General features: G+C 37.3%; 2 long non-coding RNA genes across 3 annotated transcripts; both read left to right on the plus strand.

The window, feature by feature from the left end:
- The first annotated feature begins 10,183 nt into the window (after positions 1–10,183).
- LOC108301855 lies at positions 10,184–16,718 on the plus strand. Its single transcript, XR_005199617.1, has 3 exons — positions 10,184–10,396; positions 11,453–11,506; positions 16,394–16,718. It is a non-coding gene; the product is annotated as an uncharacterized LOC108301855 (long non-coding RNA).
- A 6,489-nt stretch (positions 16,719–23,207) lies between these two features.
- LOC108301817 lies at positions 23,208–41,845 on the plus strand. 2 transcript variants are annotated; one of them, XR_001824078.2, is made up of 4 exons: positions 23,208–23,295; positions 24,453–24,618; positions 25,980–26,095; positions 41,766–41,845. It is a non-coding gene; the product is annotated as an uncharacterized LOC108301817 (long non-coding RNA). The 2 variants fall into 2 exon arrangements; XR_001824079.2 differs by having other exon boundaries at positions 23,257–23,295; positions 24,525–24,618.
- Positions 41,846–72,089: the final 30,244 nt, after the last annotated feature.

Genomic DNA, 72,089 nt, shown 5'->3' on the forward strand with positions numbered 1-72,089 from the left:
ACCAAGGGATACAAACCTTCATAAAAATAGAAGATGTTCTTATAAATATTCAAGTAATTATGGTTACCTGAGATCATGCTTACCATGGTACAAAATAAACTATTTAGTGAATGCATTAAAACCTGTGTAGTCCATGCGCACTGGCTCACACCTGTAATCTCAGCACCTTAAGGGCCTGAAGTGGGAGAATAGCTTGAGTCCAGGAGTTCAAGACCAGCCTGGACAACATAGTGAGACCTCATCTCTACAAAAAATAAAAAACCAGACCGGGCACAGTGGCTCACACCTGTAATCCCAGCACTTTGGGAGGCCGAGGTGGGTGGATCATCCGAGGTCAGGAGTTCAAGACCAGCCTGGCCAACATGGTGAAACCCCATCTCTACTACAAATACAAAAATTAGCAAAGTGTGGTTGTGGATGCCTGTAATCCTAGCCAGGAGGCAGAGGTTGCAGTGAGCCAAGATCACACCATTGTACTCCAGCTTGGGTGACAAAAGCAAAACTCAGTTTCAAAAATTAAAAAATAAAAATAATAAAATAATAAAAAATCTAGCCATGTGTGATGGTATGCAGCTGTGGTCCCAACTACTCAGAAGGCTGAGGTGAAAGGATTACTTGAGACCAGAAAGTAATTAGCTTATTGTAGACCAGGCTATAATAAGCTGTGATTTGCTACTGCACTCCAGCCTGGGCAACAGAATGAGACCCTATTTCAAAAAAAAAAAAAAAAAAAAAAAAAGCAATGAATAAACAAACAAACAAAAACTTGTTTAAACACCCAAAAGAGAAGTATCACTGAAGTAGCTAGTTAGGGCTAACTGAAAAGAAGGCATTTTGATAATAAAAAGTCTGTGATGATGGTGGTCTGCTGTCACTAGATGTCTGGTACAAATAGAAATTGAAGAAGACTGAATTCTCATTGTCCCATATATCTTTTCTTTGAAGCTCTTATCACAAGTCTGCATTTACATGTGTAAGTTGTATTTGATTAATATATGTGTTCCTGACTCTGTATATATGAAGATAAGGAATTATGTCTAGTTGTACTCATTCATCTTTAGTTTTTAATATGGTATCTTGTGTATTATAAACTCTCCAGAACTATTTGTTAAACGAATGTGTTGAGTAAATAGTTCAGTCCTTTAAACGCTGCCTCTGGAGAGATTATACAATGAAGGTGTCCCCTGATCTTACAGGATCTTATAGACCTACTCCTGATCCAGAAGCCCTTGGAATCTTTTCTCTATTCTCTGCCTCATCTGTGCCACTCACATTGTCCCAGTGAGTAGCCTGTGAAAGACACAAAATTATTGATTGCAGAAGCTTGAGAGGTACAGTATCTGAAAGTACAATTAGGTAAGGTTGAGGAGCAGCATATTCAACACCCACTAGATAGACTATTAAGCTATTTAGTGGACATAAGCATGGAATGGTTTATATCGGCTTCTAATATGATCTCAGTTGCCAAAAAGTATTTTTCCAGGTCATTTTTCTATTCTTCAAGAACGTATGATAAATAAAGAACTTATAAGATTGAAACTGGGTTCGATTCAGTGGTACGAGTGCCCATGTTACAATGTTAGAACCATCAACATTTACCAAGAATAAACATTGTAGATCCTGGTGGAGAGGCAATGAGCCAGAGGCAAACAGGTTATTTAAAGATCTTCAGATGTTATCAGCCTTGGACTACTGAAAAACATTGTAATTCTGATGCTGAGGAATGCAATCATAATGGAGAAGTAGGACAAGAACTGTTTGAGTTAATCAGTGAGTCTAGAATGTACTGGACCACCTTGGGCTTTAAGTCATCGGAGGGTAGAAGTCTTGTGGGATCTAATTGGATGCCCAGCAGGCTGATGCTGTGTCTCAGAAACTGGACTTTTAACTGGTTGGGTAACTACTTCTCCAGCCTGTCTTGTACTGCTTGTAGTGCTGGGGGTTAACCAAAACCATGTAGACATGCACAATATATTGGGCCAGGTCCTGAAAGTAAATCAAGATAATATTGAAGGGATCCTTTATAAATTGATGGAGGGAGGTCAGTCTATTGCATCATTCCTAATGTCATTCTAACCACAATAACTGTACACTATGCAAAGGTGGCTTTGCTTTTTCACTCTCACACTGGATTCCAACTAGTTTGTGTGCCTCACGGAGGTTGTTTGGTGTAGATGCTTAATGTACATTATTCATCTTATAAACTGGGGAGCATTAATAGATGGTGATAGTGTTGAGAACTATTAGTCTTTTTGTACCTCATTTTCCCACTTTTATATTACATAAGAAGAATTAAAACCAAAGGAGGGGAGGGAGAAGGGCAAATGAGCCTTCATTGTAAGTCTGCCTCAATGAACTTCAAGATTTGTTTTGTATCTGGTATTTTTTTCCTCCCAGATAACTACCAGATATTTACCCTGGCTTACAGAATTATGCTAAGCTTTTTGTATATATTACCTCATTTAATCTTCACAACACAACTCTGAGAAGTATCAGTAGTGGCTCCTCTATATAGATGAGGAAACTTTGGAATTTGCTAATTGGCCTTCAAGTCAGTTTTATAAGGAGATATAAAAGATATGCTAGGATCCCTATCAATCTTGGTACTATGGTTGTGGTGGAAAACATGACCTAGAATTCAAAATGAATCCAGAATAAACCCCAGACCAGCTTGTGCCTGTATAGATGGGTCAGTAAGAGCTGGGGTAGGAGGGTAATCCTGGGTAATCATGGGTAAGACCCAGCAAGAGAGACACAGAAATCCAGAGATCTCCTAGCTCCAACCGAGATACCAGGGGCATTACAATGGGTCTGGTCCTACTGTGAGCAAAGCCCAGGCAAGGCAGAGCGAGGTGGGGATGGGTACTGCTTCACCCAGAAAGTGCACCTGACTGGTGAGTCAGAGGCTCCCCCTCTGGCACTTGACTCCAGATACAGCGCTTCCCCCAAAGCCTCAGCAATACATAGAACAGCGGATCTTTGCCAGTCAATGCTAGGAATTACCAGCGCAGAGTTGAATAATAATCCAGGATGGTGTCCCAGATTGGCACATAGACCTAGAAGACGAATAAGCACAAAAGGCGGCCAGGAGAGCCTGTGGACCGAGCTATCGCCCCTCACCCTGCCCGGAGAGAGAGGAAGCTGTAAGCAGGAGGACAGATGGAGCAGCTGGTGGGGGGGCCCTACCCCATGACCAGAGAGAAAGGAAGCTGAAAGGGGGAGATGGCTGGTTGCAGCTGGGCAGGTTCCTACCCTTCCCAACAAACTCCAGAGGGCTGAAGCTCTGACTCTAGCGGGTTACGCAACCAGTGCCACAGTCTGAACTGAACCCTGAATGATCCAGCCTAGTGGAGGAAGGGCACAACCCACCATTAGAGGGGTGGGACTGGGCTACATGTTTTAACAAAAAACACAGGAAGCCTGCATAGCAACAGGACAGCATTCTTGACCAAACAGCAGCGCCTACAGGTCAGTAGAAGAGGTGGGCCTAATCTCCCAGTATAAACAAAAAAGACACAGGACGCTTCCCTAGTAACTTGAAGGAGTCCCTAGAAACCCAGTAGCGCCTCGACAGGCAGACCAGTGACCTCATCAAGCAGCTCCCTGACATAACAGCCAGATAAATCCACAAAGATGGGGAAAAACTAGCGAAAAAATGAGGAAACCATCAAAGACCAGAACACCTCATCTCCTTCAAGGGATCACAACTCCTCAACAACATAGCAACACAATGTGACCGAGAATGAGTGTGATGAATTGATGACAGAAATAGGCTTCAGAAAGTGGATAATAACAAACTTTTCTGAGCTAAAGGAACACGTTCTAACTCAATGCAAAGAAACCAAAAAACTTGAAAAAAGGTTAGACAAAATGCTAACTAGAATAACCAACTTAGAGAAGAACGTAAATGACTTGATGGAGTTGAAAAGCACAGCACAAGAACTAGGTGAAGCAAACACAAGTTTTAATAGTCAAATCAACCAAGCAGAAGAAAGGATATCAGAGATTGAAGATCAGCTCAATGAAATAAAAAGACAACACAAGACAAGAGAAAAAAGAGGGAAAAGAAGTGAACAAAGCCTCCAAGAAATATGGGATTATGTGAAAAGACCTAATCTACGCTTGATCAGTGTACCTGAACATGATGGGGAGAATGAATCCAACCTGGAAAACATGCTCCAGGATATTATCCAGGAGAACTTCCCAAGCCTAGCAAGATAGTCCAACGTTCAAATTCAAGAAATACAGAGAACTCCACAAAGATATTCCTCAAGAACAGCAACCTTAAGGCACATAATCGTCAGATTCACCAGGGTTGAAATGAAGGAAAAAATGCTAAGGGCAGCCAGAGAGAAAGGTCGGGCTACCCTCAAAGGGAAGCCCATCAGACTCACAGCAGATCTCTCAGCAGAAACCCTCCAAGCCAGAAGAGAGTGGGGCCAATATTCAACATCCTTAAGGAAAAGAACTTTCAACCCAGAATTTCATATCCAGCCAAACTAAGCTTCATAAGTGAAGGAGAAATAAAACGCTTTACGGACAAGCAATTACTGAGAGATTTCGTCACCACCAGATCTGCCCTACAAGAGCTCCTGAAAGAAACACTAAGCATGGAAAGGAACAAGTACCAGCCACTGCAAAAGCAAACCAGTTGGCAAAGACCAAAAATGCAATGAAGAAAATGAGTCAACTAACAGGAAAGAAACCAGCCAGTAACAAAATGGCAGGATCAAATTCACACATAACAATATTAACATTGAATGTAAACAGCCTAAATGCCTCAATCAAAAGACACAGACTGGCAAATTGGATAAAAAGTCAAGACACATCATGTGCTATATTCAGGAAACCCATCTCACATACAAAGACACAAAAAGACTCAAAATAAAGGGATGGAAAAAGATTTACCAAGCAAATGGAGAACAAAAAAAAGCAGGAGTTGCAATCCTAATCTCTGATAAAATAGACTTCAAACCAACAAAGATCAAAAGAGACAAAGGGACACTACATAATGGTAAAAGGATCAATCCAACAAGAAGAGCTAACTGTCCTAAATATATATGCACCCAACACAGGAGCACCCAGATACATAAAGCAAGTTCTTAATGATCTAAAACGAGATTTAGACTCCCACACAATAATAGGGGGAGACTTCAACACTTCACTGTCAATATTAGACAGACCAATGAGACAGAAAATTAACAAGGACATCCAGGACTTGAATGCAGAGCTGGACCAAGCGGACCTAATAGACATATACAGAATGCTCCACCCCAAATCCATAGAATATACATTTTTCTCAGCACCACATTGCACTTACTCTAAAATTGACCACATCATTGGAAGCAAATCACTCCCTAGCAAATGCAAAAGAACAGAAATCATAACAAACAGTCTGTCAGACCACAGCACAATCACACTAGAACTCAGGATTAAGAAACACACTCAAACTCACACAAGTACTTGGAAGCTGAACAACTTGCTACTGAGTGTCGACTGGATAAACAATGAAATAAAGGTAGAAATAAAGATGTTCTTTGAAACCAATCAGAGTGAAGACACAACTTACTGGAATCTCTAGGACACCTTTAAAGCAGTGTCAAGAGGGAAATTTATAGCAATAAATGCCCACATGAGAAACAAGGAAAGATCTAAAATTGACACCCTATCATCAAAATTGAAAGAGCTAGAGGAGGAAGATCAAAAAAACTCAAAAGCTAGCAGAAGACAAGAAACAACTAAGATAGGAGCCAAAATGAAGGAGATAGAGACACAAAAAACCCTTCAAAAAATCAGTAAATCCAGGAGCTCGTTTTTTCAAAAGATCAACAAAATAGACCACTAGCCAGACTAATAAAAAAGGAGTGAAAAATCAAACAGATGAAAAAAAAAAAAGATAAAGGGGATATCACCATGGATCCCACAGAAATACAAACTACCATCAGAGATTACTAAAAATAGCTCTATGCACATAAACCAGTAAACCAGGAAGAAATGGATACATTCCTGGACACTTGTACTCTACCAAGACTAAACCAGGAGGAAGTTGAAACTCTGTATAGACCTATAACAAGGGCTGAAGCAGAGGCAGCAATCAGTAGCCTATCAAACAAAAAAACATCCAGGTCCAGACGGGTTCACAGGCAAATTCTACCAGACATAGAAAGAGGAGCTGGCACCATTCCTTCTAAAACTGTATCAAATGATACAAAAGGAGGGAATCCTCCCTAACTCATTTTATGAGACCAACATCATCCTGATTGATACCAAAACCAGGCAGAGACTCAACTAAAAAAGAAAACTTCAGGCCAATATCCATGATGAACATTGATGGAAAAATCTTCAATAAAATACTGGCAAACCAATTGCAACAGCGCATCAAAAAGCTTATCCATCACAATCAAGTAGGCTTCATCCCAGGGATGCAAGGCTGGTTCAACATACACAAATCCATAAATGTAATCCATCACATAAACGGAACCAAAGACAAAAACCACATGATTATCTCAATAGATGCAGAGAAGGCCTTTGACAAAATTCAACAGCACTTCATGGCAAAAATTCTCAATAAACTAGGTATAGACAAAACGTATCATAAAATGATAAAAGCCATTTATGGTAAACCTACAGCCAACATCATACTGAATGGGCAAAAGCTGGAAGAACTCCCTTTGAAATCAGGCACTAGACAAGGATGCCCTCTCTCATCACTCCTATTCAATATTGTATTGGAAATTCTAGCCACAGCAATCAGGCAAGAAAAAGAAATAAAGAGTATTCAAATAGGAAAGGAGGAAGTCTCTATTTGCAGATGACATGATAGTATATCTGGAAAACTCCATTGTCTCAGCCCAAAACCTTCTCAAACTGATAAGCAACTTCAGCAAAGTCTCAGGATATAAAATTAATGTACAGAAATCACAAGAATTCCTATATACGAGTAACAGACAAACAGAGAGCCAAATCAAGGGCAAACTCCCATTCACAATTGCTACAAAGAGAATAAAATACCTAAGAATACAACTAACAAATGATGTAAAGGACCTCTTCAAGGAGAACTACAAACCACTGCTCAAGGAAATAAGAACACAAACAGATGGAAAAACATTCCATGCTTATGGTTAGGAAGAATTAATATCATGAAAATGGCCATACTGCCCAAAGTAATCTATAGATTAAATGCTATCCCCATCAAGCTACCAATGACCTTCTTCACAGAACTGGAAAAAGCCACTTTAAACTTCATATGGAATCACAAGAGAGCCTGCATACCCAAGACAATCCTAAGCAAAAAGAACAAAGTCGGAGGCATCACACTGCTGGACTTCAAACTATATTACAAGGCTACAGTAATCAAAAGAACATGATACTGGTACCAAAACAGAGACATAGATCAATGGAACAGAACAGAGGCCCCAGAAGCAACACCATACATCTACAACCATCTGATCTTTGACAAACCTCACAAAAACAAGCAGTAGGGAAATGACTCCATGTTTAATAAATGGTGTTGGGAAAACTGGCTAGCAATGTGAAGAAAGAAACTGGACTCCTTCCTGACACCTTACCCTAAAATTAACTCCAGATGGATTAAAGATTTAAACATAAAACCTAACACCATAAAAACAGTAGAAGAAAATGTAGGCAAAACCATCCAGGGCATAGTCATAGGCAAGGACTTCATGACTAAAACACCAAAAGCAATGGCAACAAAAACTGAGATAGACATATGGGATCTAATTAAAATTCAGAGCTTCTGTACAGCAAAAGAAACCATCATTAGAGTGAACCAGCAACCAAGAGAATGGCAAAAAGTTTTTGCAATCTACCCATCTGACAAAGGGCTAATACCCAGGATCTACAAAGAACTAAAACAAATATACAAGAAAAAAAACAAACAACCCCATTCAAAAGTGGGCAAAGGATATGAACAGACACTTTTCAAAAGAAGACATATATGAGGCCAACAAACATATGAAAAAATGCTCATCATCACTAGTCATTAGAGAAATGCAAATTAAAACCACATTGTGATACCATCTCACGCCAGTTAGAATGGCGATCATTAAAAAATCTGGGTACAACAGATGCTGGAGAGGATGTGGAGAAATAGGAACACTCCTACACAGTTGGTGGGAGTGTAAATTAGTTCAACCATTGTGGAAGACAGTGTGGCAATTTCTTAAGGATCTAGAAATAGAAATTCCATTTGACCCAGCAATCCCATTATTAGGTATATACCCAAAGAACTATAAATCGTTCTGCTATAAAGGCACACGTATGTTCATTGCAGCCCTGTGTACCATAGCAAAGACCTGGAACCAACCCAAATGCCCATCAATGATAGACTGGGCAGAGAAAATGTGGTACATATACACCATGGAATACTATGCAGCCATAAAAAATGAGTTCGTGTCCTATGTAGAGACTTGAATGAATCTGGAAGCCAGCATTCTGTACAAACTGACACAAGAACAGAAAACCAAACACTGCATGTTCTCACTCATAGGTGGGTGTGGAACAATGAGAACCCGTGGACTCACGGAGAGGAACATCACACACTGGGGGCAGTTGAGGGGGGGTAGGGGAGGGTAAGCAGGGGGTGGGGAGGGTGGGGAGGGATAACATGGGGAGAAATGCTGGATATAGTATACACCTAATGTAAAATTAAAAATAAAAAAAAAAAGAGACAGGGTCTTACAACTTTGCTCAGGCTGGCCTTGAATTCCTGGGCTCAAGCAATCATTCCCCCTCAGCCTCACAAGTAGCTTGGACTACAAGCATGTACCATTGTGCCCAGAAATACATAATATTAATAACAGCATACAGATATGAAAGTCAGTTTTCAGGAATGCAATGCCATGCCATAGGGTTCAAATTATCAAGTGAGAGTGCAAATCCAAGGAAAACTGGGAAGAGAGGGATTTAGTGACACAGCTCTCTCTTGTTCATTCTTGGTGATCATCACTAGATTCTGGTATTACAAGACTGGCCAGATGAGGAATATGATTTCTATAAGAAATGAGAGATCTGAGAATGAAGGTACTCTCTAAGACAGTGACCCTTCATCAGAATTTCCCCACCTCAGATCTCCCAAGTCAGAATCTCTGAAAATATCATGTGGACATATGAATAGGGTAAAGGAAGACGGAAGTGTTCATACATATTAACATCCTTAAAAGCATCTAATAATCAACTGAATGCCCACTTAGAAAACATAAAGACCAAAGGCATATTTTTGTGGGTATTCTATAGTTATGGATATTGTAAATAAACATGCTTGTTGGGGGTACTCATCATTTGTCTCTTTTGTAAAGTCTATAGTTCTGAAGTGATTGGCTGCCATTGCATTTTCTCCTCTTTTACTTAAAGTATGACCAGAATAATTAATGAATGAGGCTAATCTAGGAAGCAAGTAAAAGGGGGCTGATAAAGGGGCACTAGATCAGTGGAATTGTTGAGTGCCTTAAATCTCAAAGCCTTCTGCACAATACAACTTACTTTAAATCTTCCCTTTCAGAAGACATCAAATTCACAGAGGATAAGATGTATGCATTTGATAGATGCAAGTGTTTACCTTAAGACTGAAGTTCTGTTTCCTTTATGCTCATGTTGTACCAGGAACAACCTTGGAATTTTTAAACACACTATAGTCTGCTTCCGCAGCTCTCTGTTTATTCAGTATTGCTTTAGAATTGTTTATATCCCTGTCTGGAAGAAGTCATTCTGCTTCTCAGACAATATTAAAAAAAAGTCAGAAATATCAGCTAAAGACGTGAGTTTTTTCAAACAGAAGAAAAATCTGATAGTGTATATTCAAATGAACTGATTTGGAAGCAGGAAGTAAATTTCAGAACTATATAAATAAGTTAGAAAAGCTTAAAAATATTATCAGCCTGGAATTCACCTAAAATTTGTTATAAAGTCCTTTTGGACATCATATCTTTTTGAAGGAATACTGGCTAAAAATTTAATATGGGTCTTTCAGTGGTGGTATTATATATAACAACTCATTTCTTATTTTTGCCATTGACTTAATCTAGAGCAGTGTTTCTCAAACAATTTTCCTTTGCAACATGCCAAACTTAGATTTTTCAACTTCTAAAATCCAGCAACAGATCTCTTTTCACTCTAAATAATAATAATAAAAAAACTCAAGTACTTTTTTATTTATTTACAGGTGTTATTTATCTGCTCATAAATGCTGATAGTCAAGAACAAAATGAACAAGTCACAAGATATTGAAAACAAACATCCTTAGGAGCAGCTGATCCTGGTGTGCCAGGCTGGCTTCTTTGAGATGTGAAATTGTGATTCTTCATTATATTGCTTAAGTCAGATGTCACGTGGTATGACAGGAGGCGTGTTCCTATGATAGAATTATCATCAACAGTAGGTAAGAATGTTCTTCAAGGATCATGAGCACCTATAGTAACACACTCATACCAAGAATTTGAGAGTTACTGATTTTGAGAACTCATTGCCCTTAATCACAAGGTCTCCCTTTGTCATTTTTGTTATGCATATGCCCTCTGACCCAGTTTTCTGACTTCTGTCTATTATATCCACTAGACAAAAATTTTTAAACACATGCACAAGATGTTTATTATAGCATTGTTTGTAATATTTGAAAATTGTGGCCAGTTACTGTGGCTCATATCTGCAATCCCAGCACTTTGGGAGGCCAAGGTGGGAGAATCACTTGAGCCCAGGAGTTCAAGACCATTCTGAGAAACATGGTGAGATCTTGGTCTCTACAAAAAATTTAAAAGTTAGCCACCCTTAGCTGCTTGGGAGGCTGAGGTGGGAGGACCACTTGAGCCCCAGAGGCCAAGGCTGCAGTGAGCTGTGTTCATGCCACTGAACTCAAGCCTGGGCAACAGAGCAAACCCTGTCTCAAAAAATAAACAAACAAACAAATGAGGAAAAATTGCATACAACTCAAACATATGAGAATATAAATCTTAGAATATTCACATAGTAGTTTTACAAAACAAAATAGCACTATTTATATTGATATGAATGATCATCGAGGCATAGATAAATAAATAAAAGTAAGCTGAAGAATAATCCATATATATGATCCCTGTATATGCTGTATTTGGTACACATGGGGCAAGTGGTAGGAAATGAAGGGGGTCTTAGAAAAAGTTCAGAGATGTCACACACCAGACTTTTAGTGAAAGGGTGAAGTTGCAAGGATGAAGGAGAACCTGAACTTTTTAATCTATATACTTCTGTGTTGTTTAAATGTATTCATAAATCATTTGTGTGCCTAAAAAATATTTTTTTAAAAGAGAAATCACGTGCTTATAAAAGCACGTGTGACAAAATTTCTTTTCTTTAGAATTTAGTGCTAGAAAAACTTGCATTCAAATAAGAATTTGTTTGTGTTTCTTCAATTCTAATGGAAATAATTCAAGAATGTTTCCCTTTTAATTCTGCCTTTCAGGAAGCCCAGAATCAAAATGGACACTCAGTTGGAGCAGCCGCACTAGCCTGCCAGGTTAGCAGATTTGCTACCACATCTTTCTACAGATCCCATTTGCAATTTTCTAGGTTTACACTATCAAACTGATTTTCTATATAATCTTCGTTATAAGCCTCTTCAGATGTTTTTAAAAAGAAACGAGGAATACATCAATGGATAAACAATCAAATGATTATTTTCATTGAGTTGGAAAGTCATTTCACATTTCAGAATGGCTGTTAGTGACAGTTGACTTCTACCTAAATGTAACTCAATATTAGACATTCTTATTCTATAACATGTAACTCATACCTTAACAAAAATAATCAGTGGGCTCCAGAACCCACAGAAAAATATATTCAGGATTTTGCTTTTCCCCCACTGTACTGTCTGAGGTGGTTGTTTAGGTCTAGTGAGCTACTAAAGTTAATTATACCCAAGGGAAATACACAGACCTCAGGGATTTGATGGCAATGTATCTATTTATTGAGGTCCTCTGTGTGTGAAGTAAAATAGTCCTTAAAGAAGATGAAATGGAAAGACCCCAGTACAGATTTATACAAGCAAGTAAAAAGATAGTCTGCTTCAAATAGCAAAGTTTAAAAACCATTCTATAGAATACTGACAATCACAGGCTCAGGCTCAACGCTTCCCCACGCATTTCCACCCCAACTCACATTTGGGTAAAGCATCCTGTTTTACAGGTTTCAAGCATGGCTCCATCCTTGCTTTAAAAAAACAGAAAACCAAACCACTTTTGGTACATTTTGGTGTGTTCTTTATTTTGAATGTCTTTTGAAACACATCCTTCTATGTTCCAGAAATAAACTGTCAGCTCCCTCTCTTGTCCTGGTGAAACTTCCCACCCGTCAGTTCCCCATGCAAACGAAGCCATGAGAGAAGTGTTTTAGACAAGCCTTTTCCCAACTAATGGCTTGAATGTGCTCTGGGAATGCTAACATGATTTTTTAATTAACATTAATTCTGCTTAGCTTCAACTATGAAAGAAATGGGGTTTCTTCAAACACCAATTAACAAAGCAAACCCCAATAAAGGGAAAATACTGGCTCCCCACCTCCAGCCCCCAACAGGAAATTCCCCCCTGTTGAGTTTTCCCCAAAGTCTCTATAAACTTTTTCTGATGAACTTGGTAAAGCCTTAATGAGAATGAATCAGCACAGATTTTCCATCATATAAACAAAAATATTTAATTTCATGCAAGGGGACAGCGTGCTGCATTCTGCCTAGCCCACCATATAATATCTTCAGTTTTTCCTCCTTCCTAGGAATTTATTTCTCATAGTATTTTCATTACAGTAATTCCTCAGAGTTTCGCAAACCTGAGGACTGTACCTCAACATCATAGATGAAACAAAAAGACCTAAGCCCTTAGCTCATTGCTGACTCTATTTTCTTACTTGAAGCAGAGGGAAAATATTTTCCCTCTTTGTGTTTGCACAGAATAAATTTCCCTGCATGGGCTACTCCTAGGACCCAGAGGGACAATCATACTTCCAGACATGCCCAGAGGGCAAAGCAACGCATCCAAAGATCCCACTAGGACAACCTTTCTCACATCATATTCAGAAAAACACAAGATGTTATTCTGTGTACTACTCAAAAAGGGTTTTGTGGTCAAATAAACTTGGGAAATGCTTCAAACCATATTTATTTGGAGATTCACAAAGCATGTCAACCTGTTAAAGGCTCTGAAAACCATGTAATTAGAAAATCTAAGTAACTTTGCTTAACCCTATTTATTTTTCTGACTAATTTAATCACAACACCTTTCTTCATGGAATATGACCATTCCACAAATCACTTTAAAAATGAGAAGGAAGTGAATACTTACTAAGCACCAGCCATGTGCATTGATTATTTCAGTTAATCATCCTGACAGCTCTATAAGTATTATTATTATTATTATCCCCATTTTACAGGTTAAAAAATGCTGAAGTTCAAAATGTTTTTTAAAACATGTCCAGCTTTACATACATAATAAATTAATGCGGCTAGCATTCAAATCCAACTCCAAGACAGTAACTCAGATGGGTGAGGAGGTTTAAAACTATATCACATGAGGAAAATCTTCTAACTTAATTTTAGCTTAGTCTGATCTGGAGTTTTTGGGGAGAAGAGGCGTGATATGATGATGTCTTTAAATATTTGAAAGTTGGGACTGTCAAGTGAAAACTGGATTATTCAAGCAGCAGGTGGTGTGACTCTACCTTCAAGCTTCCATTCAGGCCTGAAACTATAAGCTTTTGAGCTGTTAAAGATGCACAAAGGAATGGTTCACTGCCACTGGTGACCAATTATCTTCCCAGAGGCTCACCTCTAAATTAATATAGCCTGGAATTCCATGAAATGTCCTTACAACTTATAAATATAATAAATGCAACTGAAGAAAAATAGTTTTAAGGCTATCAACACAACGTTTTTCAGTCAAACAGAAAGAATCCCAATTATTTTATGATGAAAGAACCAAAGCCTTACTATACCATAATTTGTCATGAAGTAAAATGGCAACATTTTTATTAGAAGACATTGCGTTAAACTGCTTTCACACTGCTATAAAAATAGTCCCAAGACTGGGTAATTTATAAAGGAAATGGGTGTCATTGACACGTTCTGCATGGCTGCGGAGGCCTCAGGAAACTTACAGTCACGGTGGAAGGAGAAGCAGGCACATCTTACGTGGTGGCAGGAGAGAAAGGAGAAAGTGAAGGAGGAAGAGCCTCTTATAAAACCATCTGATCTTATGAGAACTCACTCTTTCTCAGGAGAACAGCATGGGAGAAAACGCCCCAGTGATTCAATCACCTCCCTTGTGATTCAATCACATGGAGATTACAGGTTGCTCCTTTGACACATGGGGATTATAATTTGAGATGAGATTTAGGTGGGGACACAGAGCCAAACAATATCACTCAGCCAATGGCGTTTATTTATACAAGTGCTAGAAAGAACCTTATAGTAGTTGTCTCTCAAGACATCATCGCACATGATTCTATTCCACAAAAAGTGGTGTTACAATGAGCATTTAAGGCATAAGGGGAGTAAAATTTCAGACTAGCAACATCTGGGAAGCCTTCTTGCATAGTTAATCAACTAGTTGCAATATTTATAGAGGGCCCTCGGGAAGTACACAGAAATATGCCAGATTTGGGCATGGAAGAGAGCTTACAAAGTCAAATATGTGGAGATACAGATAGAGACAGAGATATATTTTGACCAAGAAAAGAGTAGAAAAATGTGAAGGAATTATATTAAATTAAAAAATACTGCACTTTTATTTTGTGTGTGTATAACACCAGTAATATTTTAGCAAAGTATTTAGAGAAAATACCACAAATCATGAAGAGTAGTTCTGCATACTGTGCAAGTCTGATTATGATTTTTCTAAAGACCAATGTCGAAATGTATTGACCAATAATCAGCTCCATGAGTTAGGTTTCTGTACCGTCCTAAGTAAACTGCCCTCCACTGTGATGACAAAGCTAATAATGCCTAATTATTTACCAGGGTTTTCTGCCTTGCTCCTAGTCTAATTAATTAGGGCTGGGAGCAGCGTTTTACTACATCTGTTAGGGAAATCATTCATATACAAAACTATTTTGTCTGTTTTTTTTTTGTTGTTGTTGTTGTTGTTTTTGAGATGGAGTGTCTGTCACCCAGGCTGGAGTGTGATGGTGCGATCACGGCTCACTGCAGCCTCTGCTTGTTGGGTTCAAGCAATTCTTCTGCCTCAGCCTCCTGAGTAGCTGGGACTACAGGCATGTGCCACCATGCTCGGCTAATTTTTTGTATTTTTAGCAGAGACGGGTTATCACCATGCTGGCCAGGCTGGTCTCGTGATCTACCCTGACCTTGTGATCTACCTGTCTCGGCCTTCCAAAGTGCTGGGATTACAGGTGTGAGCCACCACGCCCGGCTGGGTTAACTTTTTTTAAGAAAGCCAAGTGGAACATGCTTTAGATCACTTGGAAGTCATTTATTCATCAAAATTGTGCTGAGAGCCAACTACATGCAGGGCACTGAGGGGATGCAGTGAAGACTAAAAAACAGGTTTGTCTGGAAGAACTTATGTTCCAGAGAAGTAGAAAAACATTCAGCAGTAACAAGAAAACAAAGTAGACTGTGACAATCACTGCAAGAGAAGGAGAGACTAAGTGCAATGGATTTCTGAGGATGGTATTTATTTGCCAATGTAATATGTGTGTCAGATCTAGACTCAGCAGGCTATCATGGGTTCCCCTTCCATGACATTCTACTCAGCAGACACAAAGGTCTACTTAAATATGCAGGACAGCAATAAAATCTGAAAAGATAAATAAATAATTTTTTTTACACATTGAAGATATCCTTGATAACATTAAGGATCTCTGTGTTTTCATTCTGTAGATGCAAAAACAAAACAACTTCATACGTAATCCATTCAAAATTCTATGGAATAAATTAGTGTCTTGGAATTCTGGATAATTTCTGTTGTTCAGAATGTGAATATTCCCTTAGTTTCTTTGCTAATTAATAGGAGTAATTTATAAAACTGATTATGAAAGAAATGCCTTAAAACCTTAATACTATATAATGGGAAGGCAGAAGTAAAAGAATAGACCCTATTTCCATTTCTACTGCTAAATTCCATTTGGCTTTCTAAATAATTTCCTATGAAGAAACTAGAGATAAATTACCTTAAAATGGATAGCGTGTATGCTGTTTAATTGCCAGGAACTAATAAGCATTTTGAATCAAGTAAGACTGAAGCTTCTTAAAACTCTGTAGGTGAAACTTGTTACATATTTTGAATTAAGAAACATGAAATTTTCTTCAAAAAATAATTTCATGCTCAGAATTACTAAAAACATGAAGCATAGAATAACTCTACCTTTTCCTATTGTCTTTTCATTATTTTTTCTTAAGACATAGGTGACATATCCAAGTGCTTGTCCTTCATCAGATGTTTCTATAAGCAGCAGAGCAGAAAGCTCTAATATCTATTCATTCGTAATGTGTCATTCTGAATGTATTAAGGATAACTGACTTCACATGTCATAGGTAATTATAAAAGTCACCTTCAGTTTCAGGTTTTTAAAGCACAATACCATATACTTTTAATAAGCATATGTATTGATGTCTTTTGAATGTCTGAATCTCTTTTCATTTCTCACTTTTATGGTGGATAAATTGTCTCCATGGTCATTTAATTTAAAAGATTAATTTTCTCTGTCAGGTGCAGTGGCTCACGCCTGTAATCTCAACACTCTGGTAGGCGAAGGTGGGTGGATTGCTTGAGTTCAGGAGTTCAAGAACAGCCTGGGCAATATGGCAACACCTTGTGTCTATTAAAAATACAAAAATTAGCTAGGTGTGATGGTGTGTGCCCATTGTCCCAGCTCCTCGGGAGGCTGAGATGAGGGAATCCCCTGAGGCCGAGAGGTTGAGGATTGCACCACTGCACTCCAGCCTGGGAGAGAGGAAGAAAATGACAAAATATATTTTTTCTAATTTTAACTCCTTAACTGGGATGTGCAATAAAATTTTACCATGCTTTTTTTTCTTGTAAGTGAGAGAGTTTATTTGTGTCCTGAGATTCAGTAACCCAGAATGTTCTGTCCCTAGTAGTAATTTTCAGAGTCTCATCTGAGAAAATGAGAGTTAATAAAGTATAGGTGAAAAATTGAAAGTTGATATATCACATTCAGACAGCAGGGAGTAGTAGGTAAGAACTTGCTACTCATGAATGTTGTGACTTCTGTGAAGGGTACCGTCCGTTCAGGTGTGAATGGCCAGCGTGGCTTTCTAAGAGTATTAATGGTGGTTCATAGGACCTGCCTGCAGATGAATTCTAGTGGGCTGAGCTGGAATCGCCCAGATGTCTAGGCCTGCAGAGATGTATGGATCAACACTTCAGACTGAACAGTGCTCTTACTGCATTCAAGGGCATGGGTGGGCAACTTCCAGACTGTTTACAGGTTTGGCACGTTCATTGGCAGAAGACAGACATTTAGTAGATCATTCACTTTTTAGATATTAAGGTGCCTTCATCACAAGAAATCTTTCTAATACTTCTGTCATGGAATCCTGACTCCAGAGGTTTCTTTGCACTGAACCAGTCATCAAGAACTTGTTAGCCTCTGCCTAGCCTCTCAACAGTATGATACATGACTGATCGTGGCTTGTTTCTTGAAATACTTTTTTCTTTGGCTTCCACAATGTTGCATATCCTATTGTCCCTCCTGCTTCTTTGGCCTCCCTTTTCAAATCCCTTTGCATGTGCATTTTTCTCTAAGCAGCCTTTAAAGACATCATGATATGTGGTCAAATACATATGATGGACTAAGAATAAATTAGACAATACAGCTGTATTAGGGTGGGCTAAACTGCTAAAACAAATAGTACATTCCAAAAATGTACGGTAACTCAAATATAACAGAGGTCTGTTTGTTCATCTAATAGTCCAGAGTAGGGGTTCACAGTTTGCAGACAGCTACCCGACATGGTGATTCGGGGATCCAGTCTCCTGCTACCTCAAAGCTCCACCATAGCCATAACTGGGTCCACTGAAGAAGAGGATAAAAGGCAAATAGGAGGCATAACAAAGGCATTTCTGCTGAAAACCCACTGTTCAGAACTTAGTTATATAATCACATGTAACTGCAAAAGAGATGGGACTGTGCTCTAGCCATGTGCCCAGGCAACAAAATGGAGAACAGATTTTAAGAGACTCTCCCACAACACTTCACAATGAATTAATGGCATTTGTATACAAAGAAACAACACAACAGAAAAATGAGTACAGGGCATACACATACATACACAAAAATATTACCAAGGCAGAAGTAAGTATCACCAATAAAGAGATATTCAACGTTAGTCTTAATCAGGGAAATGCTTAAAATAAGAAGAGTGTGTAATTGTTAAATATTTGGAAAAGTAATAATACCAAGTATTGGGAGTATTGAGGGAAACAGACATTCTCATATGTTGCTGATGGAAGTGCACATTATACAACATTTTGAAAACAATTTGCTAACCTATACTGCAATATAAACTCATACTTTCATCAGTAATCCAACTTTTGGGGAACTGTTTACTGTGGTCACTGTTATGTGCCTCTGGAATCCCACTCCAACACTAAAGCACAAGTTCGCTCAGCTGCCAGAAGCCTTGCCTGCTGATGCCCCATGGCTGTGTCTCTCGTTGGGGATTTTTCTCCACAGAAGGGAGCTGCTTTACCTTGAACCATGCCTGCTCCCTGGAAGAAGCCTACCTGTGGTGGTGGTCAGTGCAGAGGACACAAAGACTGCCTTCCTTACCCCACCTTGGAACATTTCTCAAGGACTGGATCACTGAATTAAAAGAATACATAGATCTAAAATCGACAAACTAACATAACAATTAAAAGAAATAGAGAAGCAAGAGCAAACAAATGCAGAAGCTAACAAGAAATAACTAAGATCAGAGCAGAACTGAAGTGGACAGAGACATGAAAAACCATTCAAAAAATTAATGAATCCAGGAGCTGGTTTTTTTGAAAAGATTAAAAAGGTAGATAGACCATTAGCCAAACTAATAAAGAAGAAAATAGAGAAGAATCAAATAGACACAATAAAAAATTATATAAGGGATATCACCACTGACCCCACAGAAATACAAACTACCACCAGAGAATACTATGAACACCTCTATGCAAATAAACTAGAAAATCTAGAAGAAATGGATAAATTCTGGGACACATATACCCTCCCAAGACTAAACCAGGAAGAAGTGGAATCCCTCAATTGACTAATAACAAGTTCTGAATTGAGGCAGTAATTATAGTCTACCAACCAAAAAAAGCCCAGGACCAGATGGATTCACAGTCAAATTCTACCAAAGACAAAAAAGAGGAGCTGGTACCATTCCTTCTGAAACTATTCCAAACAATAGAAAAAGAGGGATTCCTCCTTAACTCATTTTATGGAGCCAGCATTATTCTGATAACAAAACCTGGCGGAGGCATAACAAAAAAAGAAAATTCCAGGCCAATATCCCTGATGAACATTGATGTGAAAATCCTCAATAAAATACTGGCAAACCAAATCCAGCAATACAAAAAGCTTCTCCACCACGATCAAGTTGGCTTCATCCCTGGGATGCAAGGCTGGTTCAACATATGCAAATCATTAAGCATAATCCATCACATAAATAGAACCAATAACAAAAAACACATGATTATCTCAATAGATGCAGACAAGGCCTTTGACAAAATTCAACACCCCTTCATGCTAAAAACACTCAATAAACTAGGTATTGATGGAACGTATCTCAAATGATGCTATTTATGGCAAACCCACAGCCAGTATCATACTGAATGGGCAAAAGATGGAAGCATTCCCTTTCAAAACTAGCACAAGACAAGGATGCCCTTTCTCACCACTCCTACTCAATGTAGTATTGGAAGTTCTGGCCAGAGCAATCAGGCAAGAGAAAGAAATAAAGGGTATTCAAATAAGAAGAGAGGAAATGAAATTGTCTCTGTTTGCAGATGACATGATTGTATATTTAGAAGACCCCACTGTCTCAGCCCAAAAACGCCTATGCTGATAAGCAACTTCGGCAAAGTCTCAGGATACAAAATCAATGTGCAAAAATCACAGACATTCCTATACACCAATAATAGACAAACAGGGAGCCAAATCATGAGTGAACTCCCATTTACAACAGCTACAAAGAGAATAAAATACCTAGGAATACAACTTACAAGGGACGTGAACAAGCTCTTGAAGAACTACAAACCACTTTACAAGGAAATAAGAGAGGACACAAACAAATGGAAAAACATTCCATGCTCATGGATAGGAAGAATCAATATTGTGAAAATGGCCATACTGCCCAAAGTAATTTATAGATTCAATGCTATTCCCATCCAGCTACCACTGGCTTTCTTGACAGAACTAAAAAAAATCTATTTTAAATTTCATATGTAACCAAAAAGAAAAAAGCTGGAGGCATCATGCTACCTAACTTCAAACCATACTACAAGGCTCCACTAATAAAAGCAGCATGATACCAGTACCAAAACAGATACATAGGCCAATGGAACAGAATAGAGGCCTCAGAAATAATGCCACACATCTACAACCATCTAATCTTCAACAAACCTGACAAAAACAAGCAATGGGGAAGAATTCCCTATTTCATAATTTGTGCTGAGAACACTTACTAGCCATATACAGAAAAGTGAAACTAGACCCCTTCCTTATATAAAAATTAACTCAAGGTGAATTAAAGATTTAAATGTAAAACCTAAAATCATAAAAACCTAGGCAATACCATTAGGACATAGGCATAGGCAAAGACTTCATGACTAAGACACCAAAAGCAATGGCAACAAAAACCAAATTGGCAAATGGGATCTAATTAAACTAAAGAGCATCTGCACAGCAAAAGAAACCAGCATCAGAGTGAACAGGGAACCTACAGAATAGAAGGAAATTTGTGCAATCTATCCATCTGACAAAGGACTAACATCCAGAATCTCTAAGGAACTTAAACAAATTTACAAGAAAAAAAAACCCCATCAATAAGTGGGTGAAGGATGTGAACAGACACTTCTCAAAAGAAGACATTTATGCGGCCAACAAACATATGAAAAAAAGCTCATCATCACTGGTCATTAGAGAAATGCAAATCAAAACCACAATGAGATACTATCTCACACCAGTTAGAATGGTGATCATTAAAATGTCAGGAAACAACAGATGCTGGAGAGGATATGGAAAAATAGGAACACTTTTATACTGTTGGTGGGAGTATAAAATAGTTTAACCATTGTGGAAGACAGTGTGGTGATTCCTCAAGGATCTAGAAATAAAAATACCATTTGATCCAGTAATCCCATTACTGAGTATATACACAAAGAATTATAAATCATTCTATTATAAAGACACATGCACACGTATGTTTATTGCAGCACTATTTACAATAGCAAAAACATGGAACCAACCCAAATGGCCATCAATGATAGACTGGATTAAAAAAAATGTGGCACATGGAATACTATGCAGCCATAAAAAAGATTTGAGTTAATGTTTTTTGAAGGGATATGGATAAAGCTGAAAACCATAATTCTCAGCATACTAACACAGGAACAGAAAACCAAACACTGCATGTTCTCACTCATAAGTGGGAATTGAACAATGAGAACACATGGACACAGGGAGGGGAATATCATACACTGGGGCCTGTCGGGGGTGGCAGGAAAAGCATTAGGACAAATACCTGATGCATGCGGGGATTAAAACCTAGATGATGGGTTGATGGATGCAGCAAACCACCATGACACATATATACTTATGTAACAAACCTGCATGTTCTGCACATGTATCCCAGAACTTACAGTATAATAATAATGATGATGATGATAAAATACATAATTTCTACACTAGTACCTACAAGGCTCATCATATATCTAGATTGTAAAATCAGGAATAAAGTTGTTTTATTAGACAGTCAGTAACTCACAGAAAAAGTTTTTTGTTTTGTCTATTTTGTAGACTAGTGGTAGACAAGTAACACAGTTTGAAGAAATTTTTTGTAGGTTTATCTTAAGATATAAAGTTTGTTTCCCTATAACTACATTGCATGATTCAAGGTTTTAGCTCATTTTGGTGGAGCAAAATGCCAGTTTTGCTTTTCAACAATTTTTATGTATTATTAAGATATAACTGGGCACAGACTTGTTTGTAATTCACCCTAGATAGTTTTATATACTTGTACTTTACTTTTATGTTTCTTGTATAGTGCTCTACATTTGATTCTCATGACAATTTTGGGAAGCAGCCAAATGGCTTTGGTGTGCCCACTTTATAGATAAGCAAACAGTTTAAGAAAGATTTTTTTTTTTTGTAAATCCATTCACAGCCAGTGCATTGGTAGAACTGGAACTTAAACTGAAGTCTCTTATTACGTAGAATAGATGTGTCCTCTTCAAGCACTTTTTTTCATAACAATCCACACAGGAATCTTGAAGCTGCTTTCCTTATGTAATATTTCTTCCTTTTCCTCAAAACAGGTAATTATTCTAAGGAGAAACAGTCATATCATTTTAAGGACCATTGTATGCAGTTATCTCCATGGAGGAATAAAAAGAACAGGTACTTCTGGAACAGAGGCTACATCTTATTCCAAGTTTTTAATGGGTTCAGAATATTTTGGCCATGTCTACATGATAAAAATAAAATGTTTTCCCCACTCAAAGCAACTGCAGATTTGTGAATGTGGGGTTTGTGTGTGTGCATGTGTGTGTGTGTGACAGAGAGAGAGAGAGAGAAAGAAACACAAAAATGGCTAAGCTCCCCCTGACCTACCTTCTCATTTCTGAAACTGAAACTGAAAATTCCTTGCTTGGGACACTAGGGGTCTGTTCTGTCTGGGCATGCAGCCGTATTGGGGGCATGCCCAAGGGGACTGTGCCTCAGCTCCTAAAGTATGCTGCCCCAGGACACCAGTGCCCCCACCCCTTCTTGTCATCCAAGTTAACTACAATCTGAGAATGTCTCCTGAACATGCATCTGATGATAATCTCTCATTGTAATGATTGCTGAGAAAGTAACCAAGGTGTGGCTTTAGAACAATCCGTTCTTTCAAAATTATAAAACCACTCTAAGGAAACCTTAATTTTCGTGTCTAGAATTAAAACAAAACAAAAATAAAAACAAAAAAACGAAAACACTTGCAGTTTCAGAAAGGCCTTTGTTCCAAACACAGTCTCTAACTCTTCTCTCCTGTTCACTTGCCGCTGGCTGTGTCTTGACCAATGAGGTGCTCCTGCTCAAAAGGTAATACCTGGCTTTTCAGCTATGACTGTGGAATCTCACCCATGACCACCCAATGCTCTGTTTTATTTTGTTTACTATATGTATAGTGTATCTTAGCATAGATTTAACTTTTAACTATTAAATTCCTTGCCCACAAAGGCAAGTAAAACAGATAATCCCAAATATTTAGTTTCAAATTCCAGGCTGAAAATATATCTGCACTTACGTTAATGCCTCTAAATGCTTAGCGGTACATTAAGGTGCAGTCCTTTTCCAAAAAGAAAATCTTTCTACTACCAAATTCCAAATACACCAAAGGTTCAGTGGACAGTGTAAAACCTCCCATCTGTTTATGTTTTGTTTCATACCAAGTTGGCCTCAGGCAGGCTTCCAGGCACCCCGTGCCCCCTGGTCTCCTTCCCTCTTCTCTTTCCTATCCCTCTGCCCTGCACCATCACTGGGTTAGGCCCCTGTCTCTTCCTGCAAATGTCTCACATACTCAAGACCATGGAAAGCAGTGTTTCTGATTCCTTTTTGGAGGGAGATGATGTCGCCACATAGCGTTGTGGGCAGTGGTCCTGGAACCTTCAAATTACTGAGTGAAGGATTTATGAGGTGAAGTTTTCTTACTCACACTGATGGACTCTCATAGGACTCACAATGATGGGTTTTCCTGGATTAACATCATAAAACAAAATGACCCCATCTCACAGAGGTCAGGATGAGAATGAGTGAAAGGGCATCAGGGGAACATCCTGTCACATCCTTTTTTTTTTTTTTTTTTTTTTTTTATGATAAGCATTTTAACTTCCTGGCAACTCCTGGTCTAACCTTAAATTAAGTGTTCCACCTTCAAGAGGAGAGATGGATCAGGGAAGCTGGCTGACATCAGAATATAAACTGACAACAAAACCTGATGCCGGAGAGAGAGCAAATCAGGTAATCTGCATTTTGAAAAATCAGGAGTTGATTGAATTTTACATTTCATTCAGCAGTTTCCCAGCACTAAGTTTCTTGCTTTTCTAAAAGGCGATAGAGAGAGGAAAATAAAAGTGACCATCAAGCAGGTTGAAATTTTGCATAAATAGCAAGCAGATGAATGAAAGTAGGAGAATCCTCTGGGGTCCTGCTCCAAATGCTCTCCATACGAGGCCTCCTTCTCTTTCTTCCTGATGCAGCTGAGAGCTCTGCTGACCCTGTTTCTGTCCAGTCAAAACACACCTGTCTTCAAAGAGCCATATGTTTCACAGGAAGAGTTCATTCCCCTCCATACCCAGAAGAAGGCTGATACCATGTGTTTCTCTAAACTTGGACACAAGGAAGAAGAGTCCAAAATATCAACAGGTAAGGATCTACTTGATACCTGGAGCCTTTACAGTCCCATAAACAGTGTATAAGCATTCCCTTTCCAACATGTCCACACCAACATCTGTTGTTTTTTGGCTTTTTAATAATTCTGGCTGGGGCAAAGTGGTATCTCATTGTGGTTTTAATTTGCATTTCCTGAATGATTAGTAATACTGAGCATTTTTTTTTGTCATATGTTTGTTAGCCACTTTTATATCTTCTGAGAAATGTCTCTTCACGCCATTTGCCCACTTTTTAATGGGATTACACAATCCTCTTTTAAAATAATTTAAACATATTTAGATATATTTAAAATAATTTTAATATATTTAGATCACATGATTCTGAATAATATTTGACACAACGAGTAAGATTTGCTCTAGAGATTCTAGATATTTTAGATTTGATTTCGTCCTTTTGGAATCAGCATAAACATGTTGCTCATTAGAAGAGAATATGCCAAAACTGAAAAATATGCCTTTTTAGAAAATGATCTCATTTTTGGCAGAATATCCATGACTTCTGAATGAAGACATAACCATTCTCATTCTAAACAAAATGCCATAAGGCATTTTATTTAGAAAAAGAAACATTCTTTGCATTTCCCAGAGAATGCAAAAGAAGTAAAACACATTACAAATGTTGTGTGGTTGCTTTATGAATTAGTCCTTTTATGTTTCCAAAGCAAGTACAATAGATAAGCCTCATAACTGTGTATTTTTTCCTCTAAGGGACCATTGAAAATCTTTGTGGTTAGTGATATTTTTAATTCAGCTCTGGACTTTCTCCAGGAAATCACTAATAATTACTAATTGTATTTTTGTAAGTTAATGAAAGGATACGTTCTATTTTCAATGCCACCCCTCACTTGTGTAATTCACAATGTTTCTTTTTTACATGATTGAGTAAAGCTACAATACAGAGACATGAATGAACTAAGAAAGCTCCTTTGTGTAGTTTTATAGAAATTAAGTGTAAAGTCTAGTCATGCAATTGTCTTAAAAAGAAACTATTCCTTCATCATTTTTTTCTTCCATTTTTGCTGCTTAGATTTTTTTATGAACAGTAGCAGAAAAGAGAACCATTTAGTGAAACAGTTGTTCTGAATGTAGTTATCCATTGAGACTGTGGACAATCATATTTGTAAAAAATATATTATGGAATTTCCTTAGAGAACCTTTTCACAGTGTTGAATTTAACTGAATGTCAATAAGAATAAGACACCTGGAATAAATTTTCTGATGCTTCCAAGATTTCCAAACTGCAAATTCAGATAGCTCCTTAAATTTGTGAAATCAGGTTTATTCAATAAAATCTACAGTTCTTGTGATTAGATTGAATGGAAGTTTATGATTTAGGGAAGAATCTGCAAGGAATAACCGAGAAGAAAAACTAACATCTTGCATCACAGAGAGTTGGTTTCCCCTTCAAACTCTTCCACCAACTTGGAGGGCACCATCATGGAAAAATACAGGTAGTTTCATTTACAAATAGTTCTTGTTTCTGAGCATCTTACATTAAAGATTGTTATAGAAACTTAACCAAGCATTATGCTTTCCTCTGTCTTTGGCCTCCCTAGTATATTGCCCTGACATTGTTTTTTCTTTCTCTTTTTTATTCCTTCCTCCCTTCCTCTTCCACTCCCTCTCTCTCTGTTTCTCTCTTTCCTTCCTTTTTTCCTTCTTTTTTAATTAAAATTTTTTGGCTTTACTTTTCATACTTTTGTCAGCCCTGAAGATAGTTTGAAGCCAAGCTTTTACTCTTAGTTTGGGGATGGAAAAATTACGCATTACTACATATTTTAAAATCATCCACTAATTCAGGAATGTTTGTGTTATGGGCTGATGGTAGAGAAATTGGGTACAAAGTAAACCAAAAGCTCTATTAAGGATATACCAAGAGTTATATGTCAATTGAGTATCAGGTACCTGGGACCACAGTCAGATAGCAGAAGGAGGAATTATGAAATACAAGGAATCATACTACTAGTAATACTAGAAAATATGGGCTGGGCACGGTGGTGCACGCTTGTAATCTCAGCACTTTGGGAGGCTAAGGTGGGCAGATCACAAGGTCAAGAGATTAAGACCATTCTGGCCAATATGGTGAAAGCCCATCTCTACTAAAAATACAAAAATTAGCTGGGTGTGGTGGTGCACGCCTGTAGTCCCAACTACTCAGGAGGCTGAATCAGGGGAATCGCTTGAACATTAGGCAGAGGTTGCAGTGAGCTGAGATTGTGCCACTGCACTCCAGCCTGGTGACAGAGCAAGACTGTCTCAAAAAAAAAAAAAGAAAAAATGAAAACACTGAATAGCACATACTCTATGCTAGGAACTGAGTCTATATATTCATATTCCTTACAACAATCCTATGAGGTAAGTACAATCATTATGCCCATTTTATACATTAGGAAATGAGGGCACAGAAAAAAATAATAACGTGCCCAAGATTACACATCAGTATAGGTTGTGTGCCCAGGCATTCTGGCTTCAAACTCCATCCTGTTAACCACTACAGTCTTTGTGGAGACTCGTTTCATCTAGTTCAGTATCTTTTATTGGGACTACCTATTGTTGATGGCATTGACATCTTGAAGGAACAATGTGTTATCTACCATGACTAGTCAGTAGATGTTATGAATGTGGCATTATTCCTACATATCTCCTAGGCCATTTTGTTTAAAAAAAATAAGTGTGGCCACTCATGCACCCATTCATCCTTCTATCTATCTATCTGGCTGTAAGATCCACATAAGTCTCACTATGGGTATGAATCCTACCCAGCAACATTTCTATACAGGCCAGGTATGGTTAGAATGGACATTGAAGTAGCAAAGCCTTGGAACCAACCTAAATGCCCATCAATGATAGACTGGATAAAGAAAATGTGACACATATATATCATGGAATACTATGCAGCCATAAAAAAGAATGAGTTCATATCCTTTGCAGGGACATAGATAAAGCTGGAAACCATCATTCTCAGCAAACTAATACAGGAACAGAAAACCAATCACTGCATGTTCTCACTCATAAGTGGGAGTTGAACAATGAGAACACATGGACACAGGGAGTAGAACAATGCACACCAGGGCCTGTAATGGATGGGGGAAGAGGGAGGGATAGCATTAGGAGAAATACCTAATGCATGTAGGACTTAAAACCTAGATGATGGGTTGATGGATGCAGCAAACCACCATGGTACATGTATACCTATGTAACAAACCTGCACGTTCTGCACATGTGTCCTAGAACTTAAAGTACACACACACACACACACACACACACACACACACACACACACGTACACACACACACACATACTTAAGTGTATATATACACTTTTATATATGTATATATATATAAAAGAATGGACATTGAAGGAAGTCTTGAAGGGGAAAAGGTCGAACAAGGTGAAAGATTTCTGCAAGGAGAATTATGCAGCCCGAAAAGAATATGAGGAAAGAAGTGCATCATGGTTACATATACTGGCTCTGGAATCCAGACAGACCTAGGTTCAAATCCTGCTTCTGCCTCTTCAAAGCTGCGACACCATTGCAAAACAATGTCTGTCAAGTTATTTGTAGCCCAACACCAGGCACAAGATGTTTATATAAACAAGACATGCCTACACATAGGTTTATCACAGCTAGCAATACAAATGACCATGACTGAATAGAAATGACCATAACTGAATAGAAATCTTAGAAATATATACAAATTATCATCACTATCTTTCTCTTCTAACTCCCAGTATTCTCTGTTCTGCATAAAAATTCAGTTCCAACCCAAAAACTACCCAGCTCACTCTTCCTTATCTACAGAAGTGCAAATCCTGAAGATATTATCTGAATTGCCCACACATGGGAAAGTAAGTAACTGATAAGTAATTATGCACCTTTCATGGTTGGGGACAGTGAATATTTGCTCTTAAGTAAGAACAAGATTAATATGTTTGCTGCCACTGTGACATCTCATATGCATCAGAAAAAAACAGAATTATTGCTGATCTTCATGATCAAAGCTACGACTAATGTGTTGTTATTTTAGTAATCAGCTTCAGCTTATCCTTCACCAAAGTTCTCCCAAGGATGACCCAAAAGTAACCAGTGCCTTACCCTGCCCAGATTTTCCTGATGCTGGCAAAACTTTATTGACAATGACTAACGTCTTTTGACACCAATATATGCCAGGAACTAAGAATTTACAGTGCATTATTTCATTTAAACATTTACAGCAACATTGCAGCAACAACCACCAAGCAGTGTTGGGAGGTGACAGCAGAAAGCTGAACAGGAGTGGAGTGGTAGTCAGCCCTGAGAATTCTGAGTGCGAAGAAACAGTCTTTATTTCTTTGACTGAGAATGCTCATTGCTCTTTGCCTATAACAGAATTAAGTTTTAAAGTAATTTTTTAAATTAGCAAACTCTTATGCAGCTTTCAATAATTCAACCACACCTTGGAGACTCCCCTTGAAAAGGTGCTATGCCCATCACAATGCACACAGATACACACACACACACACACACACACACGCAATACTGGAACAAACCCCCTGTGGTTTGAACCCATTGCCAAAAAATATAAACAGCAGAATGGATGAAAAACATGAGGTGAAGGATGTGCCTGACTCCCCCAAACCACAGCCAATGCTAATGTACTTATGTTTGATACACACTTCCGTTAAGGCAGCAAACTTCACAGCCCAAGAATAATTTTGAGTTATTTAATTCCCACTGGGTTTCTACTGATTGTGAATTAATTTTACTCAGGTATATCTCAAGGCAAATGTTTCATGAAATTATCATATGCAAATAGTTTATGGCATATTTTACCCTTTTATTTAATTTTTTATATGCACCAGTTATTTTATGAAGTGCTTCTGAAGAAGCACATCAGAACCTGCTTTTCAGTCATTAGGCACAAAGTGAAGATTTCTGCACTTAGGGTTAGTTCACAAGTTTCAGAAACCGATGACTGATTTTCTTATTTCAGAATCTGAAAATCCAGAAGTACGAAGGTCTGTTCTTTGCATATTCATTTATGCCTGTGACTCAGACAAGTATTGAGGGAGGGGATGAATCATCACGTGGAATAAATTGCAGTATTGTTAGTCTCAACATGCAAAGTTATTCTATGATACCTAATTTCAATCTGTTATGCCTAATTAAAGTGGCGATAAAATGAGAAATAGAGAATCTGAATTTTAAATAAATTTAAAAATATATGAGGATTTTTAATGAACTTAGTGGATCAAAACCTCCAAGTAAAATAAACCATCATACTTAAAATAATCTTCAGTCTTTCCTTTGTGTGTGATTGACAGGCCACCCTTCAGATTGCTCCAGCTGAACAATCTCACAGTGGACCAAGAAGGGAACTGTGTTTTAAAGGTGGCAAATAAGACTCCTGGTCCATGACACCTGGAGAGGTCTAAGTGATACATTTCATAGTTTATTTTGTGAGCCTTGGAAAGCTTAAGGCTTAGTCAATTCCAAATTCAAATGTAATACCAAGGCACTCAAAAGCTTCATGGTAGATTCCATTTGGTGAATGATCAGGCTGTGTCAACCCTAATGATTATACCTAATGAGGAAGATGGTTTCTGGGGTTAATCAGGGGCCTAACTAGTGACAATATCTTTTGCCAACATACATCTGTAAAATGAGTCTGGTTTCCATGCATAGCCTAGGGAAACCCAAAATCACATGTTTAATTATTTGGCATGTAGCAACATGATCACCCAGGGAATCTCTACCTGTTCTTCATAAGGTTGATAGTGCCTTGACCTGAACCAGTTTCAAAACTGCTAGACATCATCCTCAAGTTACATGGTGCTTAATTTGACGTTATATGCTCATGAGGCAAAAGAGATGATAGATAAGGAGGTCTGGTAAAGAAAAAGTACTCCAACTCACTATTCCTCCAATGTCTCATAGATTCTGGAGGTGAACAAAGCCCAGATTGTGCTGAGGTCTTGTACTTAGTAACTAGTCTGCAAATTCTGGTCTGAGCTCAAATGTAAAAAATTTAATTTTCTCTAAAATGGGATAGATGTGGCTCAGAATCAGATGTTTAAGACTACTGCCAGTTTTCTTCCCCTTCCCTCCCCCCCGCCTTAACTATGGAAACCACAAGAAACAGCAAGCAGGGTGGGAATGCATTTTTCAGAAAAGTAAGAAGATTCTCCTAATAGGGAAGGCACAGACACTTTGGATCCTCAGAAGTGGGAGAACCTCAGACCAGATGAAGTCCTAACTGGAATAATTAGCTGGAAGGTAAGCAGCTTATTTGGGATTTTGAAGGCTGAGTGGATGGTGGAAACAAGAAATAAAGGAGAAGAAACCCAAAATGGCAAGCTTTTTTGACAAATTGCCTGCCTAAAGCCAAGAAGCATGAAGTTCTGCCAAAGAGAACAGAGACTGGAAGGTTTCAAAACGTAGGAAGGGATTCAGAATCATTGCTTTTTAGACTTAAGGATGAAGGATTAAAGTCTAGCGATAGTATATATTTAACCCATCTTTAAATGCTTACAATTTTAAAATATTGTTCTTTAATGTGTCCACCTCTTCATCCATTTGACTATTAGAATAAATCATGCCAGGTATTTATTTTTTTAACCAAAAACCAGTACTTACTAGGTCACTGTAAAATTAACTTGGCTATTCTTAGGGAAGTCTCACTAGTTGCTTTATGCAGCCATAACATAAGGTGCCATCATTCACTGGGCAGGAACTCTTTGAATTGAAACATGGAAATTGGGAAGAAACACTCAGCCTATATCAGGGTATTCCTACACCTCCATATTGAAGATTATACCACACATGTCCATCCCAGAGAGAGTCCCAAGAGTCATTCTGAGTTGGCACCGCCATACTGGGTACACAGATGTCTTCTGGCACTGAGTCATGCCCTGGTTCACAGCTTTATTGTGTCTTTACCTCAAACCACAGAGATGTTATGTGTTAAACTCAACAGCTTGAACTCTCATCTGTGGCCTACTGCATACTCCTGGCCCTGGGATGTACTCACATTCTCCCCCTGCTGACACAATTCGGCAGCCACCCCAGGAAGAGGGTGCCTTTATTTTCTATATACAGGGCAGGGATGTGGAGTGGGAGGCTGAGAATCTTTCCACAGGAGCAGGCAGTAGAGGTGGTAGTGAGGGATTCAGAGATGAAATAGCAAGCAAGCCAAGTCTCCAGGCTTCCCGTGCATGCTCCATTGTCTTACTAGACTTCACTTACAAAACAATTATTAAGAATCTTGAGAGGGTAACTGCAGTGCATTTAGACCTGACGTGCAAGGTTCTTCCTAAGCACAGGCTTTTGTGCCACTGTGCTGATCATGCGCCCATGAAGCTAGCCCTGCTCATTGCGAAGTAGCCTAAGAAAGACTTAATTGATTCACTGACTGATACATGGTATGAGTTTAGAAAAAGAGTTTGTTCTTTCTCCATTCTCATTCATTAAAAGATGCTTAAAATCACCCATGCATAACCTACTGCCTTCAGAGCACCTTATCATTTATCAAGATGAGTTTGTCAAAGAATCCAAACAAAAGTAAACCATATCCTTCCATTCTTCCAGGCCCAGTTAAAGTTCTATTTCCTCTAAGAAGCCCTCACTGTTGGAATAGCTTTTCCATGCCCTTGTATAGAAGTTCTCCAAGATCTTTGCTTGTTCCTACTCTAAACCCTGCCTTAAGCGCAACCCATAAATATGTCTATGCAATACATTAGAAGGCCCTAGCAGACAGGTAGGTCTCATCTGATGGTATTTCCTTTATAATACCTAGCACATAGAAAATAAGTTTGGGGTTGAATTAAATTCAGTGAAGTGGAAATGGATCCAATTTATTCTAAGTAAGCATTTTTCCCATTTATAAACTTTTCATTCCCAAGTTTGGTTATATATTTTTAAAGTAACATGATGCAGTCTAAAATAAATACAGGAAAAAGTCAAAGCTCTAGAAAATCACTAGTTTAAACAAATTCTGGGTTCTATTTAAGATTTCAGGAAAAAAGTTCTAGTCTAACACAAATGAAATTTTTTCTTAACAAATAATTAGCCACAGTAATAAAAACATAAATAACTCCATCATTGTAAGACATTGAATGATATTTAACTATTCAAACAAAAAGGCTTCCATTAATTTATTCTTCTCAAAAATGTATTCATTTTAGCACACCTGTAACTTTGTAAAAAGAAATATGCATGCATATAGACTTGATGAGAACCCAGATGTATGAAAACAGGTTGATTTGCCAAGGGAATGAAGTTGTGGAGAAAGTATTCCTTTTATCTACTTTTAAGTGTTCAATACATTCAGAAAATAAACTAAAACAAAATGTTTGTATCATAGTGGTAGTTACTCTAATCCCAAAGCAGTTATTTCAAGAATACTGGTTCCAAGGGAAATGTTAGGTTTTGACTAATCAAAATTAGTCTCATTTTGAAAAGAAAACACAAGAGCAACAAAACTATCCTACAGAATTATTTCCTAATGTTCTTATAATTAATCAACTTATAAGATAAAATATTGTATTGTTAGTTTCTTAAGAGAACTGGGGTTTCTATGGACATTTATACCTCTTTAAAAACACACCTTTGTGGAACATAAATCATTCTATTAATATCATAAAGATACATTCATTTGTATGTTTTTGCAGCACTATTCACAATAAAGAAGACATGGAATTAACCCAAAAATACACATCATTGATAGCTGGATAAAGAAAATGTAGTATATATACACCATGGGATACTATGCAGCCATAAAAAGGAATGAGATCATGTTCTTTGCAGGGACATGGATGGAGCTGGAAGCCATTATCCTTAGCAAACTAACACAGCAACAGAAAACCAAACACCACGTGTTCTCACCTGTAAGTGGGAGCTGAACAATGTGAATACATGGATAAAGAGAGGGGAACAACACATACTGGGGCCTATGGGGTAGGGGAGGGAGAGTATAAGGAAAAATAGCTAATGCATGCTGGGCTTCATGCCTAGGTAACGGGTTAGGTGTAGCAAATCACCATGGTACACATTTACCTATGTAACAAATCTACACATTCTGCACATGTAGCCCAGAACTTAAACACATCTTTGCATTTTATCAAAATTCCATTCATGATCCTCTTGTGTCAACAGGGGGTTCCTCATGGATTGCTTTTTTGGAGTTTACCTCCTGCCAAAAGGGCATAAACTACCAGTTACGGTGTTCCCTAAACATGTGATTGGACATAACCATATGAGGAACACGTTTTTGTAGGGTTATTTTGGAAGATTTTGTTTAGACAAGGTCCAGCCGTTTGCAAATATCCACTAACTAATTTATCATAGACCTTTTTATTTTATTATTCCAGTCACCATGCTTAAAAAGGATTTTTATAAGCCAAAAATGTTCCTTGTATTTTGTCAATCCTTTGGCTTATATTAGCTTGTGGTCTTTACTCTCAAGATGTTTTGGCAACCCTCCATTAAACACAAACACACACACACACACACACACACACACGTAACTCACATCTGGATTCAATTGATTGGATTTTAACCAGCCCCCAATGCAATAAGCAAATAATTGTCCTCTTCAATGTAGACTTCACAGCTGATATAACCGAGGTGTCTTATTCTCAGAGCCCCAAACTTCTCTCTCATTTCCTTCTTTCCTCTGATAGCAAAATCTTTCAGAGAGATGTCTTCATCCAGAATGCATCTCATACACTGTCCAATTTTGTCTAAAAACCAAATCAAGCAATAAATCAAGCAAATGAGAAATTCCATTAACAAGTTTGCTTCGTTGTGAGGGAAACTGACTTGTCCCAATCACTTCCATTCATGGATGAAGAGCAGACTTAAAACATAGACAAAACTCTCTCTCCATATCTGTTTTCCTCATTTAACTCCTCTTACTTTTACACTGACTCATCCTCTCTCCACCTTCCACCCAGTCACCTGTCCAGCACATCAACAATTCTACTTGCTTTTGGAAATCTGGAAGTCATTAATCTCTTTTTTCAACTCTTCATTGTTTTCTATATTTTGCTTTAGTGACTTTCTTACTTTTCATGACCTCTCTTACAATGTCTAAGACATAGAAATTGTTTTATTACTTGAAAGGTGATCCAGAACCCAAAGAAGGTAAAGTAAAACACTTTTGGCTTGCCAAGATTTTCAGAATACCCAGTTATCTGAGTTTCCTAAAATCTAGAGCCAGATGCTTCTAATCATAAACTCGAGGACAATTGATCAACATGATTATATTCTTAATTTCAGTTCTAAATGTGAAACAATATGCCCATAAAAATATCCTCATCAATGCTTTTTGTGTTGGATGCTAGTTAACTTCAGAATTCAAACTTAGATATATCATCCCATTAGATTTGCTGACATTTATCCCCACCCCCACACCCCCCATTTCAGTTCCATGTGAATTTTAACACAGGTGCAGACTCGGGCTTCACATAAGGGAACAATTTTCTGATTTATTCATATAAGACCTCTAGGGAAAGACAGAACAAGATGTACCAAGGTAATATTGCATTGTTGAAAAATTAACTTAGCTTGTTTTTCTACTAAGGTAAGAATGCTCATATCCAGTGCTTAGATATGTGAACCAGCCCCACATATAATTCCTTAGTCATTGCATGGCAGCATTTTTTTTTTTACCTTAAGCTAAGAAAATGATTCTTAGAGAATAGAGATAAACAGATGATTCTATTTTCATTTTTTATTTCTTTTAGAGATGGAGTGTCTCTATATTGCCCAGCCTGGAGTGCAGTGGCTATTCACAGGCATGATCACAGAGCACCACAGCCTTGGGCTCAAGCAGTCCTCCTCAGCCTCCTGAGCATCTGGGACTATACTCAGGCACAAGCCACCACACTCGGCTCCATTTTATGTCTTTTTAAAAAATCAGTCTACATCGTTGTGTCATTTCTATGCAGTAGAGATGCAACAGCAAAAATAGATTGATAACTTTCCCTAGGCACACTGCTCTGCAAAAGCCACTGTTTCTAAGAGAAACACATATGAACACATTTCTAAAAGAAATGCATTTTCAAACACATTTTTAAAATTATTATTTATAAAAATTATTGGGTTTTGTTAGCTTAGGGCTCAGTGAGCCTTCTAGCTAAACTATACAGTTATACAGTGTCTGGAAGCAGAATGGAGGGGGAAACTAATTAGCATAGTTCTTACATCACCAGTGGAAATTCTTTATTTGCCCTCAGGATCCACATTGCTGTGTCTGCTCAACACTGTTAAATATGACAAGGTCAGTAACCCTGTTTTTGTAACAAGGAATGCGAACAAACTCGGGCCTCACACACATTGTCATTGTTTAACAGGGTCAACTGAATTAACTGGGAGCATTATGCATGTACAGTGCCAAGAAGGCCCCATCAACAGTCACGTATATAATGTTAACGTATTAGCATAAGTAGTGGAGCAACAGATGGCCAAGCTGTGAGCAAGTCAGATTAACCCAAAGATTTCTGCGCTAGCCATTGAGCCATAAGAGGGCTTTGTATCTTATGATTACTAACACTGGACAGGGCCATGGGAGACCAATGTTCTAGGCTCACCTCTGCCAGTTCCTTCCTGAAGGCTCAGTTTCCACAGCAGTAGGATGAGCAATCTGACCAGATGACATGGAAACCCCTTTTTGCTTGCAAAGCTGTGATTCTAAGGCAGTCTAAAGGATAAATGCATTGCCTGTATGAATTTCAATGACAACTTATTTTTAATACAGTGTGTTTTGTACTGAGCTTCTATTTTTATTCCTTTGGTATTTGGCAGAGAGGTGGGAGGTAAAGAAAGATGAACTCTAGCAAGTCTGATTACCTAAAGTGGCCTGTGTTCAGGAACTTAGAAGTCTCTACAAGTTGGATAAAGTAACTGACATGAGCTCCTTAGGCCTTGCAACATCATCAATGCTGTAATACAATCTACTTATCACCTTCTGAGAAACTCTGTTTAGAATTCCAGTGGGAGTTTGTGACTTCTTTTATAATTCCAATGAAATAAACACTATTAAATCAATTCTTTTAGATTAAGAAATGAAATCAGTTCCAGTTAAGTCAATGTTAGGACAATTTAAAACCTTAACCAACAATTACTTTTTAAATGTATGTTTTTAAAATTTGCTTTTTTTCTGTCATTATACATACACCCAAACAATTCATAATATCAGATACATACTATTACAGGGTGGAACTATAAGTTGCCTAGAAGGAAGAAAATATTCTATAAACATGAAATAAGCTTCTTTTGGTAAAAGAAAGGGAAACAAGTATAAAAGAAAAACTGTCTAATGGAAAAGTACTATAAAGTATTGTAGACTGGCATATAAACAAGCCAAAGAATATGAGGAAAGGAATATTGCTTTTAAATCCATTTTAGTGTAAATAGGCATCTTAGAAAACAATTTATTTTTAATGTAAATTGTCCTAATGTTATAGTACAAATTTCCTTTGCATATCATATTGGTAAAACTGTGTCTTCTCAACCCTAATTTTTTTATATTAAATTGTAAATGTTTGTAATGAACCTTTTAAATGCTTGATGCAGTGTTATTATTCTGCAGCAAAACATTTCTAGATGCACAACATTATTTTAAAATAAATCTCTCCAGATGATCATAGTTACTGAAGTCCCCTGAAATTTATGGCATTTATGAATAGATGTGTGTTTCTTCGGTGTGGGAGCTCTTCAAGGGAATTTTTGACTGTTGATGCAAACGTTAGTAAGCAATGCACTTGTTTGGTTAAGACTTTTAGCCTTGACCTCAGGCTTTAAACCCTTGTCCTTTATTAATCACGTGTTTCCTGAGTCAAAGAGAATATTTTTGGAGGGGGAAAATTGTTCTGGGACTGAAGGAGTGTTATATACCAAACAGACATGCCCAGATGACAAATAACCCCTGAATGATAGCCAGGGTTCATCCAGCTGGTCGGCCCCATATTATGTGATTGATGGTGTTGATGTTCTAAATAGGCCTAAGATGTGCCAAGTATAAGAGCCATAACAAAGTCCTTCAGATTTATACCGTAGATAGAAGGAGGAAGCGAGAAGACATGTTCCCAGCACATGGCAATTCTAAGAATGGTGTCATGATTACAAGTAACCTTGTAGGGTTTGTCTGCTTTATTTCGAAGTTAAACAAAAACTATTTGTTGGTCAGGAATGAATAGGGTCACATAAGGTCTGTCTGAACCTTATGATTACTAAAATATTTCTCTGTAACTGGAAACCTTCTGAAGCTAGAGTAACATTGAAATCCCATTGTAGGGATCAATACACTGATTTTTGCTTTGCCTTTTGAGGTTTCTGAGAAAACAAGAAAGTTTATTTGCTTTAAAAACAAGCCATTATCGTGACATACATTAAAACCATTAAGTGTAGGAAGTAAAATATCTTAAAGATTATTTATTCTAACTTTATTCTCTTTATTTGGGAAAAGGGAATTTTTTTTTAATCAAGCAGAGTCACAAGACCTCTGTTTATTGTTTTTTAAAGGGTTTATGAACAATTCTTTAAAAGCAGATGATATATATAAAAGCCAAAAACTCCTATTTGAGATTTTCAAGAAGACAGTGATAGTACTTTCCATTTTAAAATGAATATTAAATATAATCCATATGCATAAGAAGCTGTTATATTATTAGTTTTGTTGTTTTTAATTAATTTTTTTATTTCAATAGGTTTGGGGGGAACAGGTGGTATTCGGTTACATGAATAAGTTCTTTAGTGGTGAATCTGAGATTTTGGTGCACCCATCACCCAAGCAGTGTACACTGTATTCAATGTGCAGTCATTTATCCCTCACCTCCTCCCATCCTTCCCCTGCACCAGTCCACAAAGATCATTGTATCATTCTTATGCCTTTTTGTCCTCATAGTTTAGCTCCCACTTGTGACTGAGAACATACAGTGTTTGGTTTTCCATTCCTGAGTTACTTCACTTAGAGTAATAAGTGCCATCTAGGTTGCTGTGAATGCCATTATTTTGCTCCTTTATATGGCTAAGCAGTATTCCATGGAATATGGGTATATATATATGCACACACATATATATACACATACACACATTTATATATTTGTGTTTATAGATATACATACATCTATATATGTGTGTGTGTGTGTATATATCTATATACACACACATACACACATGTATATACATACTACATTTTCTTTATCCATTACTTGATTGAGGGGAATTTGGGCTGGTTCCATATTTTTGCAACTGCAAATTGTGTTGATATAAACATGCGTGTACAAGTACCTTTTTTATATAATGACTTCTTTTCCTCTGGGTAGATACCTAGTAGTGGGATTGATGGATCAAATGGTAGACCTACTTTTAGTTCTTTAAGGAAACTCCACACTGTTTTCCACAGTCGTTGTGCTAGTTTAGATTACCACCAAGAGAGTAAAACTTTTCCCTTTTTACCACATCCACATCTATTATTTTTTTTTATTATGGCCATTCTTGCAGAAGTGAGATGTTATCATATTGTGGTTTTGATTTGCATTTCCCTGATGATTAGTGATGTTGAGAATTTTTCCATATGCTTGTTGGCCATTTGTATATAGAAGTTGTTACTATTATAAGATTTCATTGGCAAAAATTCATATCTTTATATAGCAATTTTTTTGTGACTCTTCATGGCACTGAGAAAGTAGACCTCAGTAAACTGACCCTCACTCTTCATCTTCTCTACAAAATTGCTTTCACTAAATTGATTCCACTGGGAGCTTTAAGGAACAGCCCTGTGAAACTTGTCCCTGGGATTGAAGTAAGCATGCTGTTCAGGACAATTTCCATGAGGACACTTTGAGAAACTTATTTGTAGTCTTAGTATCAAGAATAATTGTGCTTCTCTGAGACAGTATATTTACATTATCATAAAGATTCTAAGATGCTTGTAACTGAGGACTTTTACTCCTTTGCACTGGCCACTAAAAAGCATGAAACTTAATCTGAAACCCATTTTTGACAATAAGATTGGGCTTAATAGTACATGCGTTTGCTTCTATTTCATTCTTGGATTTGTTTAATGTTCCTATCTTTTCTTTTTGTTACAGGTTTCTCACTAACCTGTATTATCTTGATATTATCTGTTTTTGTGATCCTCCTTAAATTTCTTGGGAACAAAAGAAGACTGTTAATTAACATTTTGGTTCTTTGCGCAAACATGCTTTTCTTCATCACCTTTCATAAATTTTAGATGACTTTATAAATGGGAAAACTAATAAAATGAAAAGTTTGTTGAATGAATATAAATAGTACCATGACTTAATGTGATAGAATACCAAAGATCAGAATTGTCAACTAATCTGATCTTAGATGTTTACTTTCCAATTGAGGATGAATTCCCAGTCAAAAGCCATTGGATTCTGTGTTGCCTAATATTATAATACTCAAGATGTTATGAATGGGCATATCTAGAAACCTGCAGTTGATAAACACTGTACAAAAGTGAAGAACATCGAATCATGATGCTGCCTTTACATTTCAATGACTCTTATATCAATGAGCCATGGAACATCTCTCAGGGAAAACATTCATGGTTTTAAGGGTGAAATACACCCCTTCCCTTAAACAAATAAAAGAGAAATTTTTCTCTCCATTGTAGTTTTAAAAAATATAATGTTACAATATTCTTTTTGGTTTTGGTTTTATTTTGGCACATTGCCATTTCAGTTATTATGATTGCTGATTTTATATTTAAAAGTGCTCCCGTTAATCTTCACTGCAGCTTTCCAAGTTTAGGAAATATTCAATTTCTTATATCTAGTTAACAAATACATAAACTAAGTCACATATTTAGATTCTTTTTTAACCCGTTATCTAGCAAGTATGGTCTATAGCTAAGAACAGAGGCTGTGACTGTATGAGTCAAGACAACTGGCATTAGGCCAGGTGTGGTGGCTCACTCCTGTAATCCCAGCACTTGGGAGGCCAAGGCTGGCTGATCACCTCAGATCAGAAGTTTGAGACCAGCCTGGCCAACATGGCAAAACCCCATCTCTACTAAAAATACAAAAATTATCTGGGCATGGTGGTACATGTCTGTAATCCCAGCTACTAGGGAGGCTGAGGCAGGAGAATCGCTTGAACTCAGGAGGTGGAGTTTGTAGGAAAATTGAGGTGGAGTTTGTAGGAAAATTGCTCCACCGGGAGGTGGAGGTTGCAGTGAGCCAAGATTGTGCCACTGCACTCCAGCCTAGGCAACAGAGCCAGACTCCATCTCAAAATAAACAAAAAAACAAAAACAAACAATAGGCTGTGATCATTGTCTCCTGGAAAGGTGTGGCAAATAATGGTCAATTAGACCTCACAAGATAAATACATAAAGGTATAACCAACAGAAGAATTCTGCTACAAACTCAATTCTAATTGGAGAAATTTTGTGTCTCTAAATTATTCTCACGTGATTTTTAATATAGCTAAAAGTGAAAATAATGCCCCAAGAAACCTATGCTCTCCTTTGCTTAAAAACCCTCACATTGGCAAGATTGTGAGTTTAGTCATGGTTTGTTTGTCGCTACATAACTTGTAACTTCACCCCATGTAAGCTCTTCCACCTTTACGTATTACGATTTTAACTGCTATCATCAGTCTCTCCAGTTTAGATATTTATTTGCAGCAAAAGGTGACTTCATTGTGAAGGCAACAAAAGTGTCCTTAAGGCATGAGAACTACACATGTACTACACTGTATGGTTATGAATAATTACTTTCCCTTTACTCTGAAAGAGATTCTGATCATTTCAGTGCTCCTCGCCACCAAGGAAATGGTGAAACTCTTAGCTAGATATAATCAAGGGGTTACTCTTAAATCTGAGTTCTCTTTTCCTCTGGGTTTTCCTGATCTCTTTCTTCTATCAGGGCTTTTATGACTATTGGTTGGTTTTCTTAGTCATTCAAGCTGCAGTTGCTCAAAGTGCCTTTGAAGCAGGGATTATCTATTAATAGTATTTTTAAGATGTTTGCTTCTTCCCAGCTTCCTCAGAAAATTCTGCCCCTAGTTATATAAGAGACTGGAAATGCCTGCCCTCTCTTATTTGTTGTCTTAAGTTTTGTTTGAGCACTGTGTAACCAGTTCCTTCTGTGTTCTCTCTGTGCAGAATAGAAGTGGATACTGGTATCAGAAGAAAACTGGAATTCTACAAATATACATCAGGATCCCACTCTGTCCCACTATCATTTTCAGTAAGCACTATATTATGATACTTTCTCTGTAACAATATTAAATGCACATGGACTAGCTATAATAGAACTCATCAGCATCCCAGATTAGATTTTATATGCCTAAGTCTTTCATTTCAGTTAGTATCAATGTTGATTGAGTGGTTTCTGCTGTACTGAGCATCTACCTACCTTTAGTTTCACCAAGGCACCTATTGTCAAGCCCTTAGTTCTTCCCATTCCTTCACATATTTTCCCCTGCTCCTGGCTTTTAGCCTTTTATCTGTCTTCACTTCCAGTCACAATGAGTATACACTGTCTCCCTGAGCTCTTTTCCCAGAGACTCTCCACTACTATTCCAAAGGACCTAAACTTCTATTTTGTCTGTCAAACATGGTTAATACATGAGTATTAACGTCCAGTTTTTTATATAGTAATTGAAAGGTTGCCTGCTGTGCACAACAAGACTGTCCTGCTGGCCTGGAACCGAACTGGACACAGCATTTGCCAGCCACCTGCTGGGAGGAACAGTGCAGTGAGACAGTGAACTCCGTCACCCAACAGGCATTTGCCAGGGCCTGATTTCTGTGATTCAGGGATGTACCTTTTAAAGGCTTCATCCAACTACAAATCTTCCCCTCACTCATCTACTTGTTTGGATTCAGGAGATAGCACTTGGCACAGAGAGACACATTCCCTAATAACATTTTATTCTTTTCTGTCAACCACCCTCTCTTTAATTCTCTGCATGTGGTGAGCTTGCTTAAAGTTTCCTGCCTACCCACCCTGAGCCCATATCCTCACACCTTTGTTTCCCTTTTCCACCATTATCACTCCAGAGAGATTTTCTTTGTAATCTTGGTCAGCTTTACAGACTTGTCCTTTGTAATGGTCTGTATTAATATCTTTTCCTTTCTATAGCATCCTGTAGCATTTTCAAAACTTTTTGATTTTTAGTTTTTCCTTTGTGACTTTCTTATGGTTTCATTTTGCACTTGTTTAGATACTTCCAATCTGATTGACACATCTGTTAAGATCAATTTTTTGATGCGCTTTCTGCTTGGCTTCAAAGATTCATTTCAGTTGTTTCATTGTGGTTTGTTCATCTTTCTTGGCTTTCCCGACAATCCAGAGTACGTGTAGACAATTAGTGCAGTTTTCTCATCATGGTTTTCACAGCCATCACCAGGCTTGAGAACTCTTGCAAAGGTCTTAAGATTTTTGCATCATTAACTTTTAAGTCACCTTAGTGAATTTATAAAGGGTTCTCTTCTCTACAATGAATAAACTTCTTTTGTTCTTTATGGGGGTACTCAAGATCCTATGGTTTCCAGCCTATTTCATTTATTCTTATTTCTTAATCATCTTTTCATTGATTTATACTAATATATCAATGTACTTGCCTCATTTTTAATGATCGATGCTTCTTTAAGATTTTAAGTCAGTCCCATGGATGATTAATTTGTATTACTCCTTTCTGCAAAATGTGGTTTTTATCAACACAATGCCTGTTTATTCAAATAGGTTATTTAGGCATGAGGCATAAATGTAAATATTCTTCATCACATATGTGTTGAAAACAACCAACACTGTATGTGTAGCTTCTAACTTTGGTAATTTGATTGGAGAGCCACAGAAGTTATTTTTTGACTTTTGAGTCTGTAGAAGAGAATGATTTTCAAATATTATACATTTTATGACTTTCCCAAAGCTTAATCCCATTAATAGCTAATAAGAGTAATTGAGATTTCTCTCTAACATCCTCTTACGTGTTTAGAGACTGTTATGCCTCATTTCAGTTTTATTTTTCCTTTCAAGTGAACATTCCCAGCACTCTGCACCCTTTATTTAGAGGCTGACATATAAACCCTTTATCAACTTGTTGTTTTCCTTTGAACTCTTTCCAACTTACTTGAATTTTAAAACCTTAGTTGCACGTTCTGTCACAGTTTTTGTAGTTCTAATCAAGAGTACAAAAAAATGTTGTGCTCACTTTGCCTCTTACTCACTCTGTACTTTGTGTATTGTCACGATCTGCCTGAACCCCCTCACACCTAACAAGAAACTCATTGTGGGCCTGACAAAGGCTCCCCACAACCACATATACCTGGCTCCCTTGAACAATGATGGTTCCCTCCTCCAACATGACATTGCTTTACAAGGGAGTTGGCATCAGAGCATGTAGTTTTCACACTCTTTTGTAATGAAGAAGTCATTCTACTGTTTATAACCAAAAAATGACCAAGTTACTACGCATTAAGACAGGGCTTTTAAAAAGAAATTTTTTGCAAAATATTTCTTAGGAATGGCCATGTTGGTTGGCATTCTCGTATGAGGTGAATCTGGAAACTTCCCTTCTTCTGTCAAACTCTGATCAATCAATTTAATCACTCTGCCTCCCTGTTGGGTCTTGGTTTCTCAAAGATAATTTTGATAAACTTGTTCTTTTATTGTCATTATTATTATTATTATTTTAAAGATGGGGTTTCACCATGTTGGTTAGGATGGTCTCGATCTCTTGACCTCCTGATCTGCGTGCCTCAGACTCCCAAATTGCTGGCATTACAGGCCTGAGCCACCGCACCTGGCCAATAAGCTTGTTGATGTTGTAACTTTTTTGCCAATTTGCAAGGGAAAAGGGTAAAATTTAATAAAAAGTGGAAGACATAAGAAGATAGAAATGTTGTTAAAAAGAAAGATACTTAGACCTAGATATAGATTCTAGGTATTAATCAACTAGGGAAGTTAGAAAAAATTCATATCCTCTTCTCAAAATTCCCTTATTTATACATAGTGAAGTATAAAACCAGATTTATCATGAAGCTGAGAAGATACAGTGTTTTTTTTCTAGCAAGAGGAAACTGATAAAAGAAGTAACATTTTACCCCAAACAATAACAATTATAATAATATTAAATTCAATTTTCTTTTGCAAGCCCCAGTTTTCTTTAGGATTATTTATTTTCACCCAAAAGAGTCATATCCCAACAAATCTTTTGGCAAATTTAACTTATATTTTTATCTTCTTTTACCTTATCCCATAAGCTTGAGAATTTATGTCTTGCATTATTTTGTTGATCATTTTTATTTCTAATGATAGCCGATTTTTAATTCTGGTCATGCTGTGGTTAATGATGTTGCAAAGATTGTATACCAGTTCTCCCAGTCAGGTTAATAAAGGAACTGGCATGGACATCAAAGTGCCAATTTAGAATTATTTCAGAGAGAGACGGAACAATAATAATGTACAAACTCTGGTAAATATAATATACATTCTGCCACTCTTTAAAACAGCTTGTAGTGAAGTGTTATTAGCGAAGGTTGCTGCTGCTGCAGCTTCTAGAGCCCATCAACTGCAGTGGTGCAAGTCTTAGAAGAGTTTATTTTCTGTATTGATTTCCTGAAAGCTTTGATTTTGGTGAAAGAAGGAAGACAGAGATTTTTTTAATGTGAGCCGTTTCCACTATTACACTGACCTGTGTCCATGCCCTCATGATGATTAAACTCTTTCTTGGGCTCAAATCAAATCCTAGCTCTTGATAATTTGAATAAACTATGTGAATAAAGATCTAGAAGTGAGTTCTGTCTACAAAGACTGGACTGCAGGTATCTGAGAGACACTGCCCAGTGTCACATTGACCAAGTTTTTCCCTGTTGGGAGCCAGACAAGGTACCACATTAAAGTATTTGTCTTTGACTTTCTCTTACCTTTCGGTAGGTTTTCTGCATCAGCAGTGACACAGTATTCTAAAGGTTAGGCTGGGCCACAGAATTCCCTATTCATTTGGGAGTATTATTCCTGGTCTTAGAAGAGTTCCAAAGTAATTGGGGAAAAAAAACCTCTACACTAATTTGTGATATTGGATGACCTGACTTAATGTGCCAAGTTTTCTAAGAAGTGCATGCATATTATCACTTCCATAAGTTCTTTTCCATGAAAGCAAATAGCACTACACCTAAGAAGGCAGAAAGGAGGGACAAATTATGTAGCTGGGGAGACAGCACAAAGACTGAACAAGCCCTTCTCATTCCTTGCCTTTATGTAGTGCTTTACACATTACAAAGCATGTCATCATTTAGCTGGTCCCTATTTTGTCTCTACAATTACTCTGTAAATTAAGGGCAACAAAATTTACTTTAGAACAGAGGAACCTGAAATTCAGAAATGGTAAATGGCTTGCTAAAGTTTTCTTCTCATAAATATAGACACAAAATCCTCAACAAAATGTTGGAACATCGAATCCATCAATATGTAAAAATAATAACACACAAGTAGGTTTTTAAAAAATAATTCCAACTTTAATTTTAGATTCCGGGCATACATGTGCAGGTTTGTTACATGATGCTGAGGTTTAGGTATGGTTGATCTCATTATCCAGGTACTGAGCATAGTACCCTGTAGGCAGTGTTTCAGTCCTTGCCCCCATCTCTTTCTCCACCCACAAAAGCCCTCATTGTCTATTGTTCTCATCTTTATGTCCATGTGTACTCAATGTTTAGCTCCCGCTTACAAGTGAGAACATGCAGTATTTGGTTTTCAGTTAGGATAATGGCTACATCCATGTTGCTGCAAAGAGCACGATTTTATTCCTTTTTATGGTTGTGTGATATGCCATGGTGTATATGTACCATCTTTTCTTTATTCAATCCACTGTTGATGTGCACCTAGGTTGATTCCATATTTTTGCAATGGTGAATAGTGCTGCAATAGATATACAGATATACAAGGGCATATGTCTTCTTGGTAGAACGATTTATTTTTCCTTTGGATATATACCCAGTAAGGGGATTACTTGGTCAAATGATAGTTCTGTTTCAAGAACTTTGAGAAATCTCCAAACCACTTTCTACAGTGGCCAAACCAGTTTACGTTCCCATCAACAGTGTATAAGCATCCCCTTTTTCTCCACAGCCTTACCAGCATCTGTTGTTTTTTTAACTTTTTAATAATAGTCATTCTGACTGGTTTGAAAGGGTATCCATGGTGGTTTTGATTTGCATTTCTCTGATGATTAGTGATGAGCATTTTTTTCATGTTTGTTAGCCACTTAAATGTCTCTTTTTGAGAAGTGTCTGTTCATCTCCTTTGCCCACTTGTTAATGGGGTTATGTATTTTTTTTGCTTGTTGAATTTCCTTGTGGGTTCTGGAGATTAGATATTTGTCAAATGCATATTTTTTTTCTTATTCTCTAGGTTGTCTGTTTACTCTGCTGACAGACTCTTTTGTTGTGCAGAATCTCTTTAGTTTAATTAGGTCCCACTTGTCAATTTTTGATTCTGTTGCAATTGCTTTTGAGGACTTAGTCATAAATTGTTTGCCAAGGTTAATGTCCAGAATGGTATTGTCTAGGTTTTCTTCTAGGGTTTTTGTAGTTTGAGGTCTTACACTTTAATCTGTAATCCATCTTGAGTTAATTTTTGTGTAAGATGAAACGTAGGAAGCAGTTTCATTCTTCTGCATATGGCTAGCGAGCTATTCCAGCACCATTTATTCAATAGTGAGTCCTTTCCCCATTGCTCAGATTTTTGTCGACTTTGTTGAAGATCAGATGGTTGTAGGTGTGCAGCTTTATTTCTGGATTCTTTATTGTGTTCTATTGGTTTTTGTGTCTGTTTTTGTACCAGTACCATGCAAGATGTTTTGGTTACTGTAGCCTTACAGTATAAAGTCAGGTAATGTGATGGATACCTCTGGTTTGAACAAGTAGGTTTTAAACCAGGAATGCAAGGCTGGCTTAAGGCTGGTTTAAGGCTGATTTAAGAATCAATCAATGTGATCCACCATATTTACAGTCCAAAGAAGAAAACTCATGTGATCATATCAATTGATATAGAAAAGGCATGTGACAAAATTCAACATCTTTTTATGATAAAAATCTTTCAGCAAATAGGGAATACAAAGGAATTTTGTCAACATTATTAGAGGCATCTACAAAAACCTACAGCTAATATCATATTTAATGGTAAAAGACAATACTTTTTCACTAAGATCGTGAACAAGGCAAGGACATCAACTTTCACCACTCATATTGCCTTGGAATAAGGCAAGAAATAAATGTGTATTTCTACACATTACAAATAAAGAAATAAAATTATTCCTATTCCAATATGACATGATTATCTGTGTAAAAATTCTAAAGATTTTAAAAACAAAACAAAATGACTTCCTGAAACTATAAGTGACTTTAAGCCCAACACACAAAAATCAATATTCTATATACTAGCAATGCACAATTAGAAACTAAAATTGTAGAATAACACATACACAGTATATTGGGTTGTGTGATTCCTTCCGTTTATTTTTTTCAAAATTGGATTAAGCTTCCTTTGCTTTTTCAAATAAATTTTAGAGTCAATTTTTCTATATCTGAAAAAAAGTTCTAGAATTTTGACTGAAATTTACTTAAACCTCCACATTAGTTTGGGGAGAACTGACACTGTTAGTATATTAGCTCTTCCAATATATGTACATGGTATGTTTTTACATTTATTTTGGTTCTTCTTTGATTTTTTTCATCAGCTTTTTGTAATTTTCAGCATATAGGTTCTGTAATGTTTTGTTAGATTTATACTTAGACATTTCATTTTTCTTGGAGCTATAATAAATTTGCTGTATACACAAAGGACTTCATATGCTAACACTGTCAATTCTTCTCAAACTAATCTAGAGATTTAATGAAAATCCAGTCAAAATTCTAGAAAATTTTTTGTAGATATAGAAAAGCTGACACTAAAATTTATTTGGAACAGCAAAGCAAATAGAGTAGGCAAATCTACTTTTGAAAAGTAGAATAAACTTAGAAATATCACACAATTCAATTTTAAGACACTGTATAGCTATAGTAATTAAGACAGTATACTATTGAAGAGATTGATCATAGACATATAGATCAATGAAACAGAATAGAGAACATAAAACTAGGTGCCACACACACACACACACACACACAGGCAACCAAATAAATGATTTTTGACAAGGTCACAAGGACAATTGAATGAAAAAGGAATACTGTGTTCAACAAATTGTATTGAATCCTTGAATATCAATATGCTCGAAAATGAACCTCAATCTAAACCTCATAGTGCACATAAAAATTAACTCAAAATTCACCATAGACATAAATGTGAAATATAAAACTATAAACATTTTAGAAGTCCTCATAACCAGAGGTTAAGCAGTAAGCTTTAAACATGACACCAAAATCATAATTCATAAAGAAAAAAATAGATAAATTGAGTCTTATCAAAGTAAAAAAAATGTTCTATGGAAGTCTATTAAGAAGATGAAATCATAAGCTAAAGTCTTAAAGACAATATTTGCAAACCGCATATCTGTCAAAGAACTAGTATTTAGAATTTATTAAAACTTCTCAAAATTCAACAGTAAAAAAACAAACTAATTAGAGAAAGAGAAAATACATGAATAGACATTTTACCAAAAAGGATATACAAATGTAAAAATGCACAGCAACATTAGCCAGTTAGTAAATTCAAATTATATGCACAATGAGGTATCACTATATACCTACCAGAATGGCTAAAATTAAAAAAAATAGTGAAAACATAAAATATTAACAAATATGCAGAGAGATGGATCATTCATATACTGTTGTTAAGAATGTAAAGTGGAACAACCAGTTTGGAAAGCAGTTTGGCGGTTTCTTATAAAATTAAATATGCAGCTTCTATGCTGTACAGCAGTCACATTCTTGAGCATTTATCTGTCCCAGAGAAATGAAAACTTATGTTCACATAAAAACCTGGACCTAAGTATTCATAGTAACTTTGTTCATGTATCTAAAAATTGAAAACAACCAGTATGTCCTTCAAAAGATGAATAGTTAAATGATGGTACATGCACATCATGGAATACTACTTAGCAATAAAAAGGAACAAACTATTGATAATTCTCACCAGAGAATTATGCTGAGTGAAAAGAAGCAAATCCCAAAGATTACCTGTTGTATGATTCCATTTATATAACATTCTAAGATAATGAAATTATAGAAATAGCAGATTAGCAATTGCCAGGGTTAAGGAGGAGGTTGGAATGGGAGGGAAGTGAGTGTGGCTATAAAAGGGAAACTTTATGGAGATGGAACAGCTCTGTATCTTGACTGTTTGTATGTCAACATTCTGTAAGATGTTACCATTGAGGGACACAACATAAAAGGGTATGAGACCCTTCTGTATAGTTTCTTAGAATTGTATGTAAATCTACAGTTATCTACAATAAAAAAATTAATTTAAAAAGTCTTTTGCTCTGCAAAGTTGAGAGAATGAACATGCAGGCTGAAGACTGAGAGAAAATATTTGCAAAAATGATCTGACAATTATATCCAGAATATGTGATGAATCTCAAAGCTCAACAGTAGTAAAAGGAAAAACTCAATTTTTGAAAAATGGGGAAAAGACTTGAATAGACCCTTCAACAAAGATGATATACAAATAGTATATAATGCACGTAAAGAGACGTTCAATATTATTTGATATTAGAAAAATGCAAATTTAAATCATAATGACCACTACCATGCACCTATTAGAATAGCTAAAATAAAATAATACTGACAACACCAAATGCTAACAAGGACACAAAGCAACTGGAACTGTCATACACTGTTGAAGGGAATGCAAAATGGTACAGCCACTCTGGAAAATAGTTTGGTAGTTTCTTATAAAGTTAAACATTCATTATCATATGGCCCAGGATTTGTATTCTTGAGTATTTATCTCAGAAAAATAAAAATGTGGGTTCACTCAAAAACCTGTACACTATTCATAATCACCAAGAAACAGAAAAAAAAACAAAACACTTTTTGTAACAGGCAATGGATAAACAAACTATGGTACAGCCATGTAATCAAATACTACTCATTGATTAAAAGGAACAAACTATTGACACACCAACTTAGATGAAACTTTAAAGGCACTGTATTAAGGGAAAGAAGCCAGTCTCAAAACATTACATACTATATGGCTTCATTTATAAGACATTCTTGAAAAGACAAAACTTGTCAAAGTGTTTGATGAGACTTAGGGTTGGAAGGAGGGATGTGGCCACAAAGTGGCAGCCCAAGTTTTAGGAATTTGGGAAACTGTTTTGTATTTTTATTGTGGGAGTGACTACATAAATCAATACATGCATTAATATTTGTAGATCTATATACCAAAAAGAGTCAATTTTACCATACAATAATTTGTTTAAAATTGTTTAAAATGCAAAACAAAAAAATACACTCCCAGAATCTGATCAATCCTCACTACCCTCTACTGCCACCCTGGTCCAGGTTCTCCATATTTCTCATCTACGTTATTGTAATAGCCTCTTAACTGGCCTCTCTACTTCCTCTCTACTACACATTCAATTCTCAACAGTGATCCTTTGAAAATATAAGCCGAATAATGTTACTCTCCTGCTCGAAAGCCTCCACTGGCTCTCACACAGCATTAAAACTGAAGTTCTCACCATGGCTTGACAGTAGTGAGGTCCCCCGGGAACCTCTCTGGTCCCTTTTTCTGTGAGTTTTCCTTACTCATTGTGCTCCAGCTGCACTAAACTGGCTTGCTGCTGTGTGAACATGCTGGGCCTTTGCACTGGCTGCTCCCTCTTCCTGGAACATCCTTCCTTCAAATAAGTCAATGGTTTTTTCACCAACCTCATTGAACTCTTTGCTTTAACTTCATCTTCTCTGTGGAACCTACCCTGATCACTATTTAAAACTGCATCTCTTTCTGCATTCCCCACTCCTACTTATCATTTATTTTTCTTCACGGCATTTGTCATCTTCTAACATGCTCTCTTACTTATGTGTCTTAGTCCATTTGTGCTGCTATAGCAAAATGCCTGAAACTGGGTAATTTATAAACACCAGAGATTTATTTCTCACAGTTCTGGAGGCTGGGAAGTCAAGATCAAGATGCTGGTATTCAATGTCTAGTAAGGGCCTAGTCTTTGCTTCTGAGACAGTATCAGAGTCTCAGAAGGAATGTTGTGAGGGAGGAAATGTTGTATCCTCACATGGTGGAAGAAATGGAGGGATGAAAAAAGGACAAACAAAAATAGATTTTTGAAATCTATTTTATAATAATATTAATCCCCATTCCGTGAGGGCTCTGCCCTCATAACTTTTTTTTTTTTTTTTTTTTTTTTNGTTTCGCTCTTGTTACCCAGGCTGGAGTGCAATGGCGCGATCTCGGCTCACCGCAACCTCTGCCTCCTGGGTTCAAGCAATTCTCCTGCCTCAGCCTCCCGAGTAGCTGGGACTACAGGCGTGCGCCACCATGCCCAGCTAATTTTTGTATTTTTAGTAGAGATGGTGTTTCACCATGTTGACCAGGGTGGTCTCGATCTCTTGACCTCGTGATCCACCCTCCTCGGCCTCCCAAAGTGCTGGGATTACAAGCGTGAGCCACCGCGCCCGGCCTTTGCCCTCATAACTTAATCAACTCCTAAAGACCCCACATCATAATACTATCACATTGTCAATTAAGTTTGGAGGACACATTCAGACCATAGCATTATGTATTACATTTGTTTTCTGTTCCCCTAACATACACACAAATATAAGATCTATAAGAGCAGAGCTCTTGCCTGTTCATTAATGTATCTTCAGTGACTGACACATGGAAGATTCTCGATAAATATTTATGGAATGAAGAAAGTGAAGCAGGGAGGAAGGGAAGAAAAAATTAATTTGTCATTAGCCAAGTGAGTAAGAGGAGAGGATGAGGAGGGTGTCATGGAAGAGCTGGTGACTCTGCAGAGCCTTAAACTGGAGCAGTGTGCATGCTCAGAGGGCAAGAGTACAGAGGTATGGGAAGAGTGCTGATTCAGAGAGGGAAGCAGGAATCAGCTTTAAATGCCACGCTAAGGAATTTGGGCTTCACCTTTAGGTTAAAAACTGTTAAGATCTGAGAAACATGATCGTATTTGTGTTGCATGAAAATAACTCAGCCCCAATGTGGACAGTAAATTGAGTAAGGGCAGTGAGTTAGTTAGGAGGCTGATTATAATCTAGTAACTAGTTATCTAAGCCAAAAATGATGATGACCTGAACTAAGACTGTGGCCTTGTCAATAACACAGAGGGCACATTTCAGAAATGTTTAGCAGAGTCACCAGGACTTCTACTGAAATGTGAGAAAGATTGAAAATCGAGGATGCTCCCCTATCCCATCCCAGCCACCTGCCAGATTCTCTTTGTGACTCTCGGAAGGCAAGTGCAGATGAATGGCCTTGGCAAAGATTCCAGTGGTGGATCACGAGGTCAAGAGATCGAGACCATCCTGGTCAACATGGTGAAACCCCATCTCTACTAAAAAAAAATACAAAAAATTAGCTGGGCATGGTGGTGCATGCCTGTAATCCCAGCTATACTCAGGAGGCTGAGGCAGGAGAATTGCCTGAACCCGGGAGATGGAGGTTGCGGTGAGCCGAGATCGCGCCATTGCACTCCAGCCTGGGTAACAAGAGCGAAACTCCGTCTCAAAAAAAAAAAAAGAATTCCAGTGGTAAATTACTTGTAATGTTGCAAACACCACTCTTACACCATGGTAAGTTACATCCACTGTGATTGTTTTGTTCAGAATACCTTTCTTTTCCATCTTGCTAACTCCTACTTTAAGTTTCAGCTCACAGATCCTGACTCAGCTTATAATTCTTATAAAGAATATGCTCAAAGAACTTGGCAACATCAGAACAGGCAAGATGTAGGAACTGATAATGCAGTTATTGGACAGTATATGGAAATGGGGATTGATTTCACTTAAAAAGCAAGCATTTTCCATACCAGCAGGAGGCTTCTGTCCTAGAAATATGATATTGTAATATAAGTGGTCCACAAAGCTCATACTGTTATAATGAGTTTACACAGGACTCACTGGAGTTGTTATAAAAATAAAAATATTAGCTTTGTACTGTCAATGCCAAATGTAAATACAGTAATCCCATGTGTCCCTCCGATAGTTGACCTTGAACAAGTTTTTCAGCCCACTTTTGCCTTTGTCTTCTTGTCATAAAAGACAAAATGATCTCTCAAAGCTACTTCGACTCCCCAAATCTTAGATTTTGCTTTTCTTTCTCTGCCAAGAAGTCAGAGAAAACTATACATATTTTACAAACAGAAAACCTTAGAGAGAAGGAGACTTCCATTTGAACGGAACTAAATAAGAGCCTATCTCCCATCCAGATGCCTGCTCCCATAAGATACCCATCATCTATCTTTTGAAACACCGAAAACAATTGTTTTTAAAACCAGAAGAATAATTTGATTTTAATGAATATGTCATTTGCTGACAAACAAACGGCATAATTTTTCTTCTATTCTTTTGCAACTAAAATAAATTTAAGTCAAGGTTTATCCTGGAGTGTTGTTGTTGTTGCTAGCTGTTGCAAAATAGCTAAAAGTTGTTTTGTAATAGAAATGCTGACTCAAACTCAATTACTGTGAGAGTTTGAACAGACTGTCCTTTTTTGAAGAAATAAGAAAGCAATTAGGTGTTGATGTAGATATTTATATGTAAGGGATCATTTAAAAGACTGCAAAAGAATGCTAAATATGAAAAGAGGTTACAGAGGATTATAGGGTGAGAAAGTGCCAGAGTTATTTTTAAAATATATAAGTTGTATATGTTATATTTTTAAAGTTAAATCTGATAAAACATTTTATAATAAAAAGAAATATAACGATAGAAACCAAACCATAGATCCAGGAAGATCAGAGAAAACTATGCAGGCAAATACCAAAAAAAACTATACCTGGCCATATCATATTCAAACTGCAGACAAAGACAAAGAGAAAATCTTGAGAGAGGCCAGAGGGGCAAAAGCACCTTATCTGGAGAGAAACAAACTTCCTTTCAGAAACGATGCAAGTAAGCAAGAAAAACAAAACCCAACCTAGAATTTTACATCCAGTAAAATTATCCTTCAAAAGTAAAGGAGAAATAAAAATTTCCACAGACAAACAAAAATTAAGAGAATTTGTTACCAGTAGATCTGCTTGGCAAAAAAAAAATATTAAAAGAAATCCTTTAGAGAGAAGGAAATTATATAGATCAGAAATATAGACCTACGTTTACAAAGGCAGAGTGTTGAAGAAAGAATAAATGAAAGGCATTCTCAGTTCCCTCCTCTGGGTGCTGGTGCGATGCCCAGCTCTCAGAACCCCACCCAAAGTGAATAATACAGACACTCAACATGATAGATTGTTGGCTTAAAAAGGAGTAGAAGACTTGCTTTCCCCATCCACAGCCACAACCTCTACATTTAAAGATACCAAAAAGGACATAGCAAATTATCTGGCCTGTGGAAGGGAGAAATATTCCAAAGAAATTTGACAAAACTGTAAATAAGAAAAATGATGAAAACGTCTTTCTCTCAGCTTTTATAGATGTTAATAATAATCCATACCGTGTTATATGATGGAAAATTTTCATATAGTATCATGATATCAGTTAAGTTGTGGCATCATTTTGAGACCAATCATTGAGAATTTTTTAAAAAGGGAATTAAATATTGCAAGTGTAAACATTATGAGCCTGTTAAAAGTCAAAAGTTATTATAGCTTCTCAAACTAGAAATAAAAAGGCTACTGAAGCACCTACAGGTTACAATTTATTTTTATTTTTCTATATTTTTATTTTTTTGAGACAGAGTCTGCTTCTGTCACCCGGCTGAAGTGTAGTGGCATGATCTCAGCTCAATGAGGCCTCTGCCTCCTCAGTTCAAGAGATTTCTTATGCCTCAGCCTCCTGGATCGCTGGGATTACAGGTGTGCACCACCACGCCTGGCTAATTTTTGTATTTTTAGTAGAGACAGGTTTCATCACATTGGCCAGGCTGGTCTTGAACTCCTGGTCTCAAGTGATCTACCTGCCTTGGCCTCCCAAAGTGCTGGGATTGCAGGCATGAGCCATCTGTGCCTGGCCTTAATTTTTAATATGGTAAATATCAATTGCTATAACTCATATAAACAAAAAGCTATTTGAGATCCCTCCTCACCTTTTTTTTTTTCTAAGACTATAGTGTTCTTGAAGCCAAAAATGAGATTTTTGAGACAGAATCTCACTCTGTCTCCTAGGCTAGAGTGCCATGGCCTAGTCTTGGCTCATTGCAACCTCCACCTCCCAGGTTCAAGTGATTTTCCTGCCTCAGCCTCCTGAGTAGCTGGATTAAAGGTGCCCACCACCATGCCTGGCTAATTTTTGTATATTTAGTCAAGATGGGGTTTTGCCATGTTGGCCAGGCTGGTCTTGAACTCCTGACCTTGTGATCCGCCTGCCTCTGCCTCCCAAAGTGCTGGGATTATAGGTGTGAGCCACTGCAGCTGGCCTGTGGCTACTTCTTTAAATAAAATGTTACATCATTCTTTCTTGAATTATCAATTTTAGGCATCGGCTATTGGAGTTCTGTCACAGTTGATGAGAATTTAGGTCTTTCACAATTTTGGAAGGTAGCGCTATTCTCATTCCTCCTTTGGTTGCCTCCACAATGACAATCTCCCATGACATACCTACTTCTCCATTTCTGTACTACCACCTTGACTCCCACTCTGTAAAGCTGGTGTTAGAACTCTCATCCTTCCCCCATCCTCCCCACTCCTGTAAGCTCTCTCAGTGATACTTTTATATTAATCTTTTGTAAACCTTTACATTCTGGTTTGTGATTTGTATAATGTTTAATTCTAAAAGGAAAAAAAAAACTGTAAGGGGAGCTTAATTATACCTATATAAATACAGTTCACTACAGGGCTAGTAAAATAAGATCAAGATACCTTTCTACAAGTTCCAGTGTCATGACTGCTGTGCTCCTAGAATCCACTGGGATGGATTTCCCGTTTTTGTGATCTTGCAATTGCCTTTACTACATTCTGAAGGTCTCTATCATGATTTCTGTTCTGTTAATTCTCACTGCTTGGAGATCCTTTTCCCAGAGCCATTAATCCTCATATTCCAAAGTGGACCAGTCACTTTTAGGTCTACTGCACAGCTATCATTCTGGAACAAGATGTCACTGCTCTTGTAGATTGTACCGATTGTTCCTGAAAACTTCTTGGTTACTTATTGCTACAAAAATGCTGTGTAACCATAATGCTATATAACAAGCAACCTGAAATCTCAGTGGCAACAACAAACATTTTCTCTTTACCCTGCTTCAGACTATGGGTTGAGTTCAAGCCTACTTCATGTGTCTTTTATTTAGTGCCAGCAGCTGTCTGGAGTATGCTTCTATTGTGGAAAATGAGAGAAGACAGAGAGAGACCAAGACAAGCCAAATAAGCATATGTGAAGCCTCTATTCATGTTGCATCCATTATAGTCCACTAGCTGAAGCAATCATGTGAAGCAAATCACATGTCCAACCCAACACCAAATGAGTAGGAGAAAATATTTCACCTACTCTAGGGGGACGCAGGACCAAGTCATTTGACAAAGGCATGGATGTGTATGTTGACAGCAGGGGAGAGGAGAACAATAAGGAACAATCATCTAATCCACCACAGGAACTTATATTTTACTCACTTCTACCTTTTTTTGTTGGAGAGCATCCTCTAATAACTTCCTAAGGAGGGGATATGGTAGGTAAACTTTCTGAATTGTATGTGTCTATAAATGTCTTTATCCTGCCCTCATACCTGACAAACATCATTGAGACCCTTGCTCCATGCTCTTCTATAATAGCATCCCACGTTGCTGATGAGAAGTTTCTTGTCAGTCTGCTTCTTGCCCTTTTTCTAGGTGATCCTTTCTCTCTCAATATGCTCTTTACCCTGATGTTCTAAAATGTCTCAATGACATAGAGATAGGTAACTTTTTTTTTTTTTACTGTGCCAAGTATGCAGTGGGCCCTCTCAAACTGAGAATTTTATATAGAAATTTTTAATAAAACCCTATGTTTTGCTGCACAGGTTACTGCTGACCTTCTTTGTATCTGTTGTTTATAAGTATAAAGACTGAAGCCTTCTACCTCTCCAGGCACAATATACAGGATTGTGTGTGTGTGTGTGTGTGTGTGTGTTTATACAGGATCATATATATAATATGTATGTTATATATATAATATAAATATACACACATATATAGGCTGCTGCTTTCTCCAATTCATTTAATCACTTTTTTTGTATCCCAGAATTTTTTAGATTTCTGCCTGTCTATAGATGGGCTTTGTTCATTCTCTTTATTTTGTGGAGTTCTAGCACTTAAAACATTTTGTTTACTATGATTTTATTGATGCCCCAGGAGAGAGAGGTAATAAAATGGTATGCCTAAGATAGCGTGTTGATTTATTAGTCTCAATATTTCATTCTAAGTATATTTTACATTTTAATATATTAAAATTATATTTCAATATATTTAAAATATTTGTGAAGTGGCAGGCTGTACCAGATAGCATAACATTTAAATAACGTGGCTATGTTAGTATCCATATTTTCAAAGGTAATTAGTTTGAATGTGATTATTTAATTTGCAAAAGAATTTGAAATGTTACCAAAGGTAGCTAATTTCTCTAAGACAGTTCTGTCCAACAGAACTTTTTGCAATGATAGAAATGTTCTCTGAGGTCTGTGCCAACCAAGACAGTAGCCACCAACCTCATGTGGCTATTAAACACTTAAAATGTGGCTAGTGCTACTAGAAAACTGAATTTTTAATTTTATTTCATTTTTATTGCTTTAAGTTTAAATAGCCACAGGTGGCTAATGGCTGTCATATTGGACAATGTGCCAGGGATCAATGTGCCACCTTCATCATGTGAGGATACATGCAGCAAGAAGACACCATCCATGAGGCACAGGCCCTCACAGATACCAAATCTGCTGGCACCTTCATCTTAGACTTCCCAGCCTCCAGAACTGTAAGTAATAAATTCTGTTGTTGATAAATTATCCAGTCTGTAGTGTTGTGTTATAGCAGTTCAAATGGACTAAGATACCAGCATCAACTGAAATGAGGACGAATCCCTAATTAGAGGACTCTCTCACACAATAAAAATATTTAAAACAATGATGAATATCATACTACAGAATTTTTTTACTCCAGAGAACACAAAATTTAACTCCAATGTAGAACTGATGGATAACAAAATTTGGTCCAATTGATCTTGCACTTTCTAATAAATCTTAAATGTACTTTTGTTAATTACTTATGGGCAGATACATCATCTTACCTATTTTTTTAAGTTTGCAATTTTGATTTATTTACATCAAAATTGGTTGAGGCTGGGGAAATTTGGGCATTTGGAAAATTAGTTCCTCTAAATAGTTATTTCTCCCTGGGAGTTTGAGACCATACAGCCATAGACTAATCCCACTAAGAAATGGTAATTTTTGAAATACATGCTCTAGAGAAGGGCAGGGAATACAGATAATAACTGACCTAAGATTTCTATATGCTTTAAATTTCTCAGAACCAAGACATAATAAATACAAAGTATCACTTCCCATCCTTAAAAATACATATGTATACATAAGGGAAAAAAATCGCTAAAATACTATCAATTAGAGTCATTGGAAATAAAGTTCTGAGTTAACACAGTCAAAAATAATAATAAAAATATACTTGCCAAGGTGTCATGACCAAATATTATTGTTGAGTTCAATGTTTCCATTTTAAATCCCTATTTTCTGGTCTATAACTTACTCCAAAATGTTCCTTTTGACCTTAGAGTCTGATATTTCTCTTGCCTTCATCTCAATCCAAAGGCGAATTTATTTGCAATTTGTACTAAATCTCTTCAGTTATTTCAGTTACTTGAGTTTGAAGAAAATACCTGCTTTTGCTTTCAGAAATTGTTCCTATTTTTTCCATGTTCAAATTGCTTTAAAAAAAGATTTTGTTTTAAAGCTATAGTATTTACATAAATGTACTAAAGATCCAATTCAAAAATAGTTGGTTAAGAAATTTGGATTGAAGAACCAGAAATGATGAGACTCCATAGCATGTAATTACGTGAGGCAGATGCACACCTCTCTCCCACAGCCATTGTGCATGTGCATGTGACAATAATCACAAGGTGAGTGTGAGGAAAGAAAGGTCAAAACCTTAAAGAAAGATAAAAAGCTACCCCCCAAAATAATTTTAAAGTGTACACTGACTTTTAAAGGCGTGAAATAGTAAACAGCCCCAACTCCCGAGCCCACAAAGGGGACATGTAAATGGTACATATTAATTCATGAAGCACATATGAAACATTAAAAGGTACATAATAACATCCACGTGACTTTTGCCAGAATTTGAAGGAGAAGATGCAAAGGCAGTACTGGGAGTGGGATCCTCTGGATTCTACCTCAGGTTTTCTTCTGACTTTGACTTATGACTCCAGGTTGAGCCTCTAATCTTGCTTTAATATCCTCTCCACAAAATGGAGGCTGTCCTGATATGCTAGTGTGCTGAAAAGAATTATCCCTACCACCTGCACCTTTTGAGGACATTCATTTCAATAAGTAACTTTCACATCTACTGAAACTTAGGCTGTATCTGATGCTGTGGCTATGGATATGGATAAGACAAAAATGCTTCCTTGGAAAATTTCTTGAATATGAGAAAAACTAATGAAGTAAAATAACATAGGATAGGTATAAACAAAAGGGTTACTTTCAATAAGAACAGACAGCAATTAGAGACTACTGCTTTCAAGAAAAGAAAGAGAGATACGTAAGCAAACATAGTATACAGATAGAGAAATATATCTAGACATAAATTCCTATATACCCCAAATGGGAAATTTTTAAATTCTACATAATTGCCATCAATCTTTCCCCACCCTCAGCCTAGACCAAGCCTTTCCAAGTAAATATATGATCTAAATAAAATCAGTATTCTGGCTAAACAAATGCATTTGCAAGGCAGGCCCCTTAGTAACTAATCCAACTTCTTTCCAACCAGATTGTTACCTCCAAGCCCCTCTTACACAAAAATTCTATGGCTCTCAAAGAACAGTCCCTCCAGATAAAATTATCTGCCTGAAAATAACTATTTTCTCCTACAAACTTCCAGAGCACTTTATATCTGCTTCTCCAAGAACAATTACTGATTTTCTTAGATTCTAACGTACAGTCTTTTCACATTTCAAATATAAACATGCATCTTGCAATCAACTTAAAGTAAGTTTACTTTAAGGTTTCTTTTTGCCCAAGAATATGTCATTAAATTGATGATGGATCTTGCTCTGATTCATTAATTCAACAAATTATTTTTATTGTCATCTTTATTTCAATTTATAAATACATTTCTTTAATATGCTAATCTAGGTGGATTTCAGTTTGTTTTCAGAAAAACTAAAGACTTCAAAGAGTTTTATGTGAATTATCAGTATTTGCATTAAAAATTAAAACTGACACAGAAGTCTTTAATAAATGGCATCTAGATTCTGATGCATTCTATATTCTATTCATTCTGTTGTGTACCAGTCACATACTTACTTGGAAACTCCGCTGTTTATTTGAAAATGGTGAAAAAGGCTAAGTAATATCTAATGTCATTATGACAAGTTTTGACCTCATAGGCACCCGGAAGAGCCTCTGGGCCTCCTGGGTGAAAGGACCACACTGTCTTAATAGACCTGCCCATATGGCATGCCTTCTAGAATTCCTTATAAATTTCAGTGGGCAGCTGGCCAACTGAGCAATCTATTACTCTAATGGTACTTAAGATGTGACTCTGGGGTGATGCACGAGAATTTGCATGTCTAAACAATTCACAAATCATTCAAAACTTTTTAATGCTGGAAAGCAGACTTTTCTGTTCCCCTTGATTTACTTTAAGGAGCAATTTTTTTTAAGGATTCAAAAGTGCCCGAACGTAAGATTTTAAAACTCTCTGTGCTTTTCTTCCAAAAATAGTATATCATCCACTTTACTAACCCTCCTTGCTAAATAAGGGACCCCAAATTAAATATTAGATGCCAGTTGCCCCAAAATCAACCGGGGTACCTCTTCACTTCCCAAATCAGAGTTATTTGGAATCCTGAGCCAATTCTAACAAAGTGGATGCTGAAAGCTAGTCATTCATCAAAAGAGCAACATGTATTTTCTGAGTACCTGCTATGTACCAGGCTCTGTGCTGGGTTCTTGGGTCATGTCTCACAGTGCTTGAAGATATGTATCTCAGGACAATTTCAGAATTTATCAAACGCTAGACAAATTAAAACAGCTAGAGAATATTGCTGCTAAAATTTAGATTTAAAATTATTTGACTTCTTGACCTAGATTGTATATGTGTGTATATATATATATATATTGTGTGTGTGTGTGTGTGTGTATTTTTTTAAGTGACTTTTAAGAAATTTACAATAATGTCATTCTAATGGAGTGAGGTTTTGGAGTTGATGAACACATTACAGTGTGTGCTATGGTGATGTGGAGTGATTATGCACACAGATGGTATTGATTTTCGTTTCCTGTGAAGCTGAATCAACATGTTGTGGCTAATGTCTGTGTAATTTAATGTATGAATGAAATGTACCACTGCTCTGTACATGGGGATAAAAGATCCTACATGGCTATTGTGTTCCTGTGCTCTCAAACCACAACAGACATATTTAACAATCCTTTGTTATTAAAAATCAACCTGACAAATTCTTTCCTGTTTCTTATAAAAGATAGATAGTTTTTCTGTGATTAACTAATTTGTATTTTTTATGTCATAGTAGAAGGAAGGCAACATCAACAGAATTTTCTTAGACTAATGAGTTTTGCAGAATATACTTCTTTATGGTTGTCAGCCACATCATAGGCATAAAGTGACTGAAAGGATTTATGGAGAGAGTCAACAAGCTAAGGCATCAGGACCAAGAGATGATGTCCTCCCCGGGGTCAATGGCAAGGGAAGCTGAGAGGGCCCTTCACTTTCTGTGTCCCTCTGACACCTCTAGTTGATCTGTCTCCCTGAAAGTGACTAGGGCTCTCACAGCACTCTGGGTGTCTGAAATCCCAGCCCCGACAGCACCTCACGAGGTACCAGTCTTTGTAGCTCCCGTTTCCTCATCTTTTAAACAGGAGATAATTCTGTTCATCTCACCAACCTCACAGGACTCTTGTACTTTTGTGGGGAATTAGATAGATAACATGTGAGAATGCTCATAAAGTTATCAAGTGCAGTGCAAATATAGATCATGATTTAAATGGTATTGTTCTTATCATTGTTACTCGGTGTTTGAGGCATCTTAATCCAAAATGATCTGCCCTCAGAACCATCCAAACTGCCATCCCTTTGAATTTGATTTGTCAGTGATTCAGTTATCCAGCTACAGAACCTTACAATGTGAATGAATGATAATATTTAAAAGGGCACCAGAATGGAGAAAATTAGGTAACACTGTGAGAGAAAGTGCTTTTAGTGTATTAGTGTGCTGACTACTTTCCCACCATCAAACAGTGCGTAGTAACACAGTAAGAGAGTTTTTACTCTGCCCACTCAGTTTCTGCCCTAGATTTCTTCAAGTAAGTGTCCTCCCGTGGGATTTTGTGATTTGAAATTGGGAGAAGGGGTAAGACTGAAGGGAAGAGAGGCTGTTTGTCTATGGCTACAGAAGTTGTTTAAGTATAGATTTTGAAGGAGGAGTCAAGTAACTGACTGAGTGGGTGTGAGAGTAAAGAGGGTTTAAGAAGTGTTGCTGAAGGCTGTGATTCCTCTTCAAGGGGTTTGTTAAATGTATGTAAGTAAAGAACCTGAGCAAATTGGATTTTTAAAAAAATTTCCAGGTCATGTTTTTTTTATTGCTATACTGCTATATAAGACTGGACCACGTGGTCACAGCTTCATATCAACAGTGATTTAACACTAAACTAATGCCATGTAATATATTAATCACTTTTAAGGTATTATCTCATTTAATTCCATTTAATTTTTACTCCAATCCTGTAAAACTTAGTATTGTACCCGCTTTATATGTGAGAGAATCTCATCTTAAAGAGATAAAATAACCTGCCATAGTAACACAGCTAGTAAGTCACAGCTAGGTCTTAAACATCAGAGATTCACCTCTTAATCACTCACTATACAATTTCATGCAAATCAGTCCGCCTCAGTGGGTTGTATGGGAGAAAGGATTTTGAACAGCTGTGATGAGAAATAGGAGGAGAAAGAAGTAGAGCCTTTAGTTTTCCTTTTCTAATCAAGTCGGCTACTTGAGTTCAGAAAACAAGGGTCTTAACTTAGTCCTTATTTCTGTAAGGTTAGCGACAACTTTGCTCTTTATTGTTAAAGCAACTAAATAATGGTGCACCTCATTATAAATAGTCTTTGACAAAACATTCAGAAGGAACAAAGGAGCCAGCACTTACATTTTCTGCAAACAAAAAAAGAAATCTGCCTTCATGAAATTAGGCTACCTGACTATACTTAAAGTAGGGACATTCTCTGTTACAGATATTTTTTCACGGTAGATTAATTCATGCATAATCCTAAATTTATACATTGAAATCAATTAAACCTACAGTCAGGTTTAAGTGTTTCTCCTTTATCAACAATTGAAAGAAATTATTTATTTTTGAAATTTGTAGTCAAAGAGACTAATACACAGAATGAGGTCAAGATAAACTGTAAACAAATTTGCCAGATAGCTGATTGATATATAGTCTGCTGCGCTTAAGCCAATTCTATTATTATTGGATTGCAAACAGCATTACTGGTTTACCTAGACATGTGACTAGTAAACTAAAGAATGAATATGGACAGCCAGCAAATTACAATCCATATATATTTCTTTAGAAGTGTGATTCTTAGTTAACCACTAACTTCCTTGCAAAAGACAGCTAAATTCTTCTAGTCCCTGTGGCTAGGCTCAAGGACTCAGTGGTGACATTAACTCTCTTTTGTGTTATTCTTGGGTTCTACAATTGGCCTTACATAGTAAAACATTACTTGTGGATAACATGTTAGTAAATGGCTTTGCAAACACCTTCTAAATTTCTGGAAGTCCATTTTTTATTGTTCAAATATTTCTGCCATGATTGCTGCTGTTACCCTTTTCTTCCTGTTATACTTGTCTGGATTTGGACTGCCATACACACCTTACTCACTGATTTATGCTCACTGGCTTTGTGTGTAAGAGCCATAACTCTATATTTAGAAAGAGCTGACGCAAATCTTTCCCATTGAATATGTGTGTGACCTAAGCAAATTGCATATGTGCCTTTAAGCAACAGTTTTCTCATTTGCAAAATGGGAATAATAATATTATATATTTACTTTTTCATACCCTAACTCACATTTGCTAATCTTCTGTGGATTATGTCTCTATGATACTAAAAACTTTCCTGCCTAAAAATTCACAGTGCAAGGGCTTGGCTACATACCCATAACCATCCTATTAAGTACTTTTTGAATGGATGCACTCACAACCACTGTTTCATTCTATATGGTGAATTATCATTAAGTACCCTTTCCTCTATTTTTACCTTGGCTTTCATTGTTTTCAGAATAGTTTGGAAAAATAAAGATCTGCTGAGGATGAGGCAAACCCAGCTACTTTGTAACCAAAGCAGGGAGAAATGGGAGACAAAGTGCAGACTATTGTCATGGAGGGATGGGGGGCACCAGGAATTAGATCTCACTGGGAAGCCCCAGCAAGCTTAAGAGAGGAGCATGTGAAGTAGAGAGAGGAAAACACATAACAGGAGAAAGAGAGGATATCCACCCAACCCTTCTTTTCCTACTAATTTTACCAAAGGCTAGTCCTGACATGAGTAGCAAAACAGCACCAGTAACAATAACAGCAATAGTTGTTTGTTGAGCAAGGGTTGTATTGCTCAATATAACGTGGATTTTTATGGATCGAGTGCTTTATATGGATTATGTTATTTAATTCTCACCACAGTTCCATGATGTAAATAGTATTATTTTACAGATAAGGATGTTGAAGGTAAGGGATGTAAACAACTTGTTCATGTCACACTGCTGATAAATAATGGCTGGTTGGGGACTTGAAAGTAAGGGAGTCTAACGACAGGCTGGATAATTAGTTGCTTTTCCCATAAAAGTTTAAATTTCAAAGATTCTATCCTTTTGTCCATAAATATATGGTCATATTTGTCTGCCCATATATCCTGATTTAGGATTCTGAAAACGTAGTCAATGTAAAATTCCGATAAATCAAGGACGTAAGCTTCCTGTGCTTTTGCAAGCCTATTTCACAAGCAGAATATACTAACATCCTATATCAAGGCACAGCAACACATGAAGACCTAGACTGTGATAAAAGAAAAGTGAGCCTCATTCCATTTCATTTCCCCCAAAAAGATGGACAGACTTTTCATAGAAAACCGTCCAGTACAGAGCAAGTAAATAAGCTGAATAAAATATGTAATAATTTTTAAATCTGTAGCAAAAGTGAGAAAGGGATCGCTTCTCTCAAGAGCCAGAGAAGAGAAAACAAAAATCTACAGTGGTAAGCAAGCACCGAAGGCAACTTTTGACCTATAGGTACATGTTGAGGCTTGCTAGTGAGAGCTGAGTTCCCCAACCAGTGTGAGGATTGCATCAGCCCTTGGGGTGATCAGCTGGGCCTGGGGCAATCAAGGCTTCCACTTGGCTAATCACCTCTGTCCAAACACAGTCTCTCTCAGGACTCTGAGGAGGACGCCTCAGACAGAATGGTAGTGGTCCCACAGTTCTTGCGGAGGATGAGCCTTGTGAATGTTATCATGCCCTCTCCACTGCCTAAAGTCACTGAGTGCAGCCCAGCAGGAACTCCACAACCTGAACATCCACTCCGGCAGCCAACTGCAGACTGACCGTTGTGGATAATAATCAGCCTGTGGAGTTGATGGAGGAGATCTTAAGCTTGATGCCCAAGGAACGTGGCATGTGTCTTTGTCCATGTGTGTTGCTATAATGGAATACCTCAGGCTGGATAATTTATAAAGAAAAATTGTTAATTTGGTCTGTGATTCTGGACAGATCAGGCATCTGCATCCTGTGAGGGCCTCAGGCTGCTTCCACCTAGCGGACAATGAAGGGGAGCCAGTGTGTACACAGATCACATGGCAAGAGAAACAAGAGAAAGGAGGAAGGTGCCAAGCTCTTTTTAACAACCAGCTCTCACAGGACCTAACCGAGCAATAATTCACTCATTACCAGGAGGTTGACAGGAAACTATTAATGAGGAATCTGCTCCCATGACCCAAACACCTCCAATTAGGCCCCACCTCCAACACTGGGGATCAAATTGCAACATGAATTTTGAAAGGTCATATATCCAAACTATAGCAGTATGCAACCAATATGTAGTTGCTTGAGGGTGTGGAAGGTGGAAAACCAGGCAAGGTCTCCTGAAAGACAAAGCTCCACAAAGTATGTCTCATCCATCTTCATTCAGAGAGGGTGTTTTAGCCTTCCTGGGCTGCTGTCCCAAATCATCACAAACTGTGTGGCTTAAAACAACAAAAATTTATTCTCTCATAATTCTGGGGTTTAGAAGTTTGAAATTACGCAATTAGCAGGCCATGCTTCCTTTGAAACATGTCGGGAAGAATACTTCTTTGCCTCTTCCTCGCATCTGGTGGCTATCAGCAATCCTTAGTGTTCTTTGGCTTGTAACTGTATCACTCTAATCGCTGACCCCATCATCACTTCTTCCCTATATGGCTATCTATTTCTCTGTGTCCTCTCATTTTATAGAAACACATTATTTGATTTAGGGCCCACTTGAATCAGTACGACCTCATCTTAATGAATTTATTTGTGAAGACCCTATTTACAAACAAAGTCATATTCTACGGTTCCAAGTGAACATGGATTTTGGGGGAGATACTTAGCCCACTGTGGAGTGTACTTCTGTCTGTCTTTGGCTGACATGCCATTTTTGTGGCACATCACGGCTATCCTTTCAAAGTGGCTCCTATGATAATGCCCAAGCAGTCTACAAACTAGAGAAAAGTTTGACTGAACTAGAATTCTTTTTGTACTTCTGCAAAATAACAAAAACTTCAATGTTACACTTGTCCATGAAAAAAAAAAAAAAGAATAGTGATCAGGTTTTTAAATAATATCATTTTTTTTAAATGGTTGAAAAGCTTTTATCACTAAATTATGTTTAAAAGTTTCTTGTTAAATATGATTATCAAGAATTTTAAGAGATTATAATTTGAAAGTCCTGATTAGGAATTGCATATAATCATTTCAATAAAAAGGAAAATTGGATTAAAACAATTTGAAAATATTTTGTCTAGAAATTTTGTATTTAATATTTAAGGTAATGTTAATATAAAATTTAATATTTTAGATATTTTTAAATTCTCTGTTTTATACTTATAACTATCTAACTTAATTATAATGAGTGTTTACAATGCGTACATATGGATATTACCAAATTCCCACTAGTTTTCTCCAATGTGTTGTATAGATAATGTCATTTTCATTAGTCATTGGTGCCTTACTTTGTTTGTTTGGTGGGGTCATGTTTTCCTGCATGGTCTTGATGCTTCTGGATGTTCATCAATGTTTGGGCATTAAAGAGATATTTATTGTAGTATTCACAGTCTGGGCTTGTCTGTATGCAGTTACTACAACATGAAAAAGTTGTAAAGTGCTGTTACAACCATTAAGGAAAATGAATCAGTAGTAAAAGGAAAAATCTTCTCACAAAAAAATATCAGAACTAAATTATTTTAAAGGGAATGTTTATAAATGTCAAAGGGGTAGATAATACTTATCTCACATGAAATTTTTCAGTGAATAGAGGAAAGAGTGAACACTGTCCCAAAATGTTTTGTCAAATTAATAAAAACCTGATACCAAACAAGGATAGACACTAGAAAGGAAATAATAAGCCAATCTCATTCATGAGCAAAGATGAAAAAAATTCCCAAAAAAATATTTGTAAATCAAAGGCAATGATATAATTCAAATGATGATATGTAATAATAATGTAAAATTTATTCCAGGAATGTAAGGTTGGTTTACCATAATAAAATGTGTTAATATAATTCATCATTATCACACTAGCAGGTTAAAAGAGAAAAATGTTATTTCAATAAATGCAAAATAATACATTTGATAAAATTTAACATGTATCCATGAATTGAAAAAAAGACTCTCAGTAAATTAAAAATAGAATATGCTTTTGTTTTTCATCAATTGTGGTTTCTTTTACCTGCAAAAGGGTATGCACAAAAAAATAAAAGCGAGCATCTGACTCACGGTACAATCCTGTCAAGCATTCTCTTAAGACCAAGTGTAAAATAAGTTGGCTACTATCACCATTTCTATTCACCATTTTTTAGAAGTCTAGACCAGCACAATAACACTAGAAAAGAAACAAAAAGCAGAAAGAGGGTACAGGAAGGAATCAAATGCCACTATTTGCAAATGATGATACAATAGCAAATCATGCAGTTTATTAGAATACATAAATTTAGAAGGTTGCTATTAAAAGATAACCATAAAATGCAAGTACCTTTCTATACAACAGTGAGAAAATTATTACATATATAAACTGTTTATATCACACACACACAAATATATAGTCAGCCCTCCATATCTGTGGGTTCCACATCCATGGATTCCACTTTCAGAGATTCAACCAACAGCAGATCAAACATATTTGGGAGAGGAGGTGGAACAGGAGGCTATATAGAACCCTCTAGCAATTGTATCCCCCTAAGGAACACCAAACTGAACAACTATCCACACAAGAAAGCACCTTCATAAGAAAACCAGACAAGCCAGCACAGTACCAGGTTATACATCATATAACTAAAAGAGACACTGAAGAGGTAGGAAAGACAGCCTTGAATTTCCCACAGCCCTACTCACCCACCCCTTGGCAACAGCCACATGGCACACAGAGAGAATCTGTGTTCCAGGTAGCCCCACCGTCTCAGGCTAAAGTGCTCTAGGGTCCTAAGTAAGTCTGAAAGCCAGTCTAGACCACAATGACTGTAATTCCCGGGCAAGTACTAGTGCTGTGCGGCGCTTGGAGCCAGTGGACTTGGATTGCGGGTGGCCTAGTGAGACATCAGCTGGTGCGACTAAGGAAGTGCTTGCATTACCCTTCCCCTTACCCCAGGAAGTGCTGCTTACACCTCTGGGAGAGACTCCTTCCCTCTGTTTGATGAGAGGATAGGGAAGAGTAAATAAGACTTTCTCTTGCAACTTGAATACCAGCCCAGCCATAGGAGAATAGGTCCCTAGGGAAAGTCCTGAGGCCCCCCCATTCCAGACCCTAGCTCCCAGATAATATTTCTAGACAAACTTTGGGCCAAAAGAGTACCTGCTCCCTTGAAGGAAAGGATCCAGTCCTGGTAAGGTTCATCACATGCTGACAAGAGAGCTCTTTGGCCTTAAATAAACATCAATAGCCAGGCAGTACTCACTGTGGACCTTGGGTGAGACACAGTTCTATGGTAGCTCCAGATGGGACCCAGCACATCCTTAGCTGTGGTGGCTATAAAGAGAGGCTCTTTCTGCTTGAGAAAAGGAGAGGGAATAGTAAAGGGGACTTTGTGTTACAGCTTGAGCGTTAGCTTGGCCATAGAGGGAAAATTCACCCAGCAGGTTTCTGGGACCCCTGATTTCAGGCTTTGGCTCTTGGATGGCATTCCTCGACCTTCCCTGGGCCAGGTGGGGTGGGAAAACACTGTCCTGAAGACAGAAACCTAAGCCTGGCAGCATTTACCACAAACTGAAGAGCCTTTGCACCTTGAGTGAACATTGGGGGTAGACGGGAAGTATTTACTGTGGGCCTGGATAGTGGTGGCCATAGAAGCAGACTCCTGGTTGAGGAAAGGAGAGAAAAGAGTGGGAAAGAGTTTGTCCTGTGGCCTGAGTGTCATCTCAGTGCAGTAGAATAGAGCACCAAGTAGATTCCTAAGATTCCTGACTCCAGGCTTTGGCTCCTAGATGGCATTTCGGGACTCATCCTGGGCCAGAGCATGGAGCTTGCCACTCTGAAAGGAAGGACACAAGCCTGGACAGATTTGTCATCTGCTGACTGAAGAGCAACTTGGGTCCTGAGTGAACATTGGCAGTAGACAGACAGTGGTCACTGCAGGACTTGGGTGAGACCCAAGTCCCATGTTGGCATTATGTCTGGCCCAGTGTAGTCTCACTGGTAGCAGCCACAGGGGTGCTTGTGTCACCACTCCCCTAGTTCTAGGCAGCTCTGCATGGAGAGAGGAACTCTATTTGGGGGAAAATAAGGAGAGAGAACAAGAGTCTCTGTCTGGTAATCCAGAGTATTCTTGTGGATTTTACCCAAGATCAGTAAGTCAGGACCTCTATTAGTCTGCAAGAGACATAGTGCTACTGGACTTGGGGTGCCCCCTAATGCAGATATGAGTGCAGTGAACAAAGACTTAGATCACAACACTCAATTCCCTTTGAATACTTGAAAAGTCTTCCCAAGAAAGACGGGTGCAAACTAGCCCAGACTGTGAAAATTACAATAAATACATATCTCTTTAATGCCCAGACATTGATGAACATCTACAAGCATCAAGACCATCCAGAAAAACATGACCTCACCAAACAAACTAAATAAGGCACCAGTGACAAATCCCTGAGTGACAGTGATATGAGAGCATTCACACAGAGCATTCAAAATAGATGCTCTGAGGAAGCTCAATGAAATTCAAGATATTACAGAGAAGAAATTCAGAATCCTATCAGATAAATTTAATGAAGAGATTAAAATAACTAAAAAGAATCAGGCAGAAATTCTGGAGCTGAAAACAGGAATTGACATACTGAAGAATGCATCTAGAGTGTCTCAACAGCAGAATTGATTAAGGAGCAGAAATAATTAGTGAGCTTGAAGAAAGACTATTAAAAAAAAAAAGCTAGAAAATAGCCTCAAAAGTACATATGCAAGAGTTACTGGCCTTAAAGAGGAGGGAGAGAGAGAGCCAGAGGTAGAAAGTTTATTCAAATATATAGTGACAGAGAACTTTCCAAACCTAGAAAAGGATATCAATATTCAAGTACAAGAAGGTTATAAAACACCAAGCCAATTTAAACCAAATAAGACTACCTCAAGACATTTAATAATGAAACTCTCAAAATTCAAAGATAAAGAAAGGATCCTAATAGCAGCAAGAGAAAAGAAACAAATAACATACAATGGAACTCCAATACATCTTGCAGCAGAATTTTCAGTGAAAAGTGTATAGGCCAAGAGAGAGTAACATGACATACTTATTTTATTTTTGGTTTTATTTTATGTATTTTTGTAAATTTCAATTTGCATTTTAGACTCAGGGGGTACATATGCAGGATTCTTACCTGGGTATATTGAATGATGCTGAGGTTTGGAATACAAATCATC

This window comes from Cebus imitator, unplaced genomic scaffold (assembly GCF_001604975.1).
Source record: "Cebus imitator isolate Cc_AM_T3 unplaced genomic scaffold, Cebus_imitator-1.0 Scaffold37, whole genome shotgun sequence".
Lineage (NCBI taxonomy): Eukaryota > Metazoa > Chordata > Mammalia > Primates > Cebidae > Cebus > Cebus imitator.